General features: G+C 43.7%; 1 long non-coding RNA gene across 1 annotated transcript; it reads right to left on the reverse strand.

The window, feature by feature from the left end:
- Nucleotides 1–4,487: 4,487 nt before the first annotated feature.
- Nucleotides 4,488–25,049, reverse strand: LOC310668046. The gene is made up of 3 exons (XR_014506576.1): nucleotides 24,857–25,049; nucleotides 18,705–18,846; nucleotides 4,488–4,594 (listed from the first exon to the last, which is right to left on the reverse strand). It is a non-coding gene; the product is annotated as an uncharacterized lncRNA (long non-coding RNA).
- Nucleotides 25,050–72,089: the final 47,040 nt, after the last annotated feature.

The following is a 72,089-nucleotide window of genomic DNA, read 5'->3' on the forward strand; positions in this document are numbered from 1 at the left end:
TGACTCCTTGCTTCCTGACCCTCGGACCCTTGGCTTTCTGACTCCTGGCTCTCTGACCCTTGGACTCTTGGCTTTCCGACTCCTGGCTTCTGGACTCCTGTTCCTGCTCCCACCCCGCCATCTCGCCCCCGGTCCCGACGTTCCCAGCTGGGACTTCGATCGCCCGTGAACCAGACTGTGACATTCATGGTGAGTTACAGCACCTCTTTTTCTTGAAAAATAGCACTGTTTACATCTGAGGCAAAATCCGATCACACTCCTGACATGCTATCAGCTGGACTGCTTATTGGCTATGAGGGAGGCCAATCATTTTGGAATTTTAACAATAAGATAAAACCATAGAGGGTTTTCTACTATAAATTTGTAGAATCCTAGAACAGGGAAAGGAGGAGAAATTTGTAGGTGTCTATATTTCCCCATTAAAGTAATTTTACTTGCTAGGAAAGGCATTAAGCTGATCTTGTGATACCTTGGCTATTTCTATCAAGAATAGAGTGCTCTCAAATCCCACTGGCTATTCTGCAAATGAGAAAGATTCTGAGGCTGGTTGTATTAGATGTGAAGCTCAGGATCTGTTTGAGGAAGTCTGAGGCTAACTATTAGCTGTAAGAAGATTCCACAAGTGTGACTTAACTTTTATAAAGCAGAGCGGGGGAATTTAATACCACCCAAAGCCAGTCAAGTAATAGATTTGGCTTCCCTCTCGCAGGAGTCTTCCTGTCTCCCTCCTTCAGCTGCCACAGCTCATCCCGTTCCCCTTTTGTGAATGATCTTTGTGTCATTGCCATCGCAAAGTGAACTGGGAAAGAATTTCCTCGGCTGCTACTTGATACACTATTATTCGCCTCTTATCATTTTAGCAAGGCAGTTTGCTGCTGTCAGAGGTAATGGAGACTGTACCACTAAGAAAATTGGCTGTAATTTATTTATCAATTGTTTTCTGCATACCACAAAATAGGCCATCTACTTTATGGCTGGGTCTAAGGTATTTGAGAGCCCCCGAAGTTCATGGTTTTCCGGTATTCTAAGTTCTACTTATGGCTTTTCCTGTATATGACACACAACACCACCTCTGTGGTCTTGAAGGCTGTTTTCTTCTTTGCTTTCTTTAGTCACAAATCATTCTGAGGCGTCCCTTAAGTGCATTTGTATTGTTAAGTGCACCGGCCTGATTTGGTGTTAATTCAATTTGAGTGCCCTTAATATCTTGTGGGGGGTGATGCAATGCTTGCTAGCTGTACCTTGTAAAAAAAAAAAAAGAAACAGGTTTCAGGTCTGCCTGAGAGCTGAGCACCTTTCCCACAGCAATTTACCAAAGTTGCTGATAAAATTTTCATAAGGAAACCTTTTTAGTCTGACCCTATTGTGTTATCCCACCATTAAGACCCAGGGAATTGAGACCATCTTCTGGTGACAGTTTATTACGTTCTCCATTATTGCTGCATATACGAAACCTGATGGGTCACCTCTCAAAAAGCCTTCTTCTTTAACCACAGGCACTGCTCTCTAGGCCTGGGCCTGGGTGTGTTATCGTTTGCTACTCTCCCTCTCCCTCTCGCTTTGTCAATATAACGGAGATGCACTCTTTATAAACAGGACACCTCTAACCTTGGCATGACAGGAGATTTGAGGGAAGTTCAGGGCCAGAAGGAAAGTAAAGAAAAAGGAGGCAGAGGGAATACAGCGAGATGCCAGAACTGCACTAGGTAGCTCTGATTGATGGGAGGAAAACTCTTCAATAAAAATCTAATGTGAAAAGAATGATGATCGATGCTATCTCTCTGTTGCTAAAGGAACTGGATTAGGGAAATATTGACTTCACTCCAATAGTGGACCGAGGGCCAAAATGACAATGGGGAAAGCAGTGTAGCAGATGATGGCTCAAACCCACTATGTCTCTTGAAGCTCCGCATTGGGGTGGATTCTTCCCCCACCCCTTGCATTTTGAGGGAGTGGGGGTGAAAGTGTCTGTGAACAAATGCGTAGAGTTAAGGAGGTTGGATAGGTTTAGTTTCCTCCAAATTAGTTCCCTCCAAATTAGTTCCGAATGAAATTAGACAAGCACCTAGCACTTTGATAATTAGGCTGTTACTAAATACATTTTTATTTAGGAAGGCTTCCTTTGAAGTGTAACTCAGCAATTTTATGGAATATTAACTGTACAGTTGTTGCTGAAGTTTTACTGCTTTTAGTTTTCTAAGGCTATATCTTTTGAATTTTGTCTTACTGTACACTGCTTTGGTATCTGTTAGCTGTAAAGAGGCTGATAAAACTCTAAAATAAAATAAAAACCCTCACCATTATGAAGCTGAAAAGCAAACCTAGAGAACTTTCCGCTCAGTCCTGTCTACATTTACGGACTCATTGACCCCCTACTCATTGAATGTTGTTAACTTCAATTGATTGACACATGTAACATATCTGCTTCTGTCCATTTTTTAAACCTCACTTGCAAAACATCCCATCTGCATTGGAAACACAGCACAACACACACACACACGCAACTTCACTGCCCAATTCCTGCACCCAATGGAAGGGACTCTTGTTTACAAAAGCTACAATAAATGTGTTAATATGCCACAGGGCTCTTGGCTGTGTTTTGTGGCAATAGACTAACATTCCTACCCTTTTGACCTCTGTTTAATGGATGTGGGAACAGACCTCGGACGTAAGTGAACAATGTCTGGTGTACAGAAACAATGTCGGTAGGTGCCCAGTGTGTGTTTTTCTGTGCGCATGGCTGGGCTTTATGCAACTTTAGTTATGTGTCACGGAAATGATCTGATGAATTATTAGATAAAGCTTGAGGCAAAGAAAGAGCAGAGACACCTGTCAAAGGACTGTGCTGAGCTAGAATTTATAATACATTAGCTTATCACCTCTTGATCTCAGAGAGAAATTGAGGAAGATGAAAAGGATACACTTCTTCCCATATAACAGGGATGTGGCCCTTCACATGTTGCTGAATACCAACTTCCATTGGCGAAGGATGATAGGGTTTGTGGAAAAATAACTTCTCGAGCGTCACAAGTTTCCCACCCCTGCTGTACAAATATTTGGGGAAAGTGTTATACTTTTGTGTCTGTGTATTTGAACAACTTGTGTTTACAGCCTTTAGTTTGGTGCTTGTGGTGATAACACCACTGGAAGCAGACTACAGTTTTACTCCTTTACAAAGAACCCAGGAACCTTGCTCCAAAAATTGGAGGGGAAGGCAGAGATTTCATTCTTCCAAAGGCTATCCCAATGTATTCTGGGGCATTAAAAGGATAAAAAAGAATGCTTTCATGTAGGCTGCCCTCAGCTTCTCCAGAGGTGGTTTTAGGGTAGCACGACTGGTTCAGCCACACTGGGTGTTGTGCTGCAGGGGGTGCCACAAGAATGCTGTAAAACAGAGCAAGAATTGGGTTGTGTTTCCCCCCCAAAATTTTAATGTCACACAGGGTGCCACTAAAATTTGAAAGCCCAAAATCCACCAGTGGCTTGTCATCAACTTATTCTAGGAGATAGAATTCAAATAAAATGGCATTATAGAGGTTCTGGACTGGTCCACACCGTAGAAAGGCCTCTGAATGACCCTTAAGAAACTGTTAGCAATAAATGTAGGTGGTATGATAATTTCAGATGAATGGGATCTGCCCTTTCTTGTTTATACTCCAATACTTTCCAGCTGTATTTTCCAACTTGAGAGGTAAGCAACATATTGGGAGGGGTTTCTGTTGAGAAGCCAGCATGGAGTTGAGGATTAAAGCAACTCTCCCCTTTTATTTTGTTATAAAGAAAAGCCAAATCAGTTATGGATCTGCTACATAACCTGTAGTTTGGTCCTATGTGAGAGAGATAACGTTTTCTAAGGAACAGATGAAGATTATTGGTTTGGAACTCTTAAATGCTAATATTGTATTCAATAATCAAACAAGGCAAAAACCCTGTCGAGTTAAGATCACAGCTGAGTCAAGCTCCACAAAGCCAGGAAATTGGAAGTAACCTTCCATACACAGGTGTGCCCCATGACCAGTGAAGATGCTGTACAATGTCAGAAATTGTGCTTGTTTGCAGACTCCCTTCTATGGTACCCCACCAGCAAATATCTCCCATGTTGTTCTGGTCCTGGGTTGCCTTATAAACTTGGAGAAGTCCCATAGCTCAGTGGCAGACCACTGGTTTTGCATGTAAAAGGTCTTGGGTTCAACCCCCAGCCTTTGTAGGTAGGGCTAGAAATATCTCCTGAGCAAAACTCGGAATGCTGTACTCTGCCAATAGTAGGACTCCTCCTCATCTTTTTACATACTGCCATATCTTTCTGCTTGTGGAAATAACTGGGAAATGTCCTTGTTTTGGCATTAAGTACAAGTTTCAACCAAAAGAGTAGTTTTGGAAGCACCATCAGTATTTGATAGGCTATTTCTCGATGTACTTACGCAAAGAGTCTCCTCTGCATTCTCTTAGGGCATTGTTTGCTTGCTGCCTTATTTGTGCAATGCTCCCCCCAGCACAAGAAACCTTTAAAGAGTGTAGATGATTATCGAGAAACCCAGTCCATTTTTTCAAAGTGAAAATTCCATGCGGAGACAGCATGAACATTGCCTGATGTCTGGAAGAGAAGGGAAAAACGGACAAAAAATGTCAGCCAAAGTTAACCTATCTTACAGTAAAGCCCTCACAAGGCAACATTATGTTGGATACTGGATTTATTTGTTCACTCTCAACCCTCATTATCATAGTCGCAAAATGAGATGGTAGGATCAGGATTCCAGCAATCTTGTTCTCTGAGGGGTCTGCGTGTTTCTCACAGAAACTTCCAGGACTTAGTAATAATTGAGCATACAGCACCAACCCTGGCACAATTGTATTGGTTGCCGATTAGTTTCTGGGCTCAATTCAAAGTGCTGGTGTTGACCTATAAAGCCTTACATGGCTCAGGACATCAATACCTTCAGGACACCCTCTCCCCATGCAAACATACTTGGACCCTGAGCTTGTCACCCGAGGCCCTTCTCTGTGTCCCCATCCCAGAGAGTTTTGGAGGGTGGCCACAAGATTGTGGTGGTTCCCCGATTGTGAAATGCTCTCCCCAGAGAGGGTCGCCTGATTCCATCATTACAAATCTTTAAGCACCAGGGGAAAACATTCCTCTTTACTTGATAGCCTATGGCTATTAAATAATCTTTGTCCATGGAGTTTTTTTGGCAGGGATACTGGAGTGGCTTGCCGGTTCCTGCTCCAGGTGGATCACGTTTGGTCAAAACTCTCCACTATGACCTGTCCATCTTGGGTGGCCCTACATGGCATAGCGCATAGCTTCTCTGAGTTATTCAAGCCCCTTCACCACAACAAGGCAGTGATTATGGTGCTGGAGGAGACTCTTGAGAGTCCCATGGAGAGTCCATTCTGAAGGAAATCAGCCCTGAGTGCTCACTGGAAGGACAGATCGTGAAGTTGAGACTCCAATACTTTGGCCACCTCATGAGAAGAGAAGACTCCCTGGAAAAGATGCTAATGTTGGGAAAGATGGAGGGCACAAGGAGAAGGGGATGACAGAGATGGTTGGACAGTGTCCTCAAAGCTACCAGCATGAGTTTGACCAAACTGTGGGAGGCACTGGAAGACAGGAGTGCCTGGCGTGTTCTGGTCCATGGGGTCACGAAGAGTCGGACACAACTAAATGACTAAACAACAACAACAACATTAAATAATCTATGGTCTGTGAAAGTGTGTGGGAGAGGTGATAATTTTATTATTAGGCTCTGTCAATATACTTTTTACTAGGTTTTACTAGTTTGCTTGAATAACTCTGTAACTATGACCTAGTGCCCAGGTTTCCCTTTCTCTTCCTTTCCAGTCCCTTTTCCTTTTGTGCCATGACATTTTAGTGTGAGGACAGTGGCCGTCTTACTGTTGATTTTTGTTAAGTTGCTCTGGCAGCCTTTGGTTAAAGGGGGGGGGGGTCAACAGCCTTCAAATAACTAATAAATAAATTATTCTGGAGCTCACAGGGTTGTATCTATACCTAAACTATGTGCACACTGAACATGTGAGGTGGGATTTGGACCCCCCCCCATACTAGCATGTCCCCTCTATATGGCTAATAAGACATTAGGTTGAAGGCCAGGTAATAAATTGTAATAAGTAGAGGCATACCTACGCTCCCTTACACCCTTGTCACAGAGTTGTACAGTGGTACCTGGGTTCTCAAACTTAATCCGTTCCAGAAGTCCATTCCAAAACCAAAGCGTTCCAAAACCAAGGTGCGCTTTCCCATACAAAGTAATGCAAATGAATTAATCCATTCCAGACTTTTAAAAACAACCCCTAAAACAGCAATTTAACAAGAATTTTACTATCTAACGAGACCATTGATCCATAAATTGAAAGCAATAAACAATGTACTGCAGTCACACAATCATCAGTAGCTGAACTGGGTTCCACACAGTCACAGAAACAAAACAAAAAATAGCTGCAAAAACAAAATTGCAAAATAAATGGCAAAAACAGATAGACCTCAGCATAACACTCAAATTGGAAGCAGGCACTCAAAACGGAGCACGTTCAGCTTCTTAAAAAAGTTCGCAAACTGGAACACACACTTCTGGGTTTGCAGTGTTTGGGTTCCAAGTTGTTTGAGTACCAAGGCATTTGAGAACCAAGGTACCACTGTATTGGTAACCCTCCTCTTGTGTCGTGGCCAGAGGGGCTGGGCTGGGCTGGAGGGGAACAGTCCGGTTTTTGCATCTTGCTTGCCCTGTGTTCCTGGCAGGAGCCAACCTCACCAACCCCTAGGTATGTTCCTGATGACAATGTAGTAATAATAATAGTAATTTATGATGGAATATGTTGTTGCTAAGCCTTCAGCTACTGATAATACACTGCACTAGGCAGACTGTACCATCCAACATCATCTAAAGTGGAATCTAAGTTGGACTTTTCGCATATTTAAATTTCCTGTTTGGAGCTCATTAATTTCTCCCCCACCCGCAGCACTGTTGAATGGCAGGTGCTCTTCGGTGGATGCTGATTGGCTGCTCCACAGCTCAACCCATTGCAATCACCATTATATGTTTGAGTGGCTTCTCAACACCCCTATTATCAGCCGTGTCTCTGGCTCTACCTTTGCTACACAGTCAAAGAGACTTGCAGGGCAGCTCCTGCGTTTTGCACATGATTGTTTTCCTGTCAGTAAACTCGGAACGAATGCAATCACCAGGCGGCGAGTTTTTGCATTTGTCACTGAGAACCACTTGGCGTCCTGTAAGATGATGAACATTGCTGAGGAAAATCACGGCGCTCTGAGCGTTAGCTCAATCACAGCCACCGAGCTTGAGAGTCGGGTATCATTTGAAAAGTGTCATTTGTTAGGGAGCAGCGCCTGTGTTTTTAAAAAGTGCTGAATCCCAAGTTGCAGGGAGTTTCTTAAATCAAGGTCCTTGGTTTAATAGCACATGGGGTTTTTCCTAAAAAATAAATAAATAATTCAGCTGTATTGATTATGCTTCATGAACATTCACCTAACACTAAAGTTATATTTGCACCTCCTGCTGCTGCTGTTCAAACCCAGCAGGAATGAAGAGGCAAGGTTTCAACAAGTACCACTCCTCTAAAATGCAGGGGTAGATAGCATCTTGATGAAAGAGCCAGCAACAACTGCATCAATCTGCTTTCTGCCCCATTCTACAAGAATTTACACTGATCTACCAGCAGTTCTTCTGGGACGCAGGTGGTGCTGTGGGTTAAACCACAGTCTAGGACTTGCCGATCAGAAGGTTGGCGGTTCGAATCCCTGTGACGGGGTGAGCTCCCGTTGCTCGGTCCCTGCTCCTGCCAACCTAGCAGTTCGAAAGCACGTCAAAGTGGAAGTAGATAAATAGGAACCGCTCCGGCGGGAAGGTAAATGGCGTTTCCGTGCGCTGTTCTGGTTCGTCAGAAGCGGCTTAGTCATGCTGGCCACATGTACGCGGGCTCCCTCGGCCAATAAAGCGAGATGAGCGCTGCAACCCCAGAGTCGGTCATGACTGGACCTAATGGTCAGGGGTCCCTTTACCTTTACCTTTTACCAGCAGTTCTATATTCTGGAAACAAACAAAATTAAATTGTTTTTTAAAAAGCAACTCCCATGCCCCCAGTGTCATAGGTAAAGGCAGAATTGTTCTTTATGCAACAACTGGAGGGCTAAAGTTCCCCATCGCTGCCCTACAGAACACAGAGTTTCTACAGGAAGAACATTTTTTGTTATAATACTTCCTCAGTGGGAGAAGCAGTCCCCAAGGGAATTTTTCTCCTTGCACAGCCGAGGTGTAAGCATGCTGCCCTACGATGAATCCAGTGGCTGTAACAGGATTGAATTTACATTTAGTGGAATTAATGTCAATAAGTTCCAAACATGCTGTTCTTTCCCATTTAAAAAATAACAGCAGAAGGAAGGATTATATGGAAATATGAATGGATGGCAATGTGGGTAACAGGGAGAGGGGGGAGGGAGGAGGAGGAGGAGGAAGAAGAAAGAGTTATTGATGAAATAATAGCAAAATATGTAAAGATAAATATAGCAAAAAACATCAACAAAGTCTAGATCTGGAGACAGTAACTTTACCTTAAGAGGTCAGAACAAAAATCAAGCAGGTAAAATATTTTTCTAATTGCTTAGTTTCCAGGACAAAAAAGCACCATTTGCTTAGTTTCAGTGTATCAGAATTCTGCTGAAAGTATAGGACTTAGCAGCACCCCATAACACACGACCACATACTAAAAAGGGACTGGCCTATCCTCCCCGCCTCCCCGCCTGTGGTTTTAAGGGCTCCATAATACCTGGAAATTCAATGGATATGCCTTTTATTGATATACAGAAGAAGTAAGGTGATTGAGTTTCACTGGTTGAGTTTCTACCAGCAGTGACCCACAATCAGGGAAAAGTGGTGCTAAAACTAATACAGTCTGCCCACCTTCCAAGTGCTGTTTTCTAAATGGCCACCGAAAGCTGCCTTGGCGATCAACCCGCTATTTTCGAATTTGCATTGGCGCAAGAAGTCGCATTTCCACCTGTTCCGAAGTTTCTCTTTTCTTGCAGAGGATGGATTGTTTGTTTGCGGGCTTGTTTTTGCTTTAAAACTAAGAGCACTGGCCACCGCAGGGAAAAATCACATCTATCTCTCTCATGAGTGAGAGATAATAAATCACTCTTCACAGGTGAAATCTTTTATTTATGCTTTGGGATTCCCTTTTATTGAAGAAACGGAGCTTCTCTTGGCTTTGGCGAGGTTGCACTTTAGCAAGTGATTCAAATCAAGCTGACATCTCTTAGTGAACATTCTCAAGGCAGCGCATTTATGGCTGCGGTTCACCTGCTACTCATTCCGTCGCCTCACGGTAGGTCCTTAGTCGGCCTCTGCTGGGTTTGCTTGTGTGTTGTTGCAAAAATGTCTTCCTGCTCTCCCAAGAAGCTCATAAGGCTGGGGACGGGAAATGTTTTGTTTTGTTTCGTTTTAAAGAAAGTTAGTAGGCCATTCTGTGTCCATTGCTTATAGGGGGGGATCTAATACGGATGAACTTGTCTGAGCTATACATAAGCCTGACAGGCCCAGGATTTAAGGCGTGATCTATACAAGCTGCAGGATTGAGGTGGTAGAATGGATTGCATCACTTCAGAATGCTTTTTAAAAAATCAAATAAAATATTTTTATTTCAACATGACATTTTATCAACAAACATATCATCCTTAATTCCCCCCCCCTAATTCTTCCCTCCCTCCTTCCCAAAATATAGCCCCCCCTCCCTCCCCCCCTCAGCTCCTCTCTCTGGTTTATCAACATATGTTATTTTCTGCATGTTACAAAACTGTACAGATCCTTAATTTATCTATCTAGATGTTATCAATAAGAAGTTTGTGAATGTTTATTCAAAACCTGCCAAGGAGTCCAGTTCATTTTGTTGTTTCTTTAAATACTTTGTAAAGGGTTCCCATTCATCTTTAAAATCAGTTATCCTTGTCATGTAGTTCGTGTGTCAGTTTTGCCAATTCTGCGTAGTCCATCAATTTCTCTTGCCACAGTTCTTTGTCGGGATTTCCTCGATCTTCCATCCTTGTGCTATTAAGACTCTTGCCGCCGTTGTCGCATACATAAAGATATTTTTCAGTTTCCTTGGCAGGTCTTTTCCTACAATCACACCACTTCAGAATGCTTAACCCTCAACTCCTCCGATTAAATCAGGACATCCAGTTGTTGTTGTTTTTATTGTTAGTTTCCACATTTTTATACATATCATCTCTCACACATATATCCAATTACAGTGGTACCTCGGGTTACAAATGCTTCGGGTTACAAACTCCACTAACCCTGAAGCAGTACCTTGGGTTGAGAACTTTGCCCCAGGATGAGAATGGAAATCACGTGCCGGTGGCGTGGTGGCAGCGGGAGGCCCCATTAGAGAAAGCACGCCTCAGGTTAAGAACAGTTTCAAGTTAAGAACGGACCTCCGGAACAAATTAAATTCGTAACCCGAGGTACCACTGTACAAGGTTCTCTGAACCTTTTGACTTCCTTCCCTCCCATCCCATGGGTTCTTAAATTAATAATATTTTTTGCATCTTTTCCTAACTATTATGCATTTATCACAATCAATTTCACATGACAAATATCATTACAACACCACCAATAATTTTAACTGTTTACAGTGGTTTTTTAAAATAAAGTACAAATTTACTCCTCTCTCTAGCAAATACTTAGTCTTCTTGGTTTCTGATCTTCCCTGTCAGTTTTGCCATTTCTGCATAGTCCATCAATTTCGTCTGCCATTCTTCCTTCGTTGGTAATGCTTCTTATTTCCATTTTTGGGCTAGTAACATTCTCACCATCCTTGTTGCGTACATAAAAAGTCTTTTATCTTCTCTTGGCACTTCTTCCCCTATTAAACCTAAAATAAAGGCTTCTGGGGTTTTTTAACAAATGTGCTTTTAAACGTTTTCTTTAATTCATTATAAATCATTTTCCAGAAGTCTTTTACCTGACAACATGACCACCACATATAGAAAAAAGCACCTTCTTTCTCTTTACTTTTCCAACACATATTTGATTTAGTTTTATACATTTTTGCAATCTTACTTGGTGTTAGGTACCAATGTTACATCATTTTCATATAATTTTCTTTCAACATGCTGTAAATTTTATTCCTTCTTTCCATAACTTTTCCCATGATGAAAGTTGGATATTGTACCCAAAATCTCTATCCCAGTGTATCATCACTGCCTTAACGTCTTCATTCTTTCTTTGTATACCACTCCAACAGTAATCTATACATTTTTGACAATATTTTCACCTTATTTTCCAACAGATCCATTTCAAATCTCGATCTTTCCGTTTCAAACCCTCTTTTTTATCTACCTTCAATACACCATTTAATTGGTGATACGGCAACCAATCTGTTAACATTTCTCTTATTTTCTCAATTTTAGTTGGCCATCTGCATCAATTAACAATTTTGGGCAGCATGGCCCCAAAAGATATTTGGGACCAAAGATAATGATAAAATTGTTTATGTATGCAACAACTGTAGCAAGGATTTGATATGCACAGAATTGGGAGGAAATAGCAATACCCACGAAAGAAGAATGGATCAACAAAATAAAGGACTATGCCGAAATGGCAAAATTAACTCCTAGACTAAGAGACTCTAACTATGATGTGTTTGTAGAATAATAATAATAATTAATATTTATACCCTGCCCATGTATCTGGGTTCCCCCAGCCACTCTGGGCAGCTTACAGCATATACAAAAGCATAATAAGACATCAAGCATTAAAAACTTCCTGATACAGAATGGAAACCCTTTTTGGATCACTTAAGTAAATACTTTCATTCTTGTCCAATGCAGGTTGGGTTTATATCTTGAGCAACAGAAGAACCAGAATATGTTATTTTCAGGTTTCTATTTTATACTTTGGGCAATGTTAGAAACCAACAGACAGTTCAGAGAGTGGAGAGAGAACATCTTATCGAGTGATAATGGGAAGTCACAGAAAAATAGGAATGGTGATATTTGATGTTCTTAAGATGTATTGTGTGAAAACCCAATAAAAATATTTGTATAAAATAAATGTTTGGGACATGATCTTGCACGTAACTTGTGCAGGAGGGCATCCCCAGAAAGTGACATGTTGGAGGGCATAAGTTTGCATATGGGGATCGCATTGCTGAATGTTCCCTGTCTCCAATGAGTTCAGAGGAGTGTATATTCTACCTCCACTCAGCCACATTTTATCCTCAAAAGAACCCTTTGAGGTAGGATAATCTAAGACTTGTGCAAGGGCACCATGGATTTTGTGGCTTAGGAGGGATTTTGAACCTAAGCCTCATCAGTCTAGTCCCCTGCTCCAAACCACCTCACACCAGCATCCAGGCAGAATCTGGCAATGGAGTCTAGTGGTTTTAGGCACAGACAGAAGTGCAGCCCTGCACAAAAGTGACCCCCCCCCCAGCTAAGCTGTACAGGTAAAAAGCCAACACATCAGAGAATGGAGGATGGGGTGGGGCACATGAAATGGTCTTCTGCCTCGCTGTTCCAGTGGCCAACCTGAAAATATAAAAGTACAGAAGGCTATTTGGTAACTCCAAGAGACAGGCAGTTTGCAAACTGTTGCGCATGTATACTTAGTCAATAACGATTCCCCTCTGAGACTTGTAGTCACATGCAAATGAAGGGTGGTATAATAATAATAATAATAATAATAATAATAATAATAATAATAATAATAATAATAATAATAAATGTAAACTATATAGGCATATTCAGAGTTGCCTCAACCATAGAGCATACAGAAGCGGCCCTTTAGATCTAACTGTATGTTGTGAAATTGCAGCCCAATGTGTCCACATTTTTCTCAAGATGGCAGGCTATGCTCTGAATTTCTCGACGAGATTTCAGCAAATCCATTAATCTTGCCAGATAGTTGTGGAGTCACTTACTGCGCCTCCAACGTTCAGAACTTTTTGTTATGTCACTCCAGGTTTCAAACTAGTTTTTTCTTTCCCAGTCCAGCAGAATAACGGGGAGGAGAGAGCTTTGAGTTCCACTGATTTATTTATTTTTTTAAAGATAATTTATTTGTGTTTGTCTAAGAGAGGGGGAAAAAGTTCGCCCTGCCATATTTTCACAAGCAGGACCCTAGGATCTTGTAACACCACATATATTTCGACTGTTTATGTTCTCTATGAGCTGAGAACAGATTCCAGCTCTCTAGGGGATTTTACAGCTTGATGACATCTTCATTGTTATTATTACTCATTACAAACAGATTTCTGAGAGTGAAGTCATTCAGTGACGAACCCATCAACCACAGTTAATGGCAAGTGTTGCTGGAGTCAAACTAGAGACATTGTACAGGCACCAGGCACGGTCCAACATAATCTATGTCAGAATTAAAGCCTACTGAAATCAGTGGTTGGCCATGGCAAACGGCTCATTCCACTTTTTTTTCCAATGGGACTTAGTCATCGCAAGGGACTTTTACTGGACTGTGCCCAACACATGCAGAAGAACAGGATTGGAAGGAATCAGTGTGCTATCCAAACCACAGTTTTGGCAAAAACATCCAGACTTTAATTAAAAATAAACACATGTTTATTTCTACCGAAAGATGAAATTCATGCTAGACAAGAAGCCTTTTAGTCACTGGCCTAGAAACAGATACTACTTTATGTAGCGCCAGTGTGGTGTAGTGGTTAGGAGCGGTGGACTCATAATCTGGTGAACTGGGTTCGCGTCTCCATTCCTCCACATGCAGCTGCTGGGTGACCTTGGGCTAGTCACACTTCTTTGAAGTCCCTCAGCCCCACTCACCTCAGGGTGTTTTTTGTGGGGGAGGAAGGGAAAGGAGAATGTTAGTTACTTTGAGACTCCGTTGGGTAGTGATAAAGCGGGATATCAAATCCAAACTCTTCTTCTTCTACTGTCTTCTGCTGATCTATGGCAATGAAACTAGTTCAGTGGTACGTCGGGTTACAGACGCTTCAGGTTACAGACTCTGCTAACCCAGAAATAGTACCTCAGGTTAAGAACTTTGCTTCAGGATGAGAACAGAAATCGCATGGTGGTGGCATGGTGGGTGCGGGAGGCCCCATTAGCTAAAGTGGTGTCTCAGGTTAAGAGCAGTTTCAGGTTAAGAACAGACCTCTGGAATGAATTAAGTTCTTAACCCGAGGTACCACTGTATGTAACAGAGAAAGAGGAATCTGCCTCTTGCTTCTGTGAAGCAGAGTGTCTGTCATTATTAGAATCATAGAATACAGTTGGAAGGAAACCTAAGAGTCATCTAGGCCAATGCCCCTGCAATGCGGGAATCTCAACTAAAGCATCCATTGCAGATGACCATTCGACCTCTGCTTAAAAACTTCCAGTGAAGAAGAATCCACTGCCTTCTGAGTGAGTCTGTTTCACTGTTGAACTGCTCAGAAAGTTTATCCTACTATTAAATTATTATTGGTACAGAAGGGAATCAGTGGCACTATGTCAAGGGCATATTTGTCTGAATGGAACTTCTTCTTCTTCTTTGACAATCCCTTGTAGCCGAGTAAGATTGTCTTCCATAAACACCGTTTTAACAATGAGTCTGTAAGTGACTGTGGAGACCAATTCTGGATTCACACGTCCTTCCATAGTGGGGACATAGATTTCCAGGTGAGAGTGGATCACGGTGAGGGTTTGCCAAACGTGCCTTCCTCTTAGCATGTTTCTCCCTTGCATCCTGATTTCGGATGTTACCATAACTCCTTTGGTAAAGACTGTTCTCCCATTGAAGCACTCGCAGGCCAGTGTTTCCCAATTGTTGGTGTTTATACTACATTTTTTTAGATTTGCCTTGAGAGTCTTTAAACTTCTTTTGTTGACCGCCGGCATCACGCTTTCCATTTTTAAGTTTGGAATAGAGTAGTTGCTTTGGAAGACGATCATCAGGCATCTGCACAACATGACCAGTCCAACGAAGTCTGAGTCCTGCAAACCCTGTATCTGTTTTTCAGTTTGGGTTCCAGATTTGTGGTTGCTGTATCAAGTGAGGAAGAGAAACTGCAGAAGAGGAGAAGAGGGTGGAAATCCAGAGAAGAACTTTCATGATGAGTGAAGCAATGGTTAACTGCCTGCACTCTGCCCACTGTTTCTGCCGTGCAAATCCCATTCCTTCCTTGCCCTGCTTTGCAGCAGGCATGGGTCTCTAGCCGCTGTGTGCTGCAAAAAGTGCAAATTGGCCCTAAGGGAGCTTTCTGTTTGCTTTCTCTTAATGTAATTGAATTTGGAAAGCAGGAGCTTTGCATGGGCGAATCCAAGCTAGAATGTGGAAGGTTTTGTGTTCTGAGCAGAGAGGAATATACTACCACACAACATCATGGTTTATTGCTTGAGTATTATACTTCATATAAGACGCCTGCTTCTTGGGAGAAAAGCAATGACAAACCTAGACAGCATCTTAAAAAGCAGAGACATCACCTTGCCAACAAAGGTCCGTATAGTTAAAGCCATGGTTTTCCCAGTAGCGATGTATGGAAGTGAGAGCTGGACCATAAAGAAGGCTGATCGCCGAAGAATTGATGCTTTTGAATTATGGTGCTGGAGGAGACTCTTGAGAGTCCCATGGACTGCAAGAAGATCAAACCTATCCATTCTGAAGGAAATCAGCCCTGAGTGCTCACTGGAAGGACAGATCCTGAAGCTGAGGCTCCAAGACTTTGGCCACCTCATGAGAAGAGAAGACTCCCTGGAAAAGACCCTGATGCTGGGGAAAATGGAGGGCACAAGGAGACGGGGACACCAGAGGACGAGATGGTTGGACAGTGTTCTCGAAGCTACCAACATGAGTTTGACCAAACTGTGGGAGGCAGTGGAAGACAGGAGTGCCTGACGTGCTCTGGTTCATGGGGTCACGAAGAGTCGGACACAACTAAATGACTAAACACCAACATTATACTTCATCTGTTTCAATAGGATTCCACAAGACCCCATCAAGTGAAGGCAGCAATGAGAGGAGAGAATACAGAAAAAAGAATTAACAAATATCTGTTGGAATTCTGCAAAGCTGGCCTCTTGCTAGACAACTCAGTTCTCATCCAGAACCATGTTGATGTTGGCATTGCATATATTGCAAGCCCCCAATCTATGTAAGCTGCAAAGTTCCAAAACATTTGGTCCTTGTGACATGATGCTCATTACAATCTAGCCTCATTCAGAGTCCCTCTTCCCCAATATTAATTAAACCAGCAAGTTTAGAGATGTCACACCCTATGGTGTTAACTTACCTAGGCTACTTGCTAATAATAATAGTAATAATTAATAATAATTTATTTCTATCCCGCCAATCTGGCTGGGCCTTCCCAGCCACTCTGGGAGGCTTTCAACCGAACATTAAAAACAGAATAAAACTTCAAACATTAAAAAAACTTCCCTAAACAAGGCTGCCTTCAGATGTCTTCTAAAAGTCAGATAGTTGTTTATTTCCTTGACATCTGAAGGGAGGGCATTCCACAGGACAGGCGCCACTACCAAGAAGGCCCTCTGCCTGGTTCCCTGTAACTTTGCTTCTTGTGGTGAGGGAACCGCCATAAGGCCCTCGGAGCTGGACCTCAGTGTCCGGGTTGAATGATGGGGGTGGAGACGCTGCTTCAGGTATACTGTGCCAAGACTGTTTAGGGCAGGCACCCCCAAACTCGGCTCTCCAGATGTTTTGAGACTACAACTCCCATCATCCCTAGCTAACAGGACCAGTGGCCAGGGATGATGGGAATTGAAGTCCCAAAACTGGAGGGCCGAGTTTGGTGGTGCCTGGTTTAGGGCTTTTAAAGGTCAGCACCAACACTTTGAATTGTGCTTGGAAACATACTGGGAGCCAATGTAGGTCTTGCCACAAGTCAGCCCCACCCTGCATGACCAGTGGTCAGGGATGATGGGAGCTGTAGTCCACCAGCACCTGAAGGATCAAAGGCTCCCCACCCCTGAGCTAGCTGGACACATTGCCAGCTGTGTATAGGTGAGGTTCTCCATTCTTGCTTCCTTCTGTCCCCTGAAACACAACAGCACAAAGTGAGTGAGTGAGGCCCCAGGGCTTCGCCCAAAGAACGCAGGAATTAGACTGGTGTAGCTGTGATGAGGCAGTGTGGAATTATTGGTGCTAAGTGTTGAGAGTTGCATATCTCATCTTTGATCTTTGCATAGTTATCTAAGGTGCTTGACCCGGCAATGAACAGCAGCAAACTAAAATGGGAGATCAGAACGTGGTAAACTGGAAGTCTGTTTTGGAACCTAGATCGTTCCCCACCCCCTCTCTTTTGAAGAATAGCAGAATTAACAGCTCATTGTACCCCTTTCTCTACTATAATTTCTATTTTTAAAAACCAACTATCCCAGAATTGTGTTTGTAAAAAAAGATACATTTGTCAAGAGAATCTCTTTTGTTCAATTATTCTAACTGCTATTGATTGCCATCTTCTCGGGGTATTGGAGATTGAGAAAAGTGTGGGTAATTGATTACATAAGATACCCATAAGTGTTAGCAAGAGCCATCAGTTTAACGGAGGCATGTAAAACTGTATTGTTCATTAATATAAAAAGCCACAAATAAAATCTTAAACAACAAGGATAAAAGGAACGGACAGTCAGTACTGGGCTGCAGAGGCAATTAGCTTGACTTTTAGGGTAAGACAAAGCATGTTCTCCTTCACGGAGAGCACGTGTTGCGGTGGGGGTCGCCAGGACAGTCCAAACTTGTGGGGATGGCTAATTGACCGTTGGCCACTGATGCGATTGGGCTTCCCTTGTTGTTGGGAAGAAGTTAATGTTGCCATTTGGTGATTGACAGCCAGAAATGCTAAAACTCTTTTCGCCCATGCATCGGATTGCCCGTCCCCCCCCCTCTAGAATTAGGGTTGTTTGCTTTGACCTTGCTATACCTGTCATGGGGTCGTATGCTCTTGGGGCAGGGGCCCGGTAGGAATTTTGTCCATCTGGCTGATTGGTTGGGGCCATTTGGTTTTTGCGTACTGTGTAGCAAATCGTCACAACTTATAAGGTTGCGATCAGGCATTGGTTTATGGTTTGGTTGGTTGAGGGGCATGGATTGGCTGTGCCTGCCCCTCTAATGCTGCTGCTGCAAGGGATTCCATTAAAGGAATCAGGGGCTAACTATTGCTTGTCCACCCTGTCAAGGGGGCTTGGGCCACTGCAAGAGCCCCTGGAGCATTTGGGGTGGGCTGAGGGCAGGTTCCCTGCTCCGTCACTACCCCCAAGTGTATTCCCCTATTCTGACTTTCACAGGCGTGCAGAATGTCAGTCTGTCCCCCACGGTGGGGGCAGATAGTCGCAACCAATGCCTAAGCAACCACTCACATGTTTGTATTTTATTAAAGTTGTGGCCAAAATTATGCCAAAAACCTTAAACAAAAATTTTGGTGTGATGTGTGAGTTATTGGGGTGGCCCTGGGGACCTCAACATGCAACTCCTCTTATGTTAAAGGCTGAACTAGATTACCCCGGGTTCTTTAGGGTTGATACAAGATAGCTGGTTCATTACAGAATGCCTACATGATTTTAGTATATCAACCCAGAGAAGAGCAACCCCACAATAACAGAACTAGTTAGAAATCTATTAAAAAACTCAGATGAAAATATATTTTAATAGTCAATATCCAGTGGCATGTCTAACACAGAGAATATTGTTATGTAAAAGCCCTACCTCAAGCAGAGGTCCCTTTAAAAAATACCTATAACATACAGTACTTGCAAGAGTCACGTTCTACTTTCTCGGTGGCTTCCAATGACTGCAAATTCTCTAGGCAGATACTGGCGGTACAGTTTTTACTCAGGGGGACCATACGCTGAGAATAAGGAAAGACAGTCATTGTGAATGACAACCCACATTCTGGTCATGTATCTCATTTCAAGTTCCTTTTCAAGATATGAAAAAAATATAGTTTGCGTTGCTCCATTCATTTCATTCCTGAGTTCAGCCTCAATTCTGATTGTCATCAAAAGAGCCTGGAAAAACAGCTTTAGTCACTGAATACAACAATCAATAGAGCAGGGAGATTTGCATAAAGGAGGGTGTATAAATCTTGTGAGTGGCATTTCCTCCCCACTATCATGTCTTGTGGGTTTTAAAAAAACAGTTTTGTCTTTGCGGACAGGAAGTCCCCTGTTCTGAAAGGCCGATCGGGCTTTCTGATGCAGCCTTCTGCCATCTGCAGGTGGTATCTTCTGGGGTGTGTGGAATGAATGGTTCCGTTTTCATATGTACATGCAATTCAGAGTTTGGTAGCAGCTGCAAAAGAACCATTCCCAGTGCATCTGGATCGAGACTGCAAATGTTCATGTCATAAAGGTAAAGGGACTCCTGACCATTAGGTCCAGTCGTGGCCGACTCTGGGGTTGCGGCGCTCATCTCGCTTTCTTGGCCAAGGGAGCCAGCGTTACAGCTTCCGGGTCATGTGGCCAGCATGACTAAGCCGCTTCTGGCGAACCAGAGCAGCACACGAAAATGCTGTTTACCTTCCCGCTGGAGTGGTACCTATTTATCTACTCGTGCTGGCGTGCTTTCGAACTTCTAGGTTGGCAGGAGCAGGGACCGAGCAACAGGAGCTCACCCCATCGTGGGGATTCAAATTACCGACCTTCTGATCGGCAAGTCCTAGGCTCTGTAGTTTAACCACATCCCTCATGTCATAAAAGAGATCAACAAAATGACTACTAGGTCTACAGTCCTGTGCACGCTTACTTGGGAGTAAGTCCCACTGAATTAAGAGACTTTGGCTCTATGCTACCTTAGGCTACTGCCTCTCAGACTACATAATTCTAAAGCTATCACCACTATGAAGTGCTTCAGGAAACCTCCATTTTCTATCTCTCTCTTAATCTTGTTTTCTCTTGCTACTCACAGACCCATCACTCTCTCGCTTCCTGAAAACTCGTAGAGCCTGTTGTCACAGACAAGAATATATGCAGTTGCTCTCCTGATCTGGCCTGTTCTGAAAAAGGAGCCTGGTTAATTAACATTGATTACAATCCACCAGCTGCAAGTAAAAATTGATTGCAAGGGGTCCCTAATTTACATGCTTCTCTTTCCTGGCTCCTCTTCACCCCCCCTTCCTGCGTTTTGCTACCCATTGACAGAAAGACACAGAAACTGAACCCAATTTTTAGATGTGACAAGAGGTACCCGGGTACCTCGGATACGACGACTGTGATCCTCATTGTCCTGCCTTACCCCCCACCCCTCAGGAGAGTCGTTTGTCAGCCCTGCAAATTGCCTGCATGCATATTGCGGCCCCGTTCATTGCTCTTATGCCTGTGCACGTGTGTGTATCAAGAGAGAGGAGCAACGGTATTGATTTCGGATAGCCAGGGAGAGCGGCTGGGATATTAGTAAGGAGCCGAGAGAACACAGCACATAAACTTTTATGACACAATGTCAAAAGCGGATTGCGCCAACATAAATGAAAAGGACAACATGTTACTGTAATTAAGGCAAACACACACCATTTATCTATTGGTATAAAGGGGGCTTCTCGGAAGAATACTCAGAAACAGGCACCTGGCTGGGTGGGAAGTCTAGAGGTAGGAAGAGTTGCTCAAGGGTTAGTGCGGAGGAAGAATGTCCAGAAGAGACGTGACTAATTTGATTCAACAGCATACAATGACAGCTACTTTGGAAGAAGGCATGTGCCTTACGGGGCTTTAGGGAAATTGCATGATTTTCCTTGATTGTCCAGCGCCGAGGGCCTTCTGGCAGTTCCCTCACTGCGAGAAGTGAGGTTACAGGGAACCAGGCAGAGGGCCTTCTCAGTGGTGGCACCTGCCTTGTGGAACACCCTCCCATTAGATGTCAAGGAAATAAACAACTGACTTTTGGAAGACATCTGAAGGTAGCCCAATACATGGGCAAGGCCAAGGGGGGGCAGGGAGGGGTAGCTGCCCCCACCCCCCCGAATCAATAAAAATCATCTGAAGGCAGCCCTGTTTAGGGAAGTTTTTAATGACTGATGTTTCAATGTATTTTTAATCTGTTGTTGGAAGCTGCCGAGAGTGGCTGGGGAAACCCATCCAGATGGGCAGGGTAGAAATTATTATTATTATTATTATTATTATTTATTATATTTCTCTCTCTCTCTCACACACACACAGACAGATGCACAACATATAATTCCTGCTTTAGCTTGTACTAGTTCTCATCGCCTCAACTGCAACGCAGTTCTAGAAGATTCTATTTCGTCACAATACTTGGCGTTGTTATTATGATGAAAAAGGTGTCGCCCTCCAAAGTATTAGCCAAAGAAAGGTGAGAGAACAAAAGAGATTTGGAATGGCGGGGGTGCCAACTTTAATCAAATTTTGGGGGAGGGGGGCAGGTAAGTCCTGCCCCTCATAATCAATCCCATGACACAGTGCATGCACACCATTTGAATGGCAACATCTTTTTTGAGGGGGGGGGCAGCCATCACTGTGCAAAACCTGTGACTGGCGCATGGCTGAAGAAATCTGAGGGCTGCTGTGGAGTTGGCTGCTTGTGTTGCTGAGTTATTCTTGCGTTTTGCTGGTGGGAGTGCTGAAGGCTGAAGGCACTGCATTTCACCGTCATGGCTGCTTGGCAAATCAGTTGCTAGCCCCATTTTTATCTGAGAATCAGATAAAAGAACGGGGTTGCGGGGAGAGAGAGATGCGTACGTTCCCTGAAAAATCCCCCAAGCTATTGACCAGACCTTCCCCGGGCTCTGAAATGCAGCTTGCACGCAGCCTTAAGCCCCAAAGAGCAGTAGATGAATGGTGAATACTAAAATGATGTCAACAGTTTGTGCAGAGGCCAAAGAAAATACTAAGGGGCCCTTCATGGCTTCATCCCTAAGTTTGCTGAAGTACATCTGTGAGTAATAAGTTTCCTTTCCCTTTCAGACACAGCACAGTGCAGTACATCTGAAATAGGTTTCCTGCCCATTTATTTTGTTTCCTTGGGGGTCAGGGGCATTTTGAACCGAAAATTCAGACTATCCGTGGTGGCCTCATAGCCTGACTCCACAGGCCCAGGGAAAGGTGCTCTTTCTCGACGACTCTTTGTAAAACCATCGCCGCATCATAAAAATTGAGCCGTACTAGGGCAAAGACAGACGTAATATGAAGAAACGATTTTTAGGGAATCTTTCAGACTGTCTTCCTCACAGTTTCCCAGTTTGCTGTATAGATTTGCATGCCAGTAGTGAACTCGGCTCTGGTTTAGCTGTTGGGCTGGCTCCTTCGCCTTGCTTTAAAGTACAGTGGTACCTCGGGTTACATACGCTTCAGGTTACATATGCTTCAGGTTACAGACTCCGCTAACCCAGAAATAGTGCTTCAGGTTAAGAAATTTGCTTCAGGATGAGAACAGAAATCGTGCTCTGGCGGCATGGCAGCAGCAGGAGACCCCATTAGCTAAAGTGGTGCTTCAGGTTAAGAACAGTTTCAGGCTAAGTACGGAGCTCCGGAACAAATTGAGTACTTAACCCGAGGTACCACTGTACCATGGATGCAGGTGGCGCTGTGGGTTAAACCACAGAGCCTAGAGCTTGCCGATCAGAAGGTCGGCGGTTTGAATCCCTGTGACAGGGTGAGCTCCCGTTGCTCGGTCCCTGCTCCTGCCAACCTAGCAGTTCGAAAGCACGTCAAAGTGCAAGTAGATAAATAGGTACCGCTCCGGCGGGAAGGTAAACCGCGTTTCCGCAAGCTGCTCTGGTTTGCCAGAAGCAGCTTAGTCATGCTGGCCACATGACCCGGAAGCTATACACCGGCTCCCTCGGCCAATAAAGCGAGATGAGCGCCGCAACCCCAGAGTCGGTCACGACTGGACCAAATGGTCAGGGATCCCCTTTACCTTTACCCTTTTTACCACTGTACCACCACAATGTGTTTTCTTTTTAAAAATCAATTTTATTAAAGGTTTTCAGCCATCAACGTTCAGCCCGGACACTGAGGTCCAGCTCTGAGGGCCTTCTGGCAGTTCCCTCCCTGCGAGAAGTGTCCCACCCCTTTCTCCAAGGAGTTCAAGATGGTGTACATGGTTCTCTCCTCCTTATTGCATCCCCACAACCATCCTGTGAGGTCGCTTTGGCCTCAGAGGCAGTGAGTAGCCTGAGGTCACCCAGTGAGTTTCATGACCTTCATCTTTCAGTTCAGGTCTTGCCAGAACAATAGAAGACCTATGTGTTATGTCCTTTACTGCATCAGTCTCTACAGCCACAGCAGGAACTGCAACCTTCCAGCAGCTGGAACTCACCCCCAAAGACACACTCTACCATTGCCTTCTGAGACAGACAGATGCCAACCTGGGGGTGGGGTTATTGGTTTGTTTTGTTTTTGTTTTTAATTTTGTATTTTGTGTTTTTATCTTGTGTTTTTATTTTGTGAACTACCCTGAGATCTTTGGGTGAACAGTAGGTAATAATAATAATAATAATAATAATAATAATAATAATAATAATAAATTTATTATTTGTACCCCAGCCACTCTGGGTGGCTTCCAACAAAGACCAAAAATACACTAAAATGTCACACATTAAAAACTTCCCTGAACAGGGCTGCCTTCAGACGTCTTATGAATGTCAGGTAGCTGTTTATCTCTTTGACATCTGATGGGAGGGCGTTCCACAGGGAGGGCGCCACTACCAAGAAGGCCCTCTTCCTGGTTCCCTGTAAGTTCGCTTCTCGTAGGGAGGGAACTGCCAGAAGGCCCCTGGAGCTGGACCTCAATGTACGGGCTGAGCGATGGGGGTGGAGATGCTCCTTCAGGTATACTGGGCCGAGGCCGTTTAGGGCTTTAAAGGTCAACACCAACACTTTGAATTGTGTTCAGAAATGTACTGGGAGCCAATATAGGTCTTTCAAGACCAATGTTATGTGGTCTCAGCGACCACTCCCAGTCACCAGTCTAGCTGCCGCATTCTGGATTAGTTGTAGTTTCCAGGTCACCTTCAAAGGTAGCCCCATGTAGAGCACATTGCAGTAGTCCAAGCTACTTGAAAATTAAGTCTACCAATCAATCATACACCCAAACCCCTTAAAATCAACACACCTCCTACCATCAGTTTGAGATTCAACCCACCATGTGAAACCATTTCTACATCTCCTCTCCCCTATATTGCTGGCATTTCCGTCTCTACTTCTCATTAGAATTCACAAGTATGAATCAGATTTAGAAATGTGCCTGTGTGTGTGTGTGTGTGTGTTTAACACCAACGTAATGAACAGAAATAAAGACATCTCGGCTACATGTTCTTTAATTTCCTAACCCCCCTGCAGTAGCAGCAGCCAGCTGTATTAAATAGTTCCACCACTGCAAATAAAAGGAGAGGATTTACAGTGATGAATTTATAGCAGGGTCATTACAGTTATAAAAACAACAGTGAGCTGCTTTGGGAATGGCTAAGAAAGTGAGACAAGGTACTTCGCAGACCCAGGGAGGGAATAGAGAGAGAGGTCATTGTAACTTCCTGCTTTCCCCTCTGAGTGCTGCGGTAGCTGTCAAGTGCAAAGAGGATGAATTTCTCCTTCCAGCATCAGCTGGGATTGGGAAATGTGTATTGGAAAGGGATTCAAGTAATTGAAACACATGCAGCAAGTTTCTTTAGTGATTTGCACATTTAAAATAGAGGACAATGACAGAATTCATTGTGTGATGTTCCTAAAGTATCAGGAAGGGAGAAATAATCATTTTACTCATCCCTAATGTTAACTCCAGAGGAAGCGTATGTAAAAACAACAATCCCAAAACAGATTCTTTAAAGCCAGCATGTTCAATAGCTGTTAAGATAAGGACATGCATTTTGGGGGTGCCATCCGCAAGTCAGTGTGCTTCCGAGTATTTACCAAAATGTAGATTTCCTGGTGCTGACATTGTGGTAGCACCCATCCAATTCCATCTGTCTTAAGAACAGCGCAAAAGGCCTCATGCTTTGTTGTGCTAGCACAGGGGGGTTGGGGTGTGTGACAGATCGAGTTGTATCAAATCCCCCAGAAATTTCATTCTGGTCTGTTGTTCAGCACAGTTGTCCTCGGGTGTGGTCATGCTGGGATAACGCAAGTCTGTTAAGTATAGCAATTTTATTTACTGAAACTGCACATGCTTAGATGCCTTACTATGTGTTTTAATTTGATTGGTTGGTAACTGAATTCTCTAGCAGTTCTCATGTGATTGGTTAACGTCGGTCACATGGGAGTAGTGAAGGAGAGACTCTATTTTATGTGACTATGTTTTAGAATCCACTGTGAACACTGCTAAGTTGAATAGAGTGTTGGAGTGCTGCTTCTCTGCTGGAAAGAAGGGAGAGCAAAGCTGCAGGAGAAGGTAAAAGTGGAAATCTCTCCTAGGAGCTGTAAGGCATGGCCTAACTGAGATAAAGAAGGCTGAGTGCTGAGCTCTGGAGAGGAAAATACAGTTGTTTGGAAGCTAGAAGAGGAGACTGTAAGCCCATGCTTGTGACTGTAAATATCATGTTTTAATTCATCTATAAGAGGGATGTCCAACTTACAAGAAACTGTGATCTATTCCCACTATAAAAAAACTGGCAGTGATCTACCCATTGGATTGACAAACGTTGTTGAGCTTTTTTTGTGGGGGGATCTCGCGATCGACCGTGATCTACCACCACCCCCTGCGATCAACCAGTAGTTCGTGATCGACCTGTTGGACATCCCTGATCTATAAGTTTCTGCAAGTAAAGCTTTTGAATGACAATGTCTGGACGTTGGTTTAATTTCCAAAGAAGGGTGTCAGTCATATATATGATTTGAGCTTCTTAGCTGCAATTTCACTACTCTTACTTCAACATTGTGCAGCCCAAAATGCGTGTGCTAGTGGAACTGTTTAATCGGATACCATATTGTGATTTATCCTTAAGTACCACTGCATGGGTGGGACGCGGGTGGCCCTGTGGGTAAAACCTCAGCGCCTAGGGCTTGCCGATCGCATGGTCAGCGGTTCGAATCCCCGCGGCGGGGTGCGCTCCCGTCGCTCAGTCCCAGCGCCTGCCAACCTAGCAGTTCGAAAGCACCCCCGGGTGCAAGTAGATAAATAGGGACCGCTTACCAGCGGGAAGGTAAATGGCATTCCGTGTGCTGCGCTGGCTCGCCAGATGCAGCTTGTCACGCTGGCCACGTGACCCGGAAGTGTCTGTGGACAGCGCTGGCTCCCGGGCTATAGAGTGAGATGAGCGCACAACCCTAGAGTCTGGCAAGACTGGCCCATACGGGCAGGGGTACCTTTACCTTTACCTTTACCACTGCATCACCACTACTGCTACAAAGAGTCTTGTAACAAATCTACTACATAATTTGGAAAGTTGTTGTTTGTCTGTCCACTATGAATTTGGACACTTCTTAAGTGTCTAATAACCAAATTTTGTGTGATGGTTCCTGAGATCAAGGTATAGGTTTTCATCTAGGTTTGGTTACTGTTGGGTACAATTTTGAATCAAAATGATGGACCGAACCTTTCAAAACTGCACTGATATTTTGGTGTGTTTTTGAGCAATACTAGATACAAGACATCAAGTTCATTTTGAAGTGGACTCTAGTTTATGGCTAGCTATACTAAAATTGTTAGTTTTTAAAGGTTGCTCAAAACTCCTTTTTTGTTTTTGCTGTAAAGGAGTAAGATAGCTATCTCTCTGGAAGCTATGCAACAATGAAACTCAATTTTCATATTTCAGTATTAAGAGAAACTGTATATGTGGTTTAATTCAAAAACCAGTACCCACTAAGGGAACATTCAACTGACTTCAAAGCATGTTGTTTTATACTCCATGTTTACTTGCCCATGGCTATGGGATCTGCTGCCAATGAATACAGCAGCTAAATTATTACTCAATTATCCTGCAGTCATACATCTGAACAGCCCAGTGAATAGTCCACATATTTGCCATTTGCATGAGTTTGCACCAACATGGAGTAGAGTAGGGTAAATTAGAATACGATCAAATAACAGTGGTTTTTCACCTATACTAAATGTTTGTCAAGGTATTCAATTAGGATACTTGAAATGGTTTGAAATCTTGTGCCTCAATTTGGGCAGAATTGGTTTAGGGAGAATGATATCTCCCAGGGAAATTTCGGAGGTATTCTTCAACTTCCTTTGGGAATCAGTGTTTCCAAGGATGGGCAATGGGAAAGACAATATATTGCCTTATGTAGGTATAGAGGAGAAATTTGATTCAGGTCACATTTAAAGGCGGACTTATCTAATTTGCAAAACAAAATGTGAACTGAAATTTTGCCACCCTTCAAATGCACACCTCTTTGGAGTTTGCAGTGCTGTTCTCCAGCCATGTAACATGCACAGAAATGTACATATGTAAATGTTCAAAGCATGTACATAAATGAATATATTAGTAAAAATGATCTACAGAAATGCATCACGCTATGGAATATATTAGCCAAAAAGTGTTTACAAAATGTGTTTATTAGGAGATGTTAACATTTAAAATGCTGATCAATTTTCTTTAAAAAAACAACACACCCTGAAATTCCCCACAGAAAGATAGAGAACTCAATTTAAGACTAAAAATGAGAAATGTAGAGAACTAAAATTTTCAGATTTGCCTATCCCTTGCCTTAAGTGTTACATGATTGCTGCCTACCTGGGAATATTGAACTCTATGGGGCTTGTTTCTCATGTCTAGGATTGCAGTGTTGCAGCACAATCCTTGGTAGGTCTATTCAGAATTAGTTCCACTGAGGTCACTGAGGCTTATTCTCAAGTTAGTGGGTACTTGTTTCTGTAAAAGTCAGATTTACTCTATAATTTGTCCAGTGTTCAAGGTAAAAAACCCCCATTAATTTTCCTCCCATAGTAAAACTGCCTGCTTTTTCCATCGGCTGTAAGGCCACATTACTTGTCTGTTAAATTGCAAAGCCCTCCTGACTTTTCACCCTCATCTAAAATTACTTGTAACCAGAAGCTCTGGCCAATGTATATTCTTAGCCCAATTAGAGCATGTGAAATTTTTCTCTTCCAACTGGTCATGAACACATCCTTTCTTAGCAGGTACTAATTTAAAGTCAACCAGTTTCCTGGTGTTTCAAAGGCTTACGCAATCCATTCTTTAATAGCAAATGTGAGATGTTAGACAATTCCCCTTCAGAGAAGGAGAGCTGGAAGATGAAAATACAACAATGGCTTTTAAAAGCCCATCTGGCTGATATCAGCTGATGAAAAGTGTAGAATTTTGCACATCAGCTGACTTAAACAAGAAAGGACTTCAAAAGGATGATACTATCTGATAGGTATTAGGTGAACTTTTCATTCCTCTTTGAAGCTATATCTAGTATATAACGTGGATGTGCTGAGTCCCTCTTCTTGGATGACTGCCATCTTTGGATCAACAGGCGTAGGGTATCACCGTTTTAGTAGAGAACACAACAGCAATTTCACTTGGGTAGACATGCATCTTCCATGGGTGGTGATGTGCTGGAAATCTAGGGTTTTGTGCAGGTTCAGAAGTCATCCCCAGCATTCTGACATATGGCATTTGTCTAAGCAAGTGAAGCATGGACTATGTAGGATATTACTTTCAGACATTCAAAATGTTGGTGCTGACCTTTAAAGCCCTAAACAGCCTCGGCCCAGTATACCTGAAGGAGCGTCTCCACCCCCATCATTCAGCCCGGACACTGAGGTCCAGCGCCGAGGGCCTTCTGGTGGTTCCCTCATTGTGAGAAGTGAGGTTTACAGGGAACCAGCCAGAGGGCCATCTCGGTGGTGGCACCCTACCTGTGGAATGCCCTCCCATCAGATGTCAACAAAATAAAGAACTATCTGACTTTCAGAAGGCATCTGAAGGTAGTGTATAGCTGAGTCCTAGATCTGCCATTTGAGACATGCTGTTATTGACTTCTGCAACTGACAGTGTAATCCTCTAGGATCATTGTGGGCGTGGGTTGATATGGGCCAGATCTTGCAATATGAAAAAAGAGCCTATGATATTTAAACTATCCTAAGAAGGTACTAGAAGTGCTATAACAGATACAACATAGCATGCCACATTTTCTTGCATTTAACTATTGAACTTATTGTGAAGCAGATACCAATACATCAGGAAGACTGCTTGCTTTCTTTTCATTCTGCCACTATTATTGTAATCAGTATATATTTACTTCCTACTCCCAGAAAGAAAGTTTCATTTTCGTCTGGCTTAAACCATTGGAAATCATAGCCAATCCATGTAGAGCGAATAGAATTACATGAGCATAAAACCTCAGGAAGAGTCGCCCAAATCTGTGCCAATTAACTTTACAGCAGTTGGATCAGTTAAAGGACTTATCAAATCTGCCCCAGTCACATTTGTTGACAAAGAGCTTTGTATTTCATCCCTTATTAGCCAGAACATTTTGCTCTAACCTACGTCTTGTTATTGTCACAAAACAGCACACATGTCAACTTGCTTGTGCCTGCTAATGTTACAAATTCATCAGGGAGGGTTAAGGTTGTAAAACAAGCGTATTAAGTTCATGCATAAAAAGTACAAGGCAATCGTTTACAACTGCTACGTAAATACGCTTCCTTGATTTTCTCTGTCAGGAAGTTGTAGGAGGCCAAGGTCAAGTACCCACCAATTGCCAAGGATACGCAGCTCACCTCAACCAGGTTCTTTTGTATGTGAAGAGATGGATAAACCACATTAGGTTTTGTGGCTCTTGTTTTGCTTTTCCTCATCATGCCATTTCCCTAAGGCTGCTCCATTGTAGCCCAGCTTTTGAACTATGGTTCTGAAGTAGGGAGATAGGATGTGAACCTTGGCTGTTCTCAGAGGCATAGCAAGGGGGCAGCAGCGGCCATCACCCTGGGCACACGTCCAGAAGGGTGCAACTGGGCTACAGTGGTCTCAAAGCTGCTGTGGGAGAGAGGTGGCTACCTTTTCTGGCCCGACAATGTGACCCGCACAGCACGTACATCTTCTCGGTGGTTGGATGGACTGGGAGTGGAGAGCAGGCAGCCATTCAGACCTTCTCCTGCTGGGATGGAGCCCCTTCTCACTGCCTGCCCCCTTGGTGCCTTGGGATAGGGTGTGTGATGGCCTGGGGCTCGGACTCGGAACCAGAGAAAGAGGAGGAGGAGTTTGGATTTGATATCCCGCTTTATCACTACCCGAAGGAGTGTCAAAGCCGTTAACATCCTCCTTTCCCTTCCTCCCCCACAACAAACACTCTGTGAGGTGGGTGGGGTTGAGAGACTTCAAAGAAGTGTGACTAGCCCAAGGTCACCCAGCAGCTGCATGTGGAGGAGCGGAGACGTGAACTCGGTTCCCCAGATTAAGAGTCTACCGCTCTGAACCACTACACTACACTGGAGTCTCCGTCTGCACCGGATCCTTTGCCTCAGGCATCATCTGAACCAAGTCTGGGGCCTGATCCTGCAGAGTCCCAGTCTGCACAGGTTCCCTTGCAACAAGAGCCAGCTGGGCCGAGTCAGGGGCCTGAGCCTGCCCTGGTTCCAGATGCGGGGATTACCTCATTGCCTCCAGCTGGGTCATCACTTACAGCTGCTCCACTACTGGTTGGGTCAGGGGAGGCTGAGGAGGCCCCTGGGGCTAGTAACCCACCGACGTCCCCCGAGCTGCAGAGACTGAGGTCTGAGAGAAGGAGAGACCTGAGTTCTCGCAGGAGCAGTGCTCACCTTCGGGCGAAACAGGGAGGTGAGTTGCCGGGGGATCAGGACTGGCCATTACCCCGACAAAGATATAAGGCTGTCGGACCCCACCCCAGGTTGCAGGAGCAACATTGCTGTAGTCTTCTTTGGCAATCACTCGTAGCCGAGTAAGATTGTCTTCCATAAACATGGTTTTAACAGTGAGTCCATAAGTGACTGTGGAGGCCAATTCTGGATCCACACGTCCTTCTACATTAGTTTCTGGGTGGGAGTTGATCACGGTGTGGATTTGCCAAGTGTGCCTTCCTCTTAGCATGTTTCTCCCTTGCATCTTGAGTTCGAGTGTCTTCAAAGCCCATGACATCTTTGGTAAAGGCTGTTCTCCAACTGAAGCGCTTGCAGGCCAGTGTTTCCCACTTGTCAATGTTTATACTACATTTTTTTAAATTTGCCTTGAGACAGCCTTTAAACTTCTATTGCTGACCACCAGCATTACACATTCCATTTTTAAGTTCGGAATAGAGTAGTTGCTTTGGAAGACGATAATCAGATATCCACGCAACATGACAGTAACCAAGGCCCAAATGACATGTTGCAGCAAAATATGTGAGTGCTGCCAACCTACAAGGTTATCCAGTTCTTCCCAATAATGTGTAGGTTTTTTTAAAAAAAGTGTAGTGTGCCATAGTGTTGGCATTACAGTAGATTGAGCACTGAAAGAGGTATTATTTGCAGATATTGGCAGTAGTTTCTCTTGACTGTGCAAGCATATAACCAACTTTTCTCTCCCCCCCCCTTCTCTTTATAAATCCAGAGTTTTTTAAAGAGTTCCAGTTCTCAAAAGGAATAGCACTCTTCCAATTAGAACTCCAAACTGAAGCACACAAAGCTATTTCCCTTAAAGAGAAGACATACTGAAATATCCTGGACCTTTCCCCCTCCCGCCCCCATTCTGGTAAATTCTTTACTGGGTGCCACCTAAATTCTGCTTCTCGTTTTATTAAAACTTTTCACATTACAATAATAAAAAACTAAACAAAAAATAATAAAAGAGAAAAGAAGAAAAGAGCTAAAAGATTACAGAGTTCTCTCAAATTCTGCTTCTCATTTTCGGGCCTGACCCAATACATTTTGCTGCCTGAGGCAAGTCTCCCAGCCCCTCCAATTTACATGAGCAGAAGCCGAACAAATTTGCAGCTGACTCTTATTTCAACGCTGAGGGTGGTAGGCTAGCTTAGCGGGCACAGGGCAGACAGGGCACAGTTCTGTCTTCCAACACCAGACTGCCATTCCCTGCACTCCAGCATCTGCCACCTGAGACTGCTGCCTCTACCTAATAACAGGGCCAGCCATGCTTGCTTTGTTTTCCTGGTTGTTTTTGGTGTTGCCCTCTCTTGTTTGTTGGTTCCGTGCAGACTGGAGAAAGCCGTGTCTAGTTTGTGGGCTTGGAAATGATGAAACAGCATGCTTGTCATGCATTAGAGTATGGATGTGCACCAAAAAAGGCAAATTGTCCACTGCTTTAAAGCAGGCTTACTGTTAAAGGTACCATTTGATTTAAAAGATCAACATGCACATTAGATGACGAGCTTTTGCAGTGGCACTATTTAACAGAAGAGAAAACCTTAAGTAATCAGAAATGGCAGACAGTTATCACCTCTATGTAAGAACAATGGCTATAAAATCCTTTCCTGTATAGACAACGTAAGATATGCCCATCAACTGTAGAAAGCAGTGGCGTAGCGTGGGGGGTGCAGGGGGGGCCGGCCGCACCGGGCGCAACATCTGGGGGTTAGGGTTAGGGGGCGCAAATCCACGGGTTAGGGGGTGCAAATTACTTGCCTTGCCCCGGGTGCTGACAACCCACGCTACGCCACTGGTAGAAAGGAAATAGCATAGCTAAAAAGTTGGCTTGTTTGTTTTTGACAGGTTGAGGTTGAATACAACCAGCTAAGGGCTAAAAGTCCTCTTCCTCAAATATTCAGCTAGTACTTGAATCAATTTGCGTGATTAGGGAATACCTTTCTGCAACTATATATATATATATATAGAGAGAGAGAGAGTCGAATTTCACTCATCAGATGGTACAATATATAATTTTTAAAGCCTGGCACTTTCAGAAAACTAGGAGAGCGGATGATTCCATATTCTTAACAGAAGTAGTTCAAAACTGAATAACCTTCCAGTTGATATATTATTAACCAGAAATAAGAACAAAAGTGAGGTAAACATGAGGTATTGTTTGAGTCTTCAAACTGTGTGCAGCTATGCTCCTAAACACAGCTGGAAGAATGTCCCATTAAAGTCAATGGATTTACATCTAAATGACTGTATTTAGGCTTCAGGTGAAATTCAAGTAAGAATAATATTATTATCTTCCTTTTACTGATAGGCAAAATGAAGTGTTGGAGAATGTCACATGACCAAGGTCAGTCAATGAATCTGGGGCTGAAAATCCATTACTCAAATCCTTATAAGATGTTGAATTTCACCAATAGTAAGGAAGGGGGGGGCACAATAAATGAAGAGAAATTACCTCAGTAATGGCCACCCATAGAAAAAGATGTACAGTTGCCACCTGTTATTCTAATGGAGACAAATTATGTGATAATGTAACACAGTACTTAGCAGCAGCAGCAGCAGCAACCCAAAGAGTAAATAACATACAATTGCTACCCATCACTCTAATAGCATCAAGACGAAAAGAAAGAGGGAAACATGATTAAGAGCTAATGATAAAGAGCTTTTTCTTCAAAGAGAGAGCATTGTTGGACAGGAAGGTTGATTCATACTTCTGCTCACCATTGTCCCATCAGTAAGGATATAATTCTCCATCGCCTAAATAAATACAAAGAAATAGCTGTACCGGAGGAAATTTTTCTAAATGCTCATGCTTCAGTTTCCCAACCAGAAAGTGCTAGTCATGTAATATGTGCCATATTCTACCTGTACTGCTTTTAATGGGGTTTTGTGCTTTTATGTTGCTGTGTATTGACCTGATATTTAATAGAAGGGTGAGATAGGGATACATTTTTCTAAACAAATAAATATTCTCCAACCGAATGATCGTCACAACTGACTCAGATCCATGTGTAATGTAAAACTGCCTTCACCGGGATACCTCCTCTGTTAAAACAAGTCTTTGTGTATCTATTGTGTAATGCATGCGAGAACTGGGGTGAATCCTGGCTCCTAGTGGTAGGTTTACCATTGTTCCAGTCCAGAAATGTTGCTCGTGGTGAAGACCCACTGAAAATAATGGGACTTTTTATTTGCAATCAACTTTATATTGATTTGTGACTATTAGTTTTCAGACACACCTATATTGTGTCACATTGTACAGGGTGTGTACTTTTTCCTCTACCCTCCAAATTCAGGGATAGGGCTGCTCCACCATCTCAGAATGGATAATTTTTTAATTAATCACATTCCCAATTTACTGGCTGTGAATAATCCTCAATATCTCAATTTCCTGGCTTGTCATGAAGATGTCTAAAATTTAGCTGTACGAGATCCCTGTTCATCATACATGTTAAAAATTAAAGTTTTGAATGCAGCACAAAATCAAAAGCCAAACAAATACAATTCTTTAAAATAAAAAATGTCATCACGTATTACATTAGATATTAATGAAAGAAAATACCCAAATTAATAGGTGAAAGAAGATACCTAAATAAATTGGTATCAGTAAAATGGAAATATTGGCAAATGGCAGAAAACACTCTAGTGTGCTGTTTTATAGCTTGTAATTTTCAAACTGTGAGATTAGCTGCATCGCAGGGCAACATGGATTTAGGGATTGACATAATCATATACAATTAGTACAGCAAAATGAAATTAAGGGATCTTGTGCTCTGGTTGGAAGAGAGTTAATTGCTGATTAGATGAGGAGGAGAAATTGATGTATTCCACCAGTTAAGTGGAAGAAACTGTCAAGATGTTGATATTTTCCAGAGATTGTGGTTCCATGTTATAAAATAATTCTATTTGTAAGAAAAACTGGTGAGTCATACATTTATTCTAGGGACATTAGTGTTCCGTAGCTGTCCTTAAAAAAGAGAGACGATAAAATATTCCTACCCCCTGGCAAGGTGCAGACAAGCCCGATGAGAGTCAAGGCATTGGTGAAAGCAATCACAATTGATCTCCAATACAACCACATGTCCTTTAGAGGGCTCAATCTTCCCCCAGTTGTCTCTCACTACAATAGCCATGAATGCAGCAGAAGCTAAGTTTACGAAAGGAAATAGGAAGATCCTGGTTCTTTCTAACTAAGAGGGAGATAGAGCCATGCTTGGACTTTGATCTCAGCAGGAGAGGCGCACAAAAGTGTCTCCCCTCCCAAGGCAAATGTGATGGCCTAGGATTCGGGCTCGGACTCAGAACCAGAGGAGTTTCAGTCTGCACCGGATCCTTTGCCTCTGGCATCATCTGAACCCAGACTGGGGCCTGATCCTGAAGAGTACCAGTCTGCACAGGTTCCCCTGCAACAAGAGCCAGCTGGGCCGAGTCAGGGGCCTGAGCCTGCCCTGGCTCCAGATGTGGGGATTACCTCGTTGCCCCCAGCTGGGCCATCACTTACAGCTGCTCCACTACCGGTTGGGTCAGGGGAGGCTGAGGCAGCCCCCGGGGCTAGTAACCCACCGACGTTCCCCCGAGCTGCAGAGACGAAGGTCTGAGAGAAGGAGAGACCTGAGTACTCGCAGGAGGAGTGCTTGCCTTCGGGCGAAACAGGGAGGTGAGTTGCCGGGGGATCAGGACCGGCCGCTACCCCAATAAAGATAAAAGTCTGTCGGACCCCGTCCCAGGTTGCGGAAGCAACATTGCTGTATGCCAGACCTGTATGCCTGCCTGAGATCCTGCACCTGTCCTTGCCTGGTTTCCTGCCTCGTGTCCTGCCTTGACCCTGTCGGACTGACTCCTAGCAGAACCTTCGGATTCTAGACTGGACCTGGACCGTGGTTCCCGGGTTACCCCCGGGCACAGCACAGCAAAGATGAAGAAGTAGAAAGTGAGATCTATTCAGCAACCCTGAGATTCTCGGTCTAGCACATGGGTAGGCAAACTGAGGCCGGCGGGCCAGATCAGGCCCAATTGCCTTCTGGATCCAGCCCACAGACGGTCTGGGAATCGCCGCATGGATCGCCAGCATGCGCGTTCTTTCCCTCTCCCTCCCTCTCCCTCACAGGGTGCCGGCGCCTCCTCCCTCCCTCCTCCTGGCTTCTCCCCGCCCTGCCTAGAGAAGGAAGGGGGCTGGGCTTTTTTTGGTGCCAGCAGCAGTGGCCGCCATTTTAAGCAGCCCCTCTCCAGCGCCCTTTTGCGCGCCACTCATTATCCTGCCACCACCGCCACCAGCCCCTGCTGCTCGCAAGACACAGGTAAGCAGCCATGGGGGCTCATGGTGCTCTTGTATCATCTTTTTCCTTCAAAATATAGTCTGGTCCCCCACAAGGTCTGAGGCACTGTGGACCAGCCCCCTGCTGAAAAGGTTTCCTGAGCCCTGTTCTAGCACCCGATAGAAGGTCAGCACAGGTTAAAGGACATTTTGGAGGTTCCTCTCTCCCCATGCAAAGCCAGCAGTCGTCATAACAAGCTGAGTTGCATCCCAACACTTTCAACACCCTCAAACAGAACAGATTTGGAGACGGGGGAAAGGTGCACAAAGAGGGGAGGATGCAAATTTCTGTTGTGTCAGCAGAAGTTATTATGTGACTGTGACGTTTGCCTGGGTTTGCCTGACGTTTGGTGGGTCATAAGGAAAGGGTTAAATGAGTGTGTGATGTGATTGGCCACTGGGAATGCAAGGGGTGGAGTAAAAGTTAGAGTGGGAGGTTTTGAAAGTCAGTTGAGGTTTGGGAGTTGAAGAAGGAAGAGGGAGGATTAGGTGTGGGTTGGTAGAGTTGTATTGTGAGAGAATGAGAGGAATTGTTAGGTGGAGTCAGATAGATAGTTGGGAATTATCAGTTTGAAGTTCTTAGGAACTAAGATTAGGAAACTACCAAGAAAAATTAACTGTATCCATAAGCTTGTTCCTGCATTTAAAAATAAACTTGATTATTTGTTAATGTTAACAACTGACTGGACTCCGTGTGTCCCCGTGAGATACGGGATGGTGGCAGCGGAAAAAGCAATCGCAGTGGTGGCACAGGGTCAATAGACCGTCAAACGTCCGGGGGCCCTGTGTGATCGCCACAGCGACCATAGTAACTTATTTGGATTCAGCCCACATGCAGCAGTTCTGCAGCTGAAGCTACCTAGCTCTGCCTCCGATGCAGAGCTCTTTGGTAAAATACTGCAGTATATGTATAATGAAACTGACCATTTAATTTAACTAACCAATGAAGGAAGAAATACTGACAAGTGCAGCTCATCATCCAGAGTTGAGAAAAACGGTACCTGCTGAAATTTCTCTTCTCCCCAACGGTTAAAGAACAGCAGCCCTGTCCTTATTTTATATATCTAGTCACCCTAAGGGTGAAACACATGCAATCATCGAAAGTCTTTGATTGCCTCGGCTCTTTCTCATTGTGAAACTATACGGAAGAACGAAAGTACAAACTTGTACACAAGAACCTCAGTACTGCAATGCTCAGGCGCGTCATTATTCAGAAAGGCAGATCTGATAATGAGACGGAGCAATATTTCCCCCCTTTAATTCACGAAGCATACACTTTGCCGCAGAACATGGGGATAGCATGAAAGACAACATTATTTCCTCACAATGTCAGGCCCGGAAGCCTTGAAAGGCTTTGGAATTCACAGTGAATGGCTTATAATTTGCGCATTTATGTTACACTGAGTTGGGACAATGACACATGTAGGGTTTCTGTGCAGCTACAAATGACGCTCAATCGCGTGGTTCGATTCTGCTGTTTTCGTCCCTTTTTGAAAGATAGAGAATTCTCTCTCTTTTTAAAGCTCTTTTAATATTTTTTTTTTTTAAAAAACCCAAACACAGTTCAAGTGAATGCCAAGATTGAATGATGCTATTCTTACATAATTTTCCATGGGATTGTTGCAAGTCATAAAGAAATCCAATTAAGTTTCCCTTCCAAGCTCAGAGCTTCATTGAGCAAGGCTTTTTTTTGTAAATGCAGATTTGTTGTACGGAAAGCCTGAAAAGTGAGGAGCAACTTGGGACTGTCTGTTTGCATCGCCTATGTGACAAGATTTGGGGTGGGGGAGTAGTGAATCCGACAACCAAAGAACTGTATTATCAGATATCCTATCCCTGTGCCACTAATCTGCTGTTGCAGTTGAGAATGCAAATATTCATGGCACTCACGGAACAATTCTGAGCCCAGTCTTCTTACCATGTTATCCATTGACGCACTAACTTTTAAAAAAAATTATTATCTTGGGAGTTGGCAGGATGACATCTGATTCTGTATTTTAGGCTGCTCCACAGGTTCAAGCAGATTATATCTGCAAAAAGATTTGCAAATCTTTAGGTTATACATGCTATGCAGTGGTATCTTGGTTCTCAAACTTAATCCGTTCCAAAACCAAAGCGTTCCAAAACCAAGGCATGCTTTCCCATAGAAAGTAATGCAAAATGGATTAATCCATTCCAGACTTTTAAAAACAACCCCTAAAACAGCAATTTAACATGAATTTTACTCTCTAACGAGACCATTGATCCATAAAATGAAAGCAATAATCAATGTACTGTACTATAAAATGTGTTTTGTGGAAAGTTCAGCTGCAGCGGCTTTGAAAACTCAGTATCGTGGTGAAGAGAGAAGTGGTACGTGATGAAATTCACTGTTGTTGACAGAGGAACCAGGCCACTTTTGAAGTAGCGGCATATTCTGGTCTGGGTCACCGCATGTTTAGATGTTCATCTAGTAAGGACGTCGAGTGCCGTTCACAATATATCCACTCCGCACTTCGTGCTGCAAACACATAAACATGTCCAACTTATTAACTTTCCTAATAATGTAAATAATTGCTATTGTTTACAATTCTGTCATTTAAATTTGCAAGTTAATCTCTTATGAAGCATTCATTCAGTTTCCTAGGAGTCCATGTGTTCTGAATAAAGAAAAAATAAACAGCCCAGTGTTTTCATCAGAACAGCATTATATTCTTTTAATCAATAATAATCATGCACCCCTATAGCGAGAAGGTGCCCCCCACAACACATACATTGCAAAACCTCCTGCCTCTGTCTAGATGTTTTGCCTATCCCAACAGTCACTCAAGGGAGGGGAAAATGCTTTCTACCAGAACACAACAGGGTTGTCTAGGGTTGCCACCCGTTCCTAGAAAAAGGGGGTCATTTTTTTAAAAAGAAAAGTGTCTGCTGTCCTGTTTGGACTTCAAATGGGATGCCTTCCCCTCCCGTGTTTCAGCCCATCCTTTTCTTCCTCCTCAAAACTGCATGGGCAGGGGGTGGATCCTGTGGGAGGAGGAGAACGAGAGGCTGAGCGGGAGTTCGAGAGCGAGAGTTATTGTGGGACGTGGGCAGAGGGTGGGTGACGGAGAGCGAGAGAAGGGGTTTGCAATTGCGGTGCACAGGCCTGCTATAGTGGAGTGTTGGGTTTTGTGTGAGCAGGAGGGTGTTGGGTGGGTCAGGGAACAAGAGAGGGGGTTTGTGGGGCCCAGTCCAGTGTAGGGGAGAGAGAGTTTTCATGTACTAGAGTGGACAGGGGTGGGTCGGACATGGAGAGCTAGTTTCTACACACGCACACCCACGCACATCCTTATCTATCCTAGGTAAAGATAAAGGGACCCCTGACCATTAGGTCCAGTTGTGACCGACTCTGGGGTTGCGGCGCTCATCTCGCTTTACTGGCCAAGGGAGCCGGCGTACAGCTTCCGGGTCATGTGGCCAGCATGACTAAGCCATTTCTGGCAAACCAGAAGCACACAGAAACACCATTTACCTTCCCGCCAGAGCGGTACCTATTTATCTACTTGCACTTTGATGTGCCTTTAAACTGCTAGGTTGGCAGGAGCTGGGACCGAGCAACGGGAGCTCACCCTGTCACAGGGATTCGAACTGCTGACCTTCTGATCTGCAAGTCCTAGGCTCTGTGGTTTAACCCACAGCACCACCCACGTCCCTTCCTTATCTATCCTGCAACCAGGCAAAAATAAAAGTCACTATCAGAGTTCAAGCATACATTTCCACAAAGGCAAAAACACCCAAGGAGGATGTGAAGCAAGGGCAGTGGAAGTGGCTTCCACCCTCCCTTTGGCCAGGGATAAGCAGAACAAACCATTTAAAGAGGTTTTAATGATCACAGCGAAAGAACATAGAGTCCATGCTTGGAGTAAAGGTGCTCCCAATTAAGGTTTTTACCTACTTCCCACCAATCACCCTCATCACTTCCTCATCTTGCGACCTGAGCTCACAACCACTGTGCCTTCTGTGCAGCCACCTTATCTAATCTCCTTGACCTTGGACACTTTCCAGCAAAAGGGAGTCTGTCAATTCACTCTCTCTCCCATTTCTTTCCCTCCTAGGTGTTCCCCACTCAGCTCTACCCAACTTTTGTCTTCAGAACTATGTCCCTCTGCAAACCACTGCTCCAAATCTATACTGCTCCATTGCTCCTGGGCAACTTCTGGATCCTGGTCAGCGGGAGGGGGAGGCTCCCACCATTCCTCATCAAAGCAGCACTCCTCAGCCTGGCCTCTGACAGGCATTTGGGTCTGGCCTGGGATGGGAAGGAGTGGCCAGAGAGTGTTTTGAATGTGGCCCCTGGGCTTGAGGTTACCCACCCCTGGTTTAAAGCAAATGGTGAAGCCGCCCACGGTTGCCTAATAAATGGATTCTAATGTGTGGAAGAGGAGGAAGAACTTTCAGCAACGGGGAATGGGGTATCACACAGATAGGAATGTCAGTCAAAATATATGTGCAAATCTTCCCATTTCCACCTGTGAAATTTTGGAGGGCCTGTTACTGAGATCAATTAGAGGCCAATCGGTAATACAGATTGATGCTGGTAGATGAAAGAGGTCTATGCAAACAATACAAATGTAGAATATAATTTAACGTGTCGTGCAATCTGACCAAAAAGGGCAAGTTCCATTTTAGTAGAAAATATGTGCCGTTAGTCACTAGCCCTTGGGGGAAGAGCAAGGATGCCATCAGGTTTAAACAGCTTCTGGAGCAAGAATGAGCAGATATCAAATATAAATGTATTTGATTCTCTAGATGACTCTGAAAATGTGTTATTTTCAATACATTTATTCTGTTTAGGTCATATTTTTTAATAGGCAAGGTAAGTAAAAATTTCCCAGGAAAGACCACAACCCAGGACAAACATGGCAGATTCCAGGTTTTAATAAGCTTTGAGAGAATGTGTTTTCTCAGTAGACAAGAAGTAGATATTAAATACAGTCCCATAGCCTTCTCTGACCTTTAGCACAAATTTTGGCATAGGAAAAAATATCCATATTAAAGTCATGGTGTTCAGAAGAATATGAACAGAACAAGAAATGTGGATCTCCTAACTTCTTACTCTGTCCCTTCTCATTTTTGACCTTGAGTATAGATTTACATACCAAGACAATGTATTTTTGGTTTGAATAGCTATAGATCAGTTGGCCTACACTGGGCCAGTAGTCTCTGGTAGTTACATGGGGCAAAGGCTATTTCTCCCCCCATTTTTTGTTATTGTTGCAGCCTACACATCTAGCTATCATATATCTAGCTGTCTTATAACATGCCGTCCAACATTTCTCCAATGAAAATAGGGGTGCCCTACTAATAATAATAATAATAATAATTAATAATAATTTTAGTATTATCTGACTGCCATTTTGGGCAGCTTCCAACATATATAGAAACACAATAAATCATTAAATATAAAAAACACACAAAAACCTTCCCTATGCAGAGCTACCTACAGATGACCTCTAAAGATTGTATAGTTACTTGGCTTGGGGGTCGCATAACTACATACACTCCAACATTTCTCTGATGGTAAGAGAAACTGGGACAGCTTCTGAACATCCAGGGCTGTCCCTAGAAAATAGGATCCCTAGGAGAGTCTGTATCTAGCTTTAAATGGTTTCGTCATTTGTGTTTGCCACCAGTACTCTCATGTTTGTTTCTTTCTTTCTTTTTAGAGTTTTATTTATTTATTTATTAACGTTCACATCGGTAAACTTCATATTACATCACAAGGCTTATTATAATATAATTTTCAGCATGTATACAAAGTTTATATACCTAAATAAAAGAAACAAGGACAAAAAAACTATTCAAAAATCATATATGTACCAACACTTTGGACTTCCTGTCTATCCCGTTGCATATTCCTTTTTTTACAAATGAATGTACTCTTCTTATTGTATATTTCTTTACAATTTTATCTAATACATTCCTATATCAATATGTACTCTTGGTCTTATTTCTCAACTCAGTCTCTCTCCAATGTCAATTGAATGCTAGCATCAGTACTCTCATGTTTCCTACCGTAAACCAACATGGCATAAACAAGAGGTACACCTGGAAACACCCGTTCTGGGAAGCTGCAGAAGCCCATCCAGAGCTCCTACACAGCCAGGGGCTGAGCAGAGGATGAGAAGGAATTTATTACAGCCTTGGCAGATGGGTGAAAGGAGATAGATCTTGCCCATGTGAAGACCACCTGGTGGAAACCCTCACACATATGGTTCTTAATTGTAAACTATATGCTGATCTCTATCAGCAATTTCTAGATCAACTCTGTATCCCCAAACGGAAACCAGAGTTGGAGGTCATACATTTTCTGTTATAGGGGAATGATCAGGAGCTCACCAAGTTAGTGGCTAAATATCTCTATTTGTTTTTTTATTGTCGAAACACACTGCAGACGCCTGATCTCCCTGGAGACCTAGAGATGTGACGATAGACTGCTCTGCCTTCTTTCTTTTAGCAAATGTTTTGTGACACTGGGGAAGTGGTAATTCTGTATTGATTTGTTTTGGATGTTTGTATGTGGTGCCAATAAAAGGTTTGATGAGGAGGAGGAGGAATGGTGGAGACTGCCTCCCCATCCTGACCCTTCCGGGGGGGGGGATAAAGAAGAAGACAGTATAGATTTACAACAGGAGTTTGTGGGAGGTCACAGCTCAGAGGCAGATGAGGGGGAATGTTGGGAAATCATGGGAGAGCTGGAGCAGCAGGTGGTTGACACGTTGTCACTAGGAAGTATTCCAGACCCTCCATCTCCCAGAACCCAGTGATCCTTAAAAGTAGGAGAGTAAAGAGCTCAAAGACAGAGGACACTTAGCAGCACCCATAGGGGAGGTGGTGATGATGACGAATGAGGAAGTGGGAGAGATTCACTAGGGACAATGCCATTATCCAAGAGGCTGGGTTCTACAGCCCCTCTCTGTAAAGAATGAAATAAAAAAGGATGGTAAGGAACTTTTCCTTGTCTTCATACTTTCCTGGGCAACCAGCTGGGAGCTGCTGGCAGCATCCAGACAATGCACCAGATACTGATGGTGCATATCTATTGTCCCAGTGGCGTAGCGTGGGGGGTGCAGGAGGGGGCCGGCCGCACCGGGCGCAACATCTGGGGGGGGGGGGCGCGGAAGAGACTCGAGTGCTAAAATCCACGGGTTAGGGGGCGCAAATTACTTGACTTGCCCCGGGTGCTGACAACCCACGCTATGCCACTGTATTGTCCTTACTTTACATGCTTGCTGTGGAAACATAAGCATGCTAAATTGCTATGTTAAGCGTAGTGCTGCTAAGTTTCAGAACTGTTGTGGGGTTAAATCTATTACTATCAGGAGCTGGAGCAAAATTCTGCCTTTAAAAGTTTCATTCCAGTACTTTTCTGGTGTTATTCCAGCAATAAACTGCTTCCCTTGTTAGTCTGCAAATAAAGTGAGCAGGAGTATTATTTATGGACAAAAAGGTGTTCCTGTACAAGACTTGTGACATGTGGCAATTTTAATGCAGCTTTGTGCTCAAAATGCCCGTTCCAAATTGGATTATAGCAAACAATTAATAGTTCTGTATTCTATTATAACCATGATCATAGTTAAAAGTCATTAGAGACATATCCTCCATGTCTTTATCTAATTCTTAATGTCCCAAAAGGGGGGTGGCATCTAAGCTAGTGATCATCACTGCATCTTCTGGTACTGAATTCCAACAGTGAATTATGTCAATTATGAGAAGAGCAACTTTCTTTTACTGATCTTGACTTAATATGACGTGTTTTACTAGCTGACCCCAAGAGACAAGTCTTACGCCAGTTGCCATTTTTGTTTTGTCAGTAGCAACCGTGCCGCATCATATATTTTAACCCTACCACTTGTACAAAACGTGGATGCCTTCCACTACTATCCTTTATGTGGAGGAATCCCATTTAGTTGCCTTATCCTTTCTGGTAATTCCTTAGGTAAAAAGGACTTAACTGGACAGTTAAGTCCAGTCAAATGCGACTCTGGGGTTGTGGTGCTCATCTCACTTTCAGGCCAAGAGAGCCGGTGTTTGCCCACAGACAGCTTTTTTGGTCATGTGTCCAGCAGGACTAAACTGCTTCTGGTGCAATGGGACACCATGACAGAAACCAGCGCGCACGGAAACACAGTCTACCTTCCCGCCACAGTGGTACTTATTTATCTACTTGCGCTGGCGTGCTTTTGAATTGTTAGGTTGGCAGAAGCTGGGACAGAGCAATAGGAGCTCACCCTGTTGTGCGGATTTGAATTGCTGACCATCCGATTGGCAAGCCCAAGAGGCTCAGTGGTTTAGACCCCAGCGCCACCTGCGTCCCTTGAGAATTCCTTATCCTCTTTATATCAGGGGAGCATGTGTGGAGCCCACACAGAGGGTTAGCGGAGCCCTCCTCCAGCAGGATCCACCTGCCCACTAAACCAACCCGCCTGCCACCACACCTCAGCTGCCAGGGCTCTGCGCCTGTCATGGGGGCACCTGATTGCGCCCCCTCAGAAATGTGCACCCAGGGCCACGGCCCTAACCCTAACCCTGCCCCCCAAGCTACGCCTCTGTCCCTGACCACTGATAGCTGGAGTGGAGTAACATCTAGACAACCACCCATATATATATAATAATAACATTTTTAAGAATTATTAAACATACTTTTATATCTTATACACATTTTTTTACTTCCATCAATCACATATGAAAATTTTCCAATCTTATCAATTAGTTTACATTTCTTACTTTCACTATTACATTTAAATATTATAATTAATGTTTCTCTTCTTTCTCTACTTTGCAATATTTGATATATTTCTCCTTACAAAACTTCTTGTAGTCCTACTAGTGTAATTTGTTGATTACAGTTGCTCTTCAAATAGTTTGTATATTTCTTCCAATCTTCTGTAAATCTCTGGTCCTGCAAGTTTTGAATCCTTCCTGTCATTTTATCCAATTCTGCGTAGTCCATTAATTTTGTCTTCCATTCTTCTTTCGTTGGTATTTCTTCTTGCTTCCATTTCTAGGCCAACAATACTCTTGCTGCTGCTGTTGCGTATAAAAACAGCTTAACATCCTGTCTATTAATATCCTGACTTATACTTCCAAGTGAAAATGCTTCTGGTTTTTTAAAAAATGTATATTTCAACATCTTTTTCATCTCATTGTAGATCATTTCCCAGAAGTTTTTTACTTTCTTACATTCCCACAACATAGGATAAAATGTTCCTTCTTTTTCAGACAACCCACCCTTATTTTGACCTCATCAGGTTAAAAAGTAAAGGTAAAGGTACCCCTGACCATTAGGTCCAGTCGTGACCGACTCTGGGGTTGTGCGCTCATCTCACTCTATAGGCTGATGGAGCCGGCGTTTGTCTGCAGACAGCTTCCGGGTCAGCTTCTGGCGAACCAGAGCAACGCACCGAAACACCGTTTACCTTCCCGCCAGAGCGGTACCTATTTGATGTTCTTTCAAACTGCTAGGTGGGCAGGAGCAGGGACCGAACAACGGGAGGTCACCCTGTCACGGGAATTTGAACCGCCGACCTTCTGATCGGCAAGTCCTAGACTCTGTGGTTTGACCCACAGCGCCACCCGCGTCCCCTCATCAGGTTAACTACCCACAAAGCAAACAACCCTATAATATAGAATACAGATTGTCCACATGCATTCTTTATTTGCACATTTGTACAACAACTTTTTCCTCCAGGGCCTCTTCTTGGGTTGTCTGGTTTCCTCGCCTTTAGCAAAAGCTGCAGTTATGTACACAACCCACTCAGCCCATACGGAGGATGTTTGTGGTGTAAGAAAAAAAATTGTGACCTATTTACCACAAGCAGGGAGCCACTTCCAGCAGAGAAGAAAAGAGGCCACCACAAGTCGGGTGGATGTGAGCCTTGGCCCACGCTCTACGGTTAATGGCTGCTAGTGAGGAAGATTTCTGTTCCACTGGCTTTATTTTTTGCTCTTTCATCCTGCCGCTAGAGTCCCCCTGTGATGTAGGTCAATATTGGCCCTTGGACTCACAGCCTCTAGGAAAAGGAAGGGAAAGGGAACAGCATATAGAAAAGCACAGAAGAAGGGAGTACTGTCCGGTGTGCCTTGAGAAATAAGGAAATCACTCCCCTCCATGGCTTTGCATAACTCAGTCAAATGGTGCCAAGGCTCTGCAGCAAAGCAAAGAGCAAACTTAACCTTCTGACACAACATATTACAATTCAAAAAAAGCTGGATTTTGGACAGCTAAATAAATAGCATTTTTTTTCTTTTTGTCCAAACAGTAAAGCTGTCTATGAAACTTTTGTTGGGACACAGCAGTCCATAGTGCTGAGACCCAGTCTCTTTTTACCTGTTCTTCTTGTAACATTCCTACTATCTAACCAAACCAACCAAACAAACAATCAACCAACGATACCTACTCCCTCAGAAAGTCTGTGAAAATACAATGAATCCAGATGAAAGCCAAAATAGCACCTTTAGCTAATGGTGTGTGTGTGTGTGTGTGTGTGTGTGTGCGCGCGCTTGCCTTTGTAGGGTCCCTGAATGAAACAAAAGAGTGTCAGGGCCAGCCCAACAAAGATTGGAAAAATACTTAATACTTAAATGATAAAAATTAGTGGATGTGCATATGTTCAGGGCAGAGGCTGCAGCAGCAATGCCACTCCCTCACACATGTTCATTATGCACTATTCAATGCCCCCAAAGGGATTATTTTATTCTATCAGTACAGGAAATGTATCTGTGTAGGCTTCGTCCGCAAAGGAGGTGCTGTAAGTAGTTGAGGATGGATGAATCTGCTTTCTGTTTCTCAGCCTCACATTTTTCCAATCTTAAATTTAGTTCTCCACATTTCCACATCGATTTGCTTTTAAAAGAAAAGAAAAGAAAGAGGTCCTCGTGTAAATTCATCAGGATGCACTCTTGTCTGCAACATTGCCTAACATACACATTTTTGCAAAGCACTTCTCTGTAATACAAGGCACCTTAATGCTATTTTTACTAATATATGCATTTTAATGCACACTTCCCCCAGCATAAACATTTTTGCACACCTTGCTTGGCCAGACAATTACATTACAAAATTCAGAGAAATGTGACTTTCTAAGGATGGCTGTTGCATTTTGCATATATATACCATATTTTTCGCTCTATAAGATACACTTTTTCCCTCCTAAAAAATATGGGGAAATGTGTGTACGTCTTATGGAGCGAATATAGGCTGTGCAGCTATCACTGAAGCCAGAACAGCAAGAGGGATCGCTGCGCAGCAATCCTTCATGCTGTTCTGGCTTCTGGGATTCAGAATATTTTTTTTCTTGTTTTCCTCCTCCAAAAACTAGGTGCATCTTATGGTCTGGTGCGTCTTATAGGGTGAAAAATACGGTATATCGTTCATATGAAGTGTGAACTAGATAGATTTGCCTTTAAATGTGAACCAAATGGAATTTCTCTACAATCCCTAACTGCAGAGGTGGCTAAGTTATCACCATCCCCAACATGTAATGGAAGAATTGGAAGAAGTTTCCCCCCACATTTGAGGAATCCCTTATATTCTGATCACTGATTTCCAGATCATAAATATAGCTTTCTTGTGATACAGAACAGCTACGGATTTTCTTTAGCAGTGAATGGTATTCATTTGTCAAAATCTCCCCATTTTCACACTTTCTTCTCAGCTTTTTGTGCCGCTACAGAAATTGAGCTTGTCGTTGTGATTCTGCTACCTGCTGTCGCTGGAATATCAGGTAGATCCCTAGCTAAAAAGAGATGTGCCAATTTTGTATTATCTGATTATTGGTTAGGAGCCGCCATTTCCATCTTTAAAATAGTAGATGTCTAGAAGTGAAATACATTCCTGTGACTTAACTTGGGGGGGAATTTGAAATATGGATCCACAAATATTTCACTTCAAAAATAATCACAGTATATTGTGAATCAGTGGGTTTTCCCACTTGGCATACAGATCCTATAGCTTGCATAGCTATAATAGTTCAGAGTAGCCTGCATTAATGTCGTGGCAAGGATGTACCCTACTTGCTGCCTGCTTGATTGCTACACATGGACAGAGCTGGATTTACGTATAGTAGTAGTAATAGTAGTAGTAGTAATTTATTTATACCCCGCCCATCTTGCTGGGTTTCCCCAGCCACTCTGGGCAGCTTCCAACTGAATATTTAAAAACACTTGTATAAGCTAAACAAGCTATAGCTTAGGGCCCCACTCTCTTGGGGAGCCCCCCCCCCCAAATTGTAAATTGTGTTTCTAAAGGAACTTTTGTTATTGCCAAGTGCCAATGTGTTTGCATAATTAAATTTGTTATGAATAAAAAATCAGTTTAAATTAGAGCTTAATAATTATTTCACTATTAATATACATACTTCTTCTTAATTGTATTTCACTATTAATATACTTCTTAACTGTATTTCAGTTCAACAATTCCTTTGATAAAATACATATTTTGTTATGTGCATAGATACCTATGAGGTCCATAAATTACCATATAGCATATATTCAACACAAAAAGCAGTGACGATATGTTGTTGACAAAGGACAGCTGGACATATAAAGGGCCCCATTACCCTCAGTAGCTGAGGGCCTCATCAAAACGAGGCCTCCATACCCTGCGCATGGAATTGCATTGCAGCTGCCTCCACAGTGTGAATAATTTTAGTACCCTCTTTGGCCATGTTCTTTTCCAATTCAACAACTTTGGGCAAGCCCTGTTTCTCTCCGCAGTGAGCATTGACGGCACAACAGTACTGAAGCACCCCTCATTGCTGGCACGATATCCTGGCTTTTTATACGATGCCAGTGCATTTCTACAGGTCACGGTGCCACACTGGCACGGCTGTGACACACATACTAAACGCTTCCTGGCCGGTGCAATAACCGATACCCACGGGCAGTAAAAGCTGTCCAAACATGCCGATGCTTACATTTCTCAGCTAATTAAACACCCTCGCATCTCCCTGTTCAATCTGGCTCTCACAAAAAGCCACAGTTTAGCGTCTGCAGAGGGGCAAAGGCGAGACATTTGGATGCTGTCAAGATTCCATGTGCAAATGATCGTGTGGATTAACTTAATGAGAGTTTTGCACAAGCAGCCGCCGTGCGTGCGTGGTTCGAAGCTGCAGCTTGCTCAGTTGGCTTCCTATTTCAAGCATAAGGAGATTGGGGGTGGGGAGGGGGGAGACCGGATTCTTTGCACACCTTGTTGCTGACCGATTCTGGGATGGTCATATGCCTTCCATATGTAAACTTAAATGGATTTAATACAAGGTTTCGTACCTTCAGCAATTTGGAGGAGATCTTATTTCTTTGTTGAGCCATAAATATAAGTTTCTTCTCCAAGCGTTCTTAAATATAATCCTCCAGAAGGAGTTATAGCCAAAAATTCCTCTCTTATCTCTTGTTCCTCCTTAATGTATCTTGGCTGTATTTCATTAGGGATGTTGGTTTGCAAGACAGAGATATAATATCATCATTTTGAATCTTTGATACCGGTCCTTTGGAGAAACAACTCTCTCCATATAGTCTAAGAAGGATGCAGTTGAAATCCTAAACCACAAGTGGTGCTATGTAAAATCACCGAATGGTGTCACTGGGAGGTTTGTGGAATAGAAAGCAGGACGCAGATGCCATATTAATTCTTCACTTAACTGGTGCAAGAATGCTGGAAATGCTTTGAGGTTAACATGCCTTCTCGTCTCCTTTCCCTCCTCCTTACACTGGGATTGCACCTTGGTGTGATATACAACCACAAAGCTCAAATAGGTCTGATGCTGTGGTAAACAGTATTCTAAACGGGAATGCAAATATCAGTGTCAAAATGTGCACGATAATAGGTCACGCATTGGAAATGTTGGGCATGCATTGTTTCAGTAGGCTCTGTTGGTTCTCTAAAGGTGATATAACTTTCAGTGGCTGCTAGCCATAATTGCTCCAAGTAAACCTTCTTCGGGGACGTGGGTGGCACTGTGGGTTAAACCACAGAGCCTAGGACTTGCCGATCAGAAGGTCCATGGTTCGAATCCCCGCGACGGGGTGAGCTCCTGTTGCTCGGTCCCAGCTCCTGCCAACCTAGCAGTTCGAAAGCACATCAAAGTGCAAGTAGATAAATAGTTTCCATGTGCTGCTCTGGTTCGCCAGAAGCGGCTTAGTCATGCTGGCCACATGACCCAGAAGCTGTACACTGGCTCCCTTGGACAATAAAGTTAGATGAGAGCCGCAACCCCAGAGTCAGTCACGACTGGACCTAATGGTCAGGGGTCCCTTTACCTTTACCTTCTTCGAGAATTAGCAATTTATATTAAATTGTCACATGACAAAGGCAGTGGGGGTGGCAAAATGCTTTCTTTTGTTGAACATGCAAGTCTCAACACACACACACACAATCTTGGCTCAACTTGTCTAGATAGAACATTATTTGCTCTGGAAGCCCTACATCCTATTTCCATGTGCAGGGAGCTGTGGTTACTCACTGAAAAGGGAAATGCACTCTAAGCATATTCAGAGGCACTGTTCTCTTTATTATTGCTTCACTTCTTCCTGGCACTGAAAACAGGTTACAAGGCATGAGAAATTTGGGTTCAAACAAAGCCCATCACATACACACAGTAACGAAGTGGTTTGCTCTGTATCTTAAAAAAAGCAATGTGATACCATGATTTTTTGAGCCCCAAGGCCATATCTAAAAAACATATACACAGATGTACATTTTGCTCACTGCTACCAAGATACCATAGTATTTTGCTGTGATACTATGATTCAAAAAAACTTTTTAGTGGCCCCTTAGAGCTTCCAAATTTGTTCGATTAATTTGTTTTTTTTAAGGAATATAACAATGTTTTACAGAGTTATCCCACTGTGCTGTTGTTCTGTCAAACGTTTGTCCCCACCCAAGATTTGTCTGTTTTTTAAAACGGTTTTTCATCTTACCACACCAGCAAGCCCCTGCTGTGATTCCATAACGCCCAACCGTTTTCATGATGCACCCAAGACCCTAGAAATGTGTATTTCGAGTCCCTGATGTACTTCTAAGGCTTAAACTTTATATTTACAAGCAATTTGAAGTTTTAAATCCATTGCAGGAGTCTGTGTCATTCTGAATGAGGACATTGCCGCTTCCACCCACTCTTGTGATCATTCACAGTCTTCCCTGAAAAGGTGGGGAAGCTGTGCAGTGATAATGATTACTTACAGAAGCATACCTGGCTAGGAATACTCTTCCCATACAGAGTAATATGTAATTTACTCAGTTAAATGATGTGGCTATATTTCTGCTTTCTGACTTATTGACAGAAAACACATTTCAATATTAAGATAGCGTGTGTAGTGAGAAATTACGGGTGTGCAGATAAAAATAATACAGAACTCACTTTCCCATTCATATCTCCCTCTCTCTCTATCTCTCTGCAATTCAGTACTTTTGAACATTTTTCACTTATAGATTTGCCGCACAGCGGTTATAGTTGCTGAACTCCCATTGCCGTCCAGCAAAGAAACCCAATTCTGACTGGAGAAATGAATCGCGACTTCTTGCTTTTGTTTGATTCGGTGTAGACAAGACTGACCTCTGTAGTTGGGATGGGCAGTCCAAGGTTCTCAATCAAATTGTCCATCAATGCATGGCATCATCAGCATGCTTCCCCAACCTCTCTTTCCTCAGGGCTTTCACTTCCTCAAGTAGAAAGTGCTCTTAAATCCATGCAGCCCCGCTGTCTGAAACACTGGAACCCAACTGTGCTGGGAATCAAATAGCCATCTTTCATGTGCAACAGGCTATACCGAAGAGCACTTTAGTATAATGCTGATGAGAGTAACAGATTCTGCGGAGTGATTTTCAGATCTTTTAATGAGCAAATGCGATTTCAAAAGTTTTGCTACTGTGGTCCGAGGAAAAACTTCTTTCTCTGTTTCTCTTTCTTCCTTCCCGCTCGCATTGTCATAGAAACAGAATATTGATAATGGTTGTGTATATTAGTTCACATTTCATTCTCTAAAAAGGGTTTAATCTTTTGCTAGATTTTAAAAACTGAAATCCTATTCCTAAATCTGACCTGAAGCTGTTAAATATTGACTTCCAGGCTTGCCGGGCAGAAATAGGATGCCAATAATAAGACAACTCTATTAACGATCACATTGTTAAATGATATAGCTGCACAAAGTGTGCAACAGAGATTTCTATAATCAAATGGATTTCAGTGTCCAGTTTATACCAGGAACTGGTATAAGAGAGAGAGGTTGGGGAAAAGATTCCAGCCAAAGTTAAACAGATTAAAGCCAGTAGCACACCATATTTGCAGTGTTTCTTGTAATTCAAAGTTTGTACATGGGACAACATTAAATAAAGTGCAATAATTTGTTCTAGAAATTATCTGGACCACGTTCTGCCCATAAAACTGTTGTCCTATGATGTGTGACTGGACTTCATCTCAGTGCTTCTGATTTATAGTTTGGGTTTGTTTTATATTTGAGGGGGTGGAAACTGGGGATCAGCAAGACAGGTCTATTAAAGCTGCCAGCCAGAGCAAATTTTCAAAGGTTATTAATTCTTACAGATTCTTAAGCCAGTGAGCTGAAAAATGTTGAATGCCAGAAAAGTATGCACCAGGAAAGTAGGGTTTTGGGTTGGGGTTTTTTTTTTAAAGTATACTCAAAAAACAAGAAAACAATATACAAATAATTACTCTGCTTATGATATTGGATTTTAAGATTATTTTGTACTACTTTGCACAAGGACAAACGAGAGCCAATGCAACCAGTGAAAAATGAAATGGATTTTAAAAGGAGTTACATCACGGTGATTTTAAATCAAAGCTGTATTTTGCCTTTCCTCCATGAAGCTCAGGGTGGTCTGTATTTTATTTATTTCTTTATTTAGCAAAGTTGCTATACTGCTTGATTGCAGCAAAACCTCTTAGCGGTTTGCAAGAAACAAGTGTACATGGTCTACTGTTTTCGTCTTGCCCTTGCCCTATGAGATAAATCAACCCAGGAGAGTTTTGAATTTTGTAGCTCAAGGGTGATCCGAACCTCTGTTTCTCCAGCCGACATACTTCCCACTGTCGAATATGCTGCATTGGCTGTCCCCACATAAACAAGGATAAGGTCTGAACTGATAAGAAAATGATACTGGTATTAAAGTACAATTTGTTCACTGAAAATGTTGACCCAAGCAGCCTACTAGAGATGCAAAAGGCCTATAGCTCAGTCATAGAGCAATTGCTTTGCATATGCAGAAGTTTCCAAGTTGAATCTTCAGTGTTACCCAATAGGAGCTCCTTCTCTACCCTATCTGAAATCCCAGAGAACTTACGCCAATCACTATAGGTAATACTGAGCTTGGTGGACCCAAGTATCTTGCAAGATCTAAGGCAGCTTCCTACATTCCTAAAATGTAGTGGGGATTTCAGGAGCCAATTTGTGTTTCTGAATGTCCACTTCTAGTGGTGATGACCAGCCAGTGCCGGATTTACGTATAAGCTAAACTAGCTATAGCTTAGGGCCCCACTCTCTTGGGCCCCCCAAAAAATTTAAAGGAAAAGAAACCTGGATGTAGATTTCCAAAATAAAAGATAAAAAGCAAATAAAATAAAACCTACATACAGCAACAGTGTTTTTGATGTAAGTCATGGGCCCCGCCTGCTAGCCTGCTCCCTAAAATATCACTGGTTTGCTCATTTCTACATATAGGGTGCCTACATTCTGCATGTGCAAATGGCTTGAGATACCTATTAGGTCCATAAATTACCATATAGCATAAATCCACCACAAAAAACAGTGACAATTTGTTGTTGTCAAAGGACAGCTGAACATATAAGGGGCCCCGTTACCTTCAGTAGCTTAGGGCCTCATCAAACCTAAATCTGGCCCTGTGACCAGCCCGTTCTTTTCATGGATGGCATAGTAGCCAACTCCTAGGGCCGTGGGGGATTTGGCCCCCACAATAAAATATTTGAGGGTGCCAGGCCCCCACAAAGTTGATGGGCATTCCCATTCAAATGGTGTGTGTGCACTGTGTCATGTGATCGCTTGTGCAGGGCAGGGCTTACCCCCACAATATTTTATTCAGGTTGGTACCCCCGATGGATGGAACCCACAAGTTGCTGCTTCCTCCAGCAATAGATTTGAAGGGCTGATTCCGACACTGCATTTTCTATTTCCGCTGGAAAACTGCAACGCAACTTTCGTGACTGGCAGAAGGGCACTGTGTGGTTATCACCTGTCTTACAAATGAAGGGCAAAAGTTCATAATTCATCACCTAAGAACATCTCTGGGAAGGCTGCGAGGTCAAAAGGCATATTGTGTGTGTCACGGGGGGGGGGATGTTTAGGAAATATAATTGATCTTACAACAGGGCTTTGCTGGTATGTTTAAAATGATTGTGCATGTTGCCATCATGTTTGGAAAATCTATATATGAGGAGGGAGGGATGAACCTTCCATTTTAGCTTCTCATCCCCCCCCCTTAAGTTCGGATCACCCAGTTTGTGCATACATTTATGAATTCCACCCCACCCCCAAAGCCCACATGAAAATTCATATGCATTTTTGTGCGGATTAAAAAAAAAATGATTTACACATCTTTGCCTTGCAGATATATTTTTGATAGCGCTATGCCTTTTTTGCATGCATTTCTTCTGCTCCTTTACTAATAAATGCAATTTTGTACACATTGTTTGGCTGATGAACTGCACCACGAAATGCGTAAAAGTGCAAGTTCCAAAGGAAAGGTGTGCTTCAGTTTGCATAACAGTTTGGGAAATGCCAATCTGGAAGTTTTGCATTAAAAAATATATATTCCCCATCCTGATGCACGAATGAGATTCAGGAGAGTGTTTCTGAGAAAGTTAATACAGGGTTGTTGTCTATGCATCCCTTGTCTTACCTGAGACCACACACCCTCTGTCAAAATGCTGTTCTTTAGAAAGTGTGTTTTGTATAGCTGCTAGCAGACTATATTGGGGCTAATTTATTTTTTAAAGAAGCATAGAAACAGAAGCACAAATAAATCCAGAAACTGGCTCAGGGCTAATTTCCCCAAGGAAGGGAATTCCCAAGACATCTTATATTATCTTGGGTCACTATCAGATCACTGTGTGCTTGTTCTGAATTGCGAACTCTGCTTTGCTCGCCCACCCACACAACTAACTATTATTTACAAGGCCCTTTATCCCAAGGTTAAAACAAAGATGAGAAAAATTACCCTGATTAGCCAGGGGCAGTTTTTCTAAATTGTTTCGTGCTCAGGTTTGCTCCTTGGCCAGGTATACTAACTATAATTTGAAGAAACACACCAAAAAAAAAAAAAAGATAAAAAAAGATTAAAGAGCAGAGTGGAGTTTATAAAGTAATTTCAAAAGGAAATGTCAGATGTCTTCCAGTTTTCTTGAAAAGCCTTCATAGTCAATCAGAATCCAGGTGGATATTCACATGTTTTCTAGCAAGGAAGGTGTTTAAGATGGGGGTGCGGAGCTTCTGCACAGTGAGTTAGATCAAAAATTCTGCTGTGCGAATGGGGAGAACGCATCCTTCGATGGGGAGCTGGTGGTGTCAGCACTGATTTTTCTGTTTGCAACCCTTGTCCCCTAAAACCCCGTTTAGCAAACCATTTCGCTTCGTGTGTTCAGACCTTTAAACCTCCTCCTTAAATAAATTCAGACAAGACTCAAATTTTGGTTTGGTTTTTGGCAGAATTTAAGCCACAACTTTATTGATTACAGAAAGTGGCTGGTTGCACAGGCTCTGGTTCAACTAGCTCCTTGCCATGCAGGTAGCGCTGACCCAGGGCACCAGCATAGGTCAGACAAGGGTGAACACTTGGATAAGTGGAAAGCCAGGCTATCTCCGCCACCCAAATGTCCCCCTGGACTCAGGCACGGGAACAACCCCTTCTCAGGGGTTGACCAAAGCATCAAGTCTCTGGATTCCTTTAACGGAATATCCTTCACATAGGGATGGCAAGACCGTTCTCCCATCCCTATCACCTGAACCAGAGCCTATCCACAACCTTACAAGTTGTGACAATTTGCTATGCGGCAGGCGAAACCCAAATGGCAACAGCCAATCAGCCAAGTGGGGAAAATTCCTGCTGTGCCTCTGTCCCAACGACAGACAACACACGACAGGCATAGCAAGGTCAAGCGCAAAGCCCTAAAAGTAGGGAGAGGTGGGCGGGTGTTCTGAATGCACGCACCGAAAGTGGGTCACGTGCATGGGCAGAAATAGGTCCGTCGAACCGTTTGGACTGCGTCCCACTGGCTAGATTGTACCTAGCTTTGAGGGACCTACCAATTGGGTGTTGCAGCTAACCAATCTTACCCACCCACAACACAGGGTTTGGTTGCCGGGTCTCACCGCAACACGTGCCCTCTTTAAGACCGACTCTGTGGTTGTGGCACTCCTCTCGCTTTGTTGGCCGAGGGAGCCGGCTTACAGCTTCTGGGTCATGTGGCCAACATGACAAAGCCGCTTATGGCGAACCAGAGCAGCGCATAGGAACGCCGTTTACCTTCCCGCTGGAGCAGTACCTACTTGCACTTTGACGTGCTTTCGAACTGCTAGGTTGGCAGGAGCAGGGACCGAGCAACGGGAGCTCACCCCGTCACAGGGATTCAAACTGCCAACCTTCTGATCGGCAAGCCCTAGGCTCTGTGGTTTAACCCACAGTGCCACCCGCATCCCTGCTTTTCCTTAGGACGTCCCTATTTTCACCAGAGAAATGTTGGAGAGTATGGAGTTATCTGACCAACCAAGCTGTCTGAAGGCAATCCTATATAGGGAAGTGGTTTTTTTTTTAATGTTTAATGTTTTGTTATGTTTTAATATATGTTGGAAGCTGCCCAGAGTAGCTGGGGCAACCCAGTAAGATGCGTGGGGTATAAATAGAAAATTATCATTATGGAATGGGACGTCCCTATTTTCATCAGAGAAATGTTGGAGGGTATGTAATCTAACCACCCATTTCTCTTTGTTATTCTCCAGACTATTGAGATGTAGAGAGTTTAAAGCAAGGACTTTTCTTCTGAGTTCATGACCCCAGGGCCACCCTTGTTTAAACAGTGTGGTTCTTCAGTGAAGCCATAATGAGTTGATTCCCCCACCACACAAAAGATGTTGACTTGGTCTTGTAGATCTTCTGACTGCTGGTACTGGTACTACAGTCGTACCTCGGTTTACAGATGCTTCAGGTTACAGACTCCGCCAACCCAGAAATAGTTCCTCAGGTTAAGAACTTTGCTTCAGGATGAGAACAGAAATCGCGCAGCGGTGGCAGCGGGACGCCCCATTAGCTAAAGTGGAACCTCAGGTTAAGAACAGTTTCATGTTAAGAACGGATCTCCAGAAAGAATTAAGTTCTTAACCTGAGGTACCACTGTATAAAAGAGTAAAAAGTATGGCTTGAGTCGGGTTATGGGTATTTTTCTTCTTAACCTGCAGCAGAGCACTCCCAGGACTGTTGCTGAATAAGCATGTATATTCTCTCCAGGACCAACCAAAGTTTTTTCTTTTCTTCCCTGAATGAAAATCCCTTCTCCTGAACTGCACAGCACATTAGATGACAAAGAGGTGACCAGAATACCATTTTCTCATTTTCATTTTCAACGTCTCTCATTGCTTGACTTCTTCCCCTTTGCAATTTTGCCTACGGCCTGGGTGTCCAGAAGAGATCAGGTTGCCCTCAGCTGTTTTCCCCTGGGATGCAGGATATATTGCTCAGCAGAAGAATGGCTAAATTTTCTCTGTGCACCTCCTCCAAAAGTGCAGGCCCTGCCTCTCTCTGCCCTAAACATTTACCTAGCTGAAGCAAACATTCCTAAAATTTTGGTACACTGGGTGATTGCCAGGTTTACCTCTATGGGGTGGGCCAGTTTTTGATCCCTTCCAAAAAAAACAAAAAAACAAAAAACCCCCAAGCAGGCTCATCCTCTGACATGTTGTTCCTTTTACAGTCATTCTTGTGTGCCTTACAAATTATCAGGGTAATGTTTTTCTGGCCCCACAGACACCATCTCTCCCTGCAAAGAGTTCTGCACAACCTCAAAGCCAAGATATTAAAAATCAATCTATCCCTTCCTTCAGCTGGGCCAAGATGAATTAAATGAGGAACATAAGGCAAGTGAAGTCAACTTGCTCACAATCAGCCCTTTCTACATCATGAAGTCATATCCACACAGGAGAGGCCTCTGGATGAAGGGATCACATTTTCCTTTTTGGTGTGCATGTTGAGAGAGAAACAGAGAGAGAGAGAGAAAGAGAGAGAGAGAAGAAGAAAAAAATCCACTTCATGAATGTACAGACTTTCCCTGTGTGAGGTTAACAAGTTTGCCCATGCTGATCACTTTTGGCCAAGTATTAATCACGTATTGAGGAAACAGAAGCATACATATGACTGTGTGTGGTTTTCCAGAGAGCGGGCAGGCGGGAGGGAAAGTGACTTTTCAGCTTAAAAAGAGAGAGAAAAAGTATCCCGGCCCCTCTCTGCCTCACCCTTCCACTGACAACAGGAATAGAGAGCTCTTGTCTGGCTTAGCTAGCGATGTTTGTGAGGGATAGCTCACCAAAAAGAGCAAACCATTCCCCGTTCACTTTGTTATGACAGGCAGGAAGCATGTCTGCCTCTGCAGGTCCGTGTGCCTGTGGATGTGTGATTCCCTGCCTTTGTTGTGGCGAAGCGGCTGGAGTAGAATTACGCAAAGCGAAAAAGGAAAAGAGTTTACAGTGTTGGTTGTGTGTGTGCATGAGTGCGTGCAAGAGAGAGAGCAACGGAGAGGGAGAAATGTTGTTTTATGGCTCACTCAAGAAACCTGAAAGAGCTGAGGGCCCAGAAGAGGGTGCCACAGTTCACAGTCTGACATGCTCCGCAGCATCGCTGTTGCCATAAAGTAAGATCACCCTATAAGGCAACTGTTTGATAGACTCTCCGGCACTCACTTTCTCCCTTCCTCTCTCTCTCTCTCTCGGCCCTCAAAACGCTACACACTCCAGAGGGAAGCCGGAGTCGAGTAACTGAGTGTTAATTATGTCTGAGTGGATTTTAGAGAAGAAGAAAAACCATCCACTGTATCAGCAGAGAAATGGTTTCGCTGTGAGGAAACTAATGATGCTTTTATCAGGAACAATATAAAGATTGCTTTTTTACTAGTGTGTGTCCCACAGGGTTTCAGCTATGAGATATTTCTGTATCTGGCTTGAGGTTCCTCTGAGCTTTTACATAATCAAATCAATATAGCTATGATTCACCCTCTGGCAAGAGCTACTCCTTGCAAGTTGCTGCTGCTTCTTTAGTGACTGAGGAGGAAATAAATAAATAAGGAGGAAAGAAACTTATTACAAATCCGTAAACATTGATTTGTTTGGGCTTAGATTTGTACTTTCTTTAATTGCCAGGGAGTGAGAAAGAAGAAGAAGATGCTGAAGAGGAAATGAGGATATACGAGTCCGTGGTCAATGGCCGGGGCACGTGATGCAATACGAAGGGGGAGAGGGGATTAAGCGTCGATGGAGTGGCATAAACCAACCTGATGTATTGTCCAGACATGTCAAAGTCAAAGACAAGGACAAGGGGATCAAAGTCATTGAAATAAGGATATTTGATGCACACACACACACACACACAGCCTATCCAAAAACTGCATATATATTTTTTCCTGCTCATCAGAACAGTAGCATTTAATAGCAAAACTCCCAAATTTGCACTCTCTGAAACAATACAACTGCATACCCTCCAATGTTGCTCCAATGAAAATAGTGGTGTCCTGTTCCATAATAATAATAATAATTCTATTAATTATACCCTGTCCACCTGACTGGGTTGCCGCAGCCACTCTGGGCAGCTTCCAACATATATAACAAAACATTAAACATTAAGAAATGTCCCATTACAAGGCTGCCTTCAGAGGTCTTTTAAAGGTTGTATAGTTACTTATCTCATTGGCTCGGGGGTCACATAACCACACACTCCAACATTTCTCCAACGAAAATAGGGACATCCTCAGGAGAAGCTGGACATTCCAGGGTCAAATCAGCAACCAGGACAGCTTCTGTAAATCCAGGACTGTCCCTGGAAAATAGAGACACTTGGAGGGTCCGCAACTGAAATACAGCCATCCTTTGACACCCACACTGGTCTGAATTTAAGCCCAGCCCCAGAGAAACTCACCCTGCAAACAAAATTCTCTACAGAGTTTCCTCCAGTTGTTGCTACTCTGCAGAACTTCAATGATGGAGGGATGAGCTATAGAGTAATGTAAGGATGGAGGCCAAAGACTGAGAGCTGGAGATGCTTGATTGTGTCCCTACTGGATAGCCAGTATGGTGTAGTGGTTAAGAGCGGTAGTCTCGTTATCTGGGGAACCGGGTTCGCGTCTCCGCTCCTCCACATGCAGCTGCTGGGTGACCTTGGGCCAGTCACACTTCTTTGAAGTCTCTCAGCCCCACTCACCTCACAGAGTGTTTGTTGCGGGGGAAGAAGGGAAAGGAGAATGTTAGCCGCTTTGAGACTCCTTAAAGGGAGTGAAAGGCAGGGTATCAAATCCAAACTCTTCTTCTTCCTTAGGGCCCAAATTCTCTCTCCAATGACCTATCTGTACTTGCCCCCCACCCCACCCTTCAGAAAAAGTATGTTTACATGGAAGATCAGAACCTGGGTGCCAAGAAAATACCTTCTGCTTGAAAAAAGAGAGTGAAATCTCGATCCTTGCCTCTTTCCCCTTTTCTTCATCTCTCAACAGTTTGTTACATTTCAGAATGAATTTTCTCCTGCTCTTATTCTGGCAGTTTGTTGCCCCCCCTGTCCCCCCCCCGCCACCCACCCGCCTTCAACCTCTTTACTCCCGCCCCATTTTTGTAGCTGCTGGTATAGAAATTGAACTTGTATGGCAAGCTCTGTATAAATGACATCTCTAAGGATGTTGTTGTCTTATTTCCCCCCTGGGGTGACACCTCTGTCATGCTTAAAAAGAGAAAGAGAGACAGCAAAACAATCACGGTCTTTAATTTGAGAGAAAGTTCCATTTCTCCTCCCCCTCCCCCATCCCCTGAAAGATTTTTATTTTTTTCAGGATCTGCACTTTCTTGCCTACAAGGAAATCTGAACTAGCAGTAATTGCCAAGGCAGAAGAGGTACAACTCATAGCCCTCTCTACCTGCAAGCATAATATACCTGTTAATGTCCTAGCACTTCAGTTTACCCAGATGTAAACTGGGATTAATAATCCTTACCTCCTGTGAGCGAATACAGTGAGGTTTAATTAATGTTTGCAAAGAACTTGGATATCCTTTGAAGGAAGGTGCTTAAAAACTGCTAAGTAAGTACAATGATCCCTGAGGCTTTATGATGAGAGAGAGAAAGAGTGAAAGAAAGAGAGTATCTTGACATGCTTTTCTGCCTTTTCTTTTCCTCCCCCTTTAATGTATTGGTTATAAATTATATATCTATCTATCTCTATATATGCACACACTCACACCATTGCTTTTTCCCAGGGATCAATAGTGATGGAACTGATGGCACAGCACTGTCGTCGTGTTTTGTTTGCACACAAATCAAGAAGCAGAGAACAAAGGGACAGAAGTCTCCCAGCATCGCCAGCCCAAATAATCTCTGAAGGACAAAGGATTTTAATGAGGGGATGGGATTCTTCAATATCTGCGTGCGGGCCAAGTTGTGAACCCAAACGAAATGGATTAAAGCATTTTAATAACAGCAACAATAACAACGAGGTTTCAAAAAGGCAGATTGAGAGTTCGTTGTATAAAGAGCTGGATTCGAATCCTGTTTGTCCATACATTCACTATGGCGTAGATGAATGCCAGAAAAGCCATTGGATTTCATCCACAAATCCACACACTGAAATTTTGTGGGATTTTTTTCAGGATGAATCCTATGATAGTCCTAAAGTGCTCTATATTCAAAATCAAATTCTATTTGGATTAGGGTTAGGCGATGCTTCTTTTTTCTTCCAAAAAAAATATATGTTTAAGGGCACTTTCATTTTGACTCAAGAAAATCACCATTTTACAAGTCAGGAAAAATAAATACGGTAAATGGACAAAAGTACAAAGATTCACAAAATGTTTAGGGATATGCTTCCCCCTGTGTCCCGCCCAGAAAAAGCACTGGGGTTGGGGTTATAATTATATTTAGTCTATGCATTTGCATTTCTAGCCGGCTCTGGCCAATGACTTAGGACAAGGAATACAGTGGTACTTCGGGTTACATACGCTTCAGGTTACAGACTCTGCTAAGCCAGAAATATTACCTCGGGTTAAGAACTTTGCTTCAGGATGAGAACAGAAATTGTGCCCCGGTGGTGTGGCAGCCGCGGAAGGCCCCATTAGCTAAAGTGGTGCTTCAGGTTAAGAACAGTTTCAGGTTAAGGCCGGACATCCGGAACGAATTAAGTACTTAACCCGAGGTACCACTGTAAGACCATGTCCCCACATGTGCTTGCTCTCTCTCTCTCTCTCTCTCTGTCTCTCCCTCCCTCTCTCTGTGTAATGCATGCAATTTGCAGCATTGTGTAGAGATACAGGAATGGAACACAATGACCCATTTCAGGTGTGCAGCAGGTGTCGTTCTGGTTGTGAAGGTCCACTTGACCATGTTGGGGCTAGTCCTTGTCTGGGAACCAATTGTTGTTACCAGTGGGGGTTTTGGGGTGGGGTCAAGGAGCAAACCAAAGGGGGATCACCAGGGCTAGCTGGCTAAATTAGTCCTATTTGGGCCAGCGGGGAGACCAGGGGAGAATTAGCTGTGGGATCCAGAGCGGGTAATCTTCATAAAAAAGCTCATTGAGCTCAATAACATTGGTTGTCACTGGCAGTAGGCCTCTAGGGTTCCAGGCAGGGGATATTCGCAGCCTTGCTGGAGGCACCACCAGGGTTAGAACCTGGGACTTTCAGCGTGCAAAGAATGCGCTCTACCAATGAGCTACAGCCCTTTCCCAATGCAGCACTTCTTTCATAGGGAGTTTGAGTTTTCAGAGCAGCCTTGGAACATGGAAACCATATTGCTTCCCCCTTCCTTGCATTGTGCAATCATTGCTGCAGCGACTGAAGAAACACGTTCCGCGTGCCAAAGAGTGTGCCCAGTTGCTCAGACATTCCCCACCGCCAACATTTTGGGTTTTCTCCTTCCCTCCACCTCGTTCCTTTCCAAAGAACGAGATTGTACTGTGTTAGGACCTATGTGTTTAGTAAATGTAATTAGTCACAGTGATGCCTGTGAAGTTTCTTTGGCTGGTTTTTTTTTTATATATCGAGTAAAAAGATTGAAATATATATAACAACTAGTAAGGCAGAACTGATGAAGAACGAAAACACACACTTCGTATGAAGTTAATAAGGTGCGCACCCTGACCACGTCTCACTGTAAGCCAAAGGATCATGTGAAACAGCAAGCATTTCAAAACAAATCAACTTTTCTCCCCAGCGGTGTTTTTCCTTTGTTTTTGAGATTAAAAGGGGGAAATCTATAGCGTGCATGCTTGAAAAACAGTCGTAGAAAGACTACATGCTTCAGAAAGGTTCCAATCCATAAAACTGGATTAACCAGTATGTTAGATATGCTATATCACATAGGGCCTTGGATAAAAACGGGTGTCCATGTAATCATGCGATTAAAAACTTTAGCATGGGGAGGGGAGGGGAGGGGGGCACTTGTACAACTCCCTACAAAGGATTACCTTTAAAATGCTCTAGCTTCTGGAGCACACAGCCTTAACTCTCATTACAAGGTAGCCAGGGAAATTTTGGGATGCTTTTGAAGACGGCATGTGAAGTGGATGTTTTAAGCAGGGCCATAGCCAGTGTGAGACCAGTGTGTGCAAAACCCCACCTGGAATACTGATTTACCCAACCTAATGTTGTTGTTTTTTAATGTCTTTTCCTTTTGACATGTGAGATGGCATATATTGTACCATATATATATGTGGCAAAGGACCCCTGGACGGTTAAGTCCAGTCAAAGGCGACTCTGGGGCTTGCAGTGCTCATCTCGCTTTCAGCCCAAGGGAGCTGGCATTTGTCCACAGACACCTTTCCAGGTCATGTGGCCAGCAGGACTAAACCGCTTCTGGCGCAACGGGACAGCATGACGGAAACCAGAGCACACGAAAACACCGTTTACCTTCCCACCACAGCGGTACCTATTTACTTGCCCTGGTGTGCTTTCGAACTGCTAGGTTTGCAGAAACTGGGACAGAGCAATGGGAGCTCACCCCATCGTGCGGTTTTGAACTGCTGACCTTCTGATCAGCAAACCCAAGAGACTCAGTGGTTTGGACTACAGTGCCACCCACGTATATGAGAATACACTGCCTTTTTATGATTTTATTCTTATTTATTAAAATTGTGTACCGCCCTATGCCCATGGGTCTCAAGGCGGCTCACAGGATAAAATCACAATATAAAACCACAAAATACATAATCAAAATAGAAACAACCCAAAAGCACAAACACACCCTTTGATGGGACTCAAGGAGGCTGTATTCTCTTCGAGGCTTCCTCTGCCCTCACTGACATCCTCTTCGAGCTCTGGGGAGGGTCTCCTCACGAGCCAAGAGGACTCTCCCACCATTTCCGGCTATGAATTGAATTATTTAATTATTTCCTGTTCTGTGCATTTATACGGTTGCAAGCGAGTAGAATGTGGGAGGATGCCTGTACTGGGCAAAACCGTGCATATTTTGTGCCACTTCATCTGCATGCATAGAAATGAACATTTCACCATACATTTGACCCCATTTGTGGTAAAAATTATTCTCACTGCTTGGCAGGGTGGTCAGTGGCATAGCGTGGGTTGCCAGTGCCCGGGGCTGCACAGACTGGGGAGATTGGGAGGGAAGGAAACAGACAGAGTATGCATGTGCATTCAACTGGAGATTGCAGCCACAGAGATAAGAAAAGAAGAGTCGTTATGTTGATTGGAGAGGCCACTTCCTGGTTCTCATGGAGAAACCATTTTCAATGGAGCCTAGAGATGGAAACATGCAGTTGTATTGAGGCAGCACTAGAGGTTGAAATTTTGTGCCCCTAACAATTTTGCGCCCAGGGCAACTGCCCCTGTCCCCTACCCCACCCTGCTAAGCCACTGAGGATGGTACTGATGACAGACTTACTGTATATGTCCTGCGCTATTTTTCTAGAAAAAGAGGTGCTGAAACACACCACAAACGCTTCACTTGCTCTCTTATAATGGCAATGGCGCCCTCCTGAGAGGTGCTGGAACTTACCCCTGCCTATATCCAAGGCTAGGTACCCCTTGCTAAATCGGGTCCTCCCTTAAAGAGGGTACGTGTTGCGGTGAGACCAGGCAACCAACCCCTGTGTTGTGGGTGGGTACGTTTGGATAGCCACAACACCCGATTGGTAGGTCCCTTATTGCAGGGCTTAATCAGACCAATGGGACGCAAGCTAAATGGATCAAGGGACCTATTTATGCCCATGCACGTGACCCAGAGCTTCCTCTTTCAGCGCATGCATCCGGAACACCCACCCACCTCTCCCTACTTTTAGGGCTTGTGCACTTGACCTTGCTATGCTGTCGTGTGTCGTCTGTCGTTGGGACAGGGGCATGGCAGGAATTTTCCCCACTTGGCTGATTGGCTGGTGCCATTTGGGTTTTGGCTGCCATGTAGCAAATCGTCACAACTTGTAAGGTTGCAGATAGGCTCTGGTTCAGGTGATAGGGATGGGAGAACGGTCTCGCCATCCCTATGCGAAGGGTATTCCGTTAAAGGAATCCTGGGACTCAATGGTTTGGTCAACCCCTGAGAGGGGGTTGTGCCCGTGCCTGAGTCCAGAGGGACATTTGGGTGGCGGAGATAGCCTGGTGCCCTGGGTCAGCGCTACCTGCAACGGTGAAGGGAGCTAGTCAAACCAGAGCCTATGAAACCACTCACTTTCTGTAATCAATAAAGTTGTGGCCTAAATTCTGCCAAAAACCAAACCAAAATTTGAGTCTTGTCTGAATCTATTTAAGGGAGAGATTTAAAGGTCTGAAAATGCAAACAGTGACCTGTATATATCCTCTGGTTCTATGTCAGAAGAAGCTCACAAAAAGAATAGCGTGAGCATACGAGGAAGCATTTGTTCTCACTCTGTTTCCTTGCATGCACAGACAAATCCGAAAATATACACTTTTTAAGAAATCTAATAATCCTTACTTGAGGCTTCAAACTCCTTGGGGGTAGATAGATACAAGGCAGTAAACCAGCAGAAGGAAAGCAACACAGTTAAGGGGGGGGGGGGGAGAACTAATAAAAATTCCCATAGGAAGGAAATGAAACCCACCCTTCGAACCTCTGAAATAAAAGGAAGGCAGACGAGAAGAAAAAGGGGGAAAAAAGACTGCTAAATTGTTGTGCTTGCCTGGAAATGAGTCCACAAGCCAGCTGTATTTGGCACTGGTACTCAAACTGTTTTCTAAATGTTTGTGTGTGTGTGTGTGTGGTGTATTTTTCACCTCTTTTGAACACACTTTCCCAAAGCGGTAGAAAAAAGAAAAAGAAAAAAAAAAAACCAGAGGGCAGGGGGGAGAATCAACAACCCCAAACTCCTACACTATAAAATTCAGATCCAAGGTCTGTCTTTCAAGCAACCTTTAATTTGGAAGGCTTAGCTAGAATTGCCAGATGTCTCTAATTTTAAGTTATTTCCCTAAACTTCAAGAGTTGCTCCTTGTTTCCCCCCCTCCCCACATTTCATAGCCCTGAAGAATATAATGACTGACCATTGTTTCAGAACTGTGCAATGCCAGAGAAGCCCACACAACATATGCCACAGTTTCATAAAGGTCCTTAATTTGAGTGGGGCGGGCGGAGGCAGGGAATCCATAAAATGTCCTCTAAATAAATAAATAAATAAATAAAGGAACAGTGGTACAGTGGGTACAGCTGAAGAAGGGGCGTGACTTCCTGCTGTCCCTTGGAAAGCTGGTCTTTTTGTGCCACACTGGGGAAGACATCAGCACTGACCAGTGGGCTGGGATAAGTTGACTTGTTCTCGTGTGCTGAATAGTTGTTGTTTAGTCATTCAGTCGTGTCCGACTCTTCGTGACCCCATGGAGCAGAGCACGCCAGGCACTCCTGTCTTCCACTGCCTCCCACAGTTTGGTCAGATTCATGTTTGTAGCTTCGAGAACACTGTCCAACCATCTCGTCCTCTGTCGTCCCCTTCTCCTTGTGCCCTCCATCTTTCCCAACATCAGGGTCTTTTCCAAGGAGTCTTCTCATGAGGTGGCCAAAGTATTGGAGCCTCAGTTTCAGGATCTGTCCTTCCAGTGAGCACTCAGGGCTGATTTCCTTAAGAATGGATGCGTTTGATCTTCTTGCAGTCCATGGGACTCTCAAGAGTCTCCTCCAGCACCATAATTCAAAAGCGTCAATTCTTCGGCGATCAGCCTTCTTTATGGTCCAGCTCTCACTTCCGTACATCACTACTGGGAAAACCATAGCTGAATAGGGTTATTCACAAATCATCACCAGGGTTCATCACCAGTGGTACCATGGAGAAAATTGCAATTAGGCTGCAATCCTCGTCCCACTTACCTGAGCATAACCACCACTGAATTCAATTGGATTTACAGTCGTACTTTGGCTCCCAAATGCCTTGGGAGTCTAATGTTCCAGCTCCCGAACAATCAAAAATCGGAGTGAGTGTTCCAGTTTTTGAATGTTCTTTTGGAAGCCGAACATCTGACGGGGCTTCTGATTGGCTGCAGGAGCTTCCTGCAGCCAATCGGAAGCCGCGCTTTGGTTTTCGAACATTTCAGAAGTCAAACGGACTTCCGGAACGGATTCTGTTTGACTTCCGGGATACGGCTGTACTTCTCAGTAGCAGACCCTCCAAGTATCCCTATTTTCCAGGCACAGTACCAGATTCACAGAAGCCGTCCCGGTTTCTGATCTCATCCTGAAATGTGCTGCTTTCCCTTAGGACGTTCCTATTTTCATCGGGGAAATGTTGGAAGATATGGAATTATGCAATCCCAAGCCAAGGAGATATGAAACCATATAACCTTTAGAAGACATCTGAAGGCAACCCCATATAAGGAAATTTTTTATGTTTAATGTTTTTAATGTATGTTGGAAGTCACCCAAAGTGGCTGGGGCAACCTAGTCAGTTGGGTATAAATAATAAAATTCTTATTTTTAATATTATCATAGAATAGGATGTCCCTATTTTCATTGGAGAAATGTTGGAAGGTACACAGTAGACGTGGTTAGGATTGCAGCCACAGATAATGCAGCTAGCAGCTTGCCAACCTTGAGGGTAGAAGTCTTTCCCAGTCTGACACCTAAAATCCTTCAAACAGCAGAATTTGAACCAGGGCCCATCTGCACCCACAGCATGTGGTCTACCACTGAGCTTTGGCACCTGACCAGTTGTGCTTTTGCAGAGTGAAATATGGATGGATTTGCTTGTTGCAAACAAGAGATGGAAGAAGAAAAATGAATGGTTTAGATTCCCACTTTTTGCCTTGATGGCCCTTGTGTGCAAATCTGGAATTTGCCCAAGGCCTAGAGGTTCCAGGCAGCACCCTCAGGTAGCTGCTGGGGCATGAACACAGCCCATCACTGGGCTGGCACCTACTTTACCACATAAGGGGGGCATTGTTGGCAATGTAAACAGTACCACTGAGTGCTTTGTGATGATCACACTGGTGCCACCAGCTGGTAATGTCATGGTCACCAAGTTAAGCCCATCAAAGTGGCCCATTGTTGGTTTTTAATGTTCGTAATTTGGTTTAAGGGGAAAATGCTACAGGTCAAATAGAATGAGAATGTCCTGGATGCCTACATCCAGGTTTGGGGGCAAGTAGTCTTTGGTAAGAGAGCCCAGTAGAGATTTGAAATCGCAAAACATGCAGCAAAGTAAATCGTGGAAACATAGGCTGTTAGACCTTTTAAATATCTCCTCCTAGGTTGCTTCCAAATTTCCCCACTTCCTTTATCCTAGAAAGAGACCACACGTTTGGTAAGTTAAATTTATTTACAAACTTCTCAAAGATCAGATTCGTGTGCTTTTCCATACAGCAGCAAGAAAAGGCAGGCCATATAACTTAGGTTCCAAAATGGTGTTTCTAAATTATTTGCATACAAGCACAAATATGGCTTGCTTAAGCCACTCAGTCTAAGCCTGGAGCATCTGGTTTGGACCTCTGCACTCAGTGGAAGAAAGTGGAAAGTGGGAGAATAAATAATTTGGTAGCCCTTCCTTCCAAGGTAAGGAGGTGTGACCTAGCTAAGCCTGGCAGGACATCTTCCTCTATGGTCTTAACCCCTTCATGCATTACTTAGAGTTAAGCATGTTGATTATATGAGTCTGATTTGTCTCACACCATCAGGGTGTATATGTGTGTGCAGGAGGGGAGTCCTCCCAGAGATCAAGTTGCTGAGGGACTTCATGTTGATTACATCATTCAAAGTTGGAGCACCTGAACATTGGTTGCTTTAAATAATTTAAATATTTGTCCAGGTTACCAAGTTTTGTTCTTGGGATGCGGGTGGCGCTGTGGGTAAAACCTCAGCGCCTAGGACTTGCCGATCGCATGGTCGGCAGTTCGAATCCCTGCAGCGGGGTGCGCTCCCGTCGTTCGGTCCCAGTGCCTGCCAACCTAGCAGTTCGAAAGCACCCCCGGGTGCAAGTAGATAAATAGGGACCGCTTACCAGCGGGAAGTTAACGGCGTTCAGTGTGCTGCGCTGGCTCTCCAGATGCAGCTTGTCATGCTGGCCACGTGACCCGGAAGTGTCTGCGGACAGCGCTGGCTCCCGGCCTATAGAGTGAGATGAGCGCACAACCCTAGAGTCTGGCAAGACTGGCCCATACGGGCAGGGGTACCTTTACCTTTTACCAAGTTTTGTTAACAAAGCGGTTAATTGGTGACTTCTCATTCATTAATTACCACGAGTCGTTCTGATGGAATTGCTTTAATCTGTATGGGAAACCAGTGAGGTTGTAGCACTGGTTGACCTTCTACCAGGGAATGTGGAGCTTCGTAAGTAATGTTGGAGTTAATGGAGGTCCCCACATGAGGACAAGGTTCTCTTGAACACAGCATAGATTAGTTTAAATCAAGGCTATCATTTATTAGCGTTCTCTGTGGTTCTTGAGAATTAGGAAAAAAGAATGAGAGCCATTATACATGGGCAGGCAATCATTACTTTAATGAGGAAAGCGCTGTGCCTTTTGTTCTGGCAGCAAAAAACTCAAGAGAATAATAAAACCTCGAAGAACTAATTTTATATTTCCCTGTATCCTTAAAGCGATTCCCCATTTCCAAAGACATTGGTAGTCCAATCAACAAGGGTTAGAAGAACAGGAGAAGGTCTTACTGATGATAGAGACTGTCTACCCTTGATGGGAGAGGTGGAAGTCAAAACAGCTTCCTCAAATGGCTCCAGCCATTGGTGAAGCATGCACATTTCCTTCTGCACTCAGGAAATATCTAGTTGTGTTGTGTTGTGTTGGCTGAATTATGCTTCATTCCATCAGCACTGTTCTGAGGTGCTTTTGGCATTGGGGTGGGGTGGGGGAGGATTCCATTACTGGACTAATACCATGAATTTTTTTTTGGACGAATCACTGTTTCCCTCCAGTCTTAATCTGTACTGATCTGAAATCTGACTCACGCATAACCCCAAGATCTAGAGAAAAGTCTGAAATGAGAAAAAATTTGTATGTGTGTGATTTAAATTCAAATACAGTGGTACAGTGGTACCTCGGGTTAAGAATTTAATTCATTCTGGAGGTCCGTTCTTAACCTGAAACTGTTCTTAAGGTACGACTTTAGCTAATGGGGCCTCCCGCCGCCGCTGCCAGATTTCTATTCTCATCCTGAAGCAAACTTTAAGAAGTTTGCTTCAGGATGAGAATAGAAATCTGGCAGTACTCAGTACTCAGTACTTAGTAACCTGAGGTACTATTTCTGGGTTAGCGGAGTCTGTAACCGGAAGCGTCTGTAACCTGAAGCGTATGTAACCTGAGGTACCACTGTACCCTGGTTTAAGAACAGCTTAGTTTATGAACAACTTGGATTAAGAACGCTGCAAACCTTGAAGTAGGTGTTTTGGTTTTGGTTTGTGAACTTTTTCTTGGAATAAGAACATGTTTTGCTTCCTGTTGAGTCTGTTCCATTTGTAAACTGAGTTCCCTGCTGCTATGGGAAAGCACACCTTGGTTTAAGAATGCTTTTGTTTAAGAACAGACTTCTGGAACAGATTAAGTTCGTAAACCGAGGTACCACTGTATTGGGTTGTGGTGCTTACCTAGGGACAAAATCTAGCACTGTAACAAAGATTAAGTCAAAGAGAAACAGACTAGGATTGTGGGGGTAAGGGATGCTGCCACTGACGTCCATCCATTGGCTTGGTTCACACATCATAAACTTCACTCTGGTTTAAAGGTAAACATGCAGTGTGCTGGTATATGGGGAGAATGTCAAAACTGCTTTGCTCCTCTCCTGCTCCTAGTGTTGTAGTGCCACCGGGAGCTCAGCCATGGTTTGGCTTAACGTAGCGTCTGAGGCTGAGGCCACAGGTTGTCTCTCTCCAAACGAGCCAGGAAACATAGTTAAGGCTGATTCTTTGATTACAATAGTCTAATCTGGAGGTGACGAGTATTATGATGGATAACAGGGGCTGGGCTATCTCTGCTCTGGAGGAATCACCACCAGAGCAGCAGCAGTAGCAGCTGAGAGAAGAAACTCAAAGGCCACAAATGTCATTGAGGTCTCCAGGGACAAAGTTGGATCTGAAAGCACCTACAAAGTGCAAAGTAGAAAGGCAGAGTAGAAAGGGTCTCCTGAAAGGGTCTCCTGAGAGCCAGTGTGGTGTAGTGGTTAAGAGCGGTAGACTCGTTATCTGGTGAACCGGGTTCGCTTCCCTGCTCCTCCACATGCAGCTGCTAGGTGACCTTGGGCTAGTCACACTTCTCTGGAGTCTCTCAGCCCCACTCACCTCACAGAGTGTTTGTTGTGGGGGAGGAAGGGAAAGGAGATGGTTAGCTGCTTTGAGACTCCTTAAGGGGATATCAAATCCAAACTCCTCCTCCTCCTC

Source organism: Podarcis tiliguerta (genome assembly GCF_965153285.1).
Source record: "Podarcis tiliguerta genome assembly, chromosome: 17".
NCBI classification, from domain to species: Eukaryota; Metazoa; Chordata; class Lepidosauria; order Squamata; family Lacertidae; genus Podarcis; species Podarcis tiliguerta.